This window comes from Lolium perenne, chromosome 1 (assembly GCF_019359855.2).
Source record: "Lolium perenne isolate Kyuss_39 chromosome 1, Kyuss_2.0, whole genome shotgun sequence".
NCBI classification, from domain to species: domain Eukaryota; kingdom Viridiplantae; phylum Streptophyta; class Magnoliopsida; order Poales; family Poaceae; genus Lolium; species Lolium perenne.
Window position 1 is genome coordinate 69,101,402 of NC_067244.2, and position 72,089 is coordinate 69,173,490.

At 45.9% G+C, this 72,089-nt stretch overlaps 2 protein-coding genes across 2 annotated transcripts; one reads left to right on the top strand and one right to left on the bottom strand.

The window, feature by feature from the left end:
- The first annotated feature begins 26,188 nt into the window (after nucleotides 1–26,188).
- On the top strand, nucleotides 26,189–26,599 carry LOC139832430 (uncharacterized). Its single transcript, XM_071822192.1, has one exon. The coding sequence runs from the start codon at nucleotides 26,189–26,191 to the stop codon at nucleotides 26,597–26,599; it is 411 nt and encodes a 136-aa protein (XP_071678293.1).
- Nucleotides 26,600–30,552: 3,953 nt separating this feature from the next.
- Nucleotides 30,553–35,349, bottom strand: LOC127296432 (proline-rich receptor-like protein kinase PERK15). Its single transcript, XM_051326504.2, has 8 exons — nucleotides 34,603–35,349; nucleotides 33,506–34,054; nucleotides 32,915–33,001; nucleotides 32,772–32,842; nucleotides 32,407–32,483; nucleotides 31,969–32,116; nucleotides 31,362–31,523; nucleotides 30,553–31,091 (listed from the first exon to the last, which is right to left on the bottom strand). The coding sequence occupies exons 1-8, from the start codon at nucleotides 35,174–35,176 to the stop codon at nucleotides 30,771–30,773; spliced, it is 1,989 nt and encodes a 662-aa protein (XP_051182464.1). The 5' UTR covers nucleotides 35,177–35,349; the 3' UTR covers nucleotides 30,553–30,770.
- Between the last annotated feature and the right edge of the window lie 36,740 nt (nucleotides 35,350–72,089).

Sequence of the window (72,089 nt, forward strand, 5' to 3'; positions counted from 1 at the left end):
AAACTCGTAATGTAAAAACTTGGGATAGGCTCATGTAAGAAAAGGTAGGAATCATGGTGCCTTGCCCCAAGGGGCTTTGCACTTTGCAAGAATAATAGCTTGCCTTGGTAGTTCTCAAACTGTTCCTCCTCCTCCTCTTGGTAGCAACCTTCTTCTTCGGCGTACTCTCCGGTGCTACCGTCTAAATTCAAATACGAGTATAATTACTCACTAATTCAATGGCTATTCCATACATCACATATAACACACAAACTACTCTATGCACACAAATAAATTAACTAGGGTGCATGGGTTGTGGGGGTTAAATAGAATTCACTTCTTTGCATTTCATATGTAAATGATAGTTTCCATAGGGTTCTTGAGAAATAATTTCCTCTCATTGAAATCTTCTTAAGATTTAATTTCTCAAACAATCATGTATGAACTCATATTGACCTAAGTCAAATGTTCATCATCATCATTTGGGAAAATGATTTAAATGAGGTAGATCACCTCATACTATTTAAATAACACTATATTTGATTTAAATCTCAAGTAATTCATATAAGAGAGTTTGGAACCAGGGGTCCAAACATCCCATGAATTCATGTGAGACAAGTTTAAATGAAGTGTAAGACTCCACATAATTTACTTTAATAGTTTTGGACAATATCAACTAGTTAAACTAGCCATAATATCCATTCATTAAACTATGGCATGATCATACAAAGTGACCACACCATTTTATTGCATAAACAATTAGTGTAAGTCAAATGTGAGCTATTAGAGTTGGAATTAACTTAATATCTATTTTAGTTGAATTTTAAGAATTATTTGAATAGGGAAAAGTCCCTGTCTTGTTATTTTTATCACATTAATTCTACAAAGAATCTGGTCATGGGACCAGTGGCATGTTGTAGAGAATTTCAGTAGCTTTCCAACAACATAAAATTCACTAAATTTGGTTTAGCCAAATTGGAACTATTTAAATTCAAAGTTTGTGCTGTAAGGAAATTGTTTGGGAATTATTTGAATCCATTTTGAATTAAAAGGCCGGCGGGAAAGCTAGATGGGCTCAAAGAGTTAAAAACGGCCCAAGGCCAGCCCAGCCACGGTCCAGTGCTGCGCGGGCTGCCTGACAGGGGGTCCCGCATGTCAGCGGCTTTTAAACGCCGAAGCGGTACCGATCAATGGGAGGCGTTGGATTAGAAGGGGATCGGAGGGCCGTGGTTCATCGTCGTATCCGACGAGAACCCGACGGTGCAGCGGCGGCAGTAGGGGGTGGGAGAGCTTACGGCGGCTCCAGCAAGGGATGGCAATATGCTCGAGGTAGATGTGGATGACGGCGGTTCTCCTGGTACCGGCGGCGGAGCTCGAGGTGGTCTGGTTCGCCGTCAATCTCTGCAGGGCTTCCGCGGCGGCGATCTTGCAATTGGCCCTTCTCCGGCGTGAATCAGATGAACAGTGGGGTGGTGGAGTGGTTGTGAGAGGTGGGGAGTCTGGTGGTGTGCTCAGATCGACGAAGGGAGAGCTCTATTGATAGCAACGCGAGTGTGCTGCGAGGCAGGGAAGAAGTCGACACGCGCGCGGCGTCTCCGGCGAGCTGTCGAGCTAGGCGGCGATGCTGTCGGGTTCTCCTCTTCCAGGCGAAGCTAGAGGTGGTGTTGGCACGGTCGGGCGGCGTGGTATGGCGTAGGATTGTGTCCGTGTCTGCCGCGCCCGCGGCGGACCAGGGTTGGCTTCTCCGGCGACGGCGGGTGCGGGTCGTGGTCGAGGGCGTGTCCAACAGCGTCGCGGTGTCACGGTGAGGCTCAAGGTGTTCGCAGGGGGTCCAGGGGCTGCGTGAGCGCGTGGGATGGCGCTTGTGCTGAGCGTGTCCACGCGCGACACGAGCGGCATACTGGCGGTCCTGGGCGTGTGCTGGGCGCGCGCGTTCCGGGCGTTGTCATCGTCCTCGTCGACCAGGGCGGTGCTAGGCGGCGCTAGGGTGGCACGGTGGTGAGCTTGGGCACCAGGGCCAGTAAGGGAGATGAAGGAGAGAAGAGGGAGAAGAACATGGCCGACATGGGCCGGCATGGCCATGTCTTTGCTTGCTCTCTCTCTCTCTCCCTAGGGTTTCTATGCAGCACTTAGGGTTAGAGGGGGCCAGGGGACAAGGTAGAATAGCTTTGGTTTAGATTAGGGTAGTTTAGGTGGTATAGAACACTATTTGCAATAGTGGCAAATAGTGCCATAATTTGGAAATTACAAATTTGTCTAAATTTGAAATAATTCAAAAGGTGAAACCTTTTGAAATGTGAGTGTTGATATAAGTTGTATTTGACCAGAGGTGAATTGAGGTGGTGGTGGAATTTTTAGAATTCAAACATTTGCAAAATTGGCTAAGTGGGGAATGTTGCATATGTGAGAAAGTTGGAACTTTGGATGAGCCTTGCTCATGATCAAGGATGAATTTGGCATGATGATCTTCACCAAAGTTGTTCACCTTGATGTTGACTTTGAAATGGTGCAAAGAGTTAGCAAGAGTTGGTTTGGGAAAAATGAATGGCAAGGGCTCAAAGTGGTGATCAGACTAGAATTGTCAAAATTGACCATTATCATATGTGAGTGGGATTTGTGTTTGAAATCCATTTGAATTATGAATCTTTGATTCCAAAAGTTGTAGTAAGTGTTTAATAACATTACTCAACTAATGGTGAAGACCAAATAGGTCTAGGGTCAAAATTTATAAAAATGCCATAGGGCATATGTGAGGGTTTTCTAGGGTTTTCCATTTAATGAAATTTCTTCCTCTTTGATTTATTTGGTTGGTGATCTTCATATGATCACACTAGGGTTTTAGAGCATATCAAATACAAGTAATAACAATCATCATGGCATATCACTCAAATGCACAAGTCCTATGCATGGTACTATATGCAAAAAGAAAAGTTTTTGTTGGTTTGAAATTTTGCTTTCTGGAATTCTCTAACTTTCTTTTTATTGAAATTTGGGGTGTTACAAACCCTTCCCCCTTACAAAAGATCTCGTCCCGAGATCGAAAAGAAAGTTAGGTACTAAAGAGATCTGGGTACTCCTTCTTCATGAAGTCTTCGCGTTCCCATGTGGCTTCATCTTCGGTATGATTGCTCCATTGGATCTTCAGAAACTTGATGCTTCGGGTGCGGGTGGTTCGGTAAGCTTCTTCCAGGATGCGAATCGGCACTTCGCGGTAAGTCAGATCCTTGTTGATATCCACCGATCGGTGATCGATGTTCTTGAACACTTCGGTCTTCTCCGGGACTTCAAGGCACTTCCGGAGAAGTGAGATGTGAAACACGTCGTGCACAGCCGATATTTCTTCAGGCAACTCCAGTTGATAAGATACTTCACCTCGGCGGCTGAGGACTTTGAAAGGTCCGACATAGCGGGGTGCAAGCTTTCCTTTCAGTTGGAACCTTTGCATTCCTTTCAAAGGAGATACCTTGAGATAGACGAAGTCTCCGATCTCAAAGGTCATCTCCCGACGTCTCTTGTCGGCGTAGCTCTTCTGTCTGGATTGCGCCGTTTTGAGGTACTCGCGGATCTTGTGGACTTTCTCTTCGGCTTCACGAAGAACGTCTGGGCCGAAAACTTGGCTCTCTCCGACTTCTGACCAGTTCGAAGTACGGCACTTCCTTCCGTACAAGGCTTCAAAGGGGGCCATCTGTAGGCTGGCTTGGTAACTATTGTTGTAAGAGAATTCTGCGTAAGGTAGGCAGTCTTCCCACTTGGATCCGTATTCCAATACGCATGCTCTAAGCATGTCTTCCAGTATCTGGTTTACTCTCTCAGTCTGTCCGTCGGTCTGAGGGTGATAGGCGGTGCTGAAATTTAGGCGGGTGCCTAGTCCTTCATGCATTTTCTGCCAGAACCTTGAGGTGAACTGTGATCCTCTATCTGATACTATCGATTTGGGGGTTCCGTGCAGAGCGACTATTCTGGAGATGTAAAGTTCAGCTAACTTTGGGCCTTGATAGGTGGTTTTGACGGCGATGAAATGGGCGACTTTGGTCAATCTATCGACAACTACCCATATTGAATCATTGCCTTTGCTGGATTTGGGCAGTCCGGTGATAAAGTCCATTCCTACGGAGTCCCATTTCCATTCCGGAATCTGGAGGGGTTGTAACAGTCCGGCGGGTCGTTGGTGTTCTGCCTTGACTCTCTGACAGATGTCACACTTAGCGATATAGCTACCAATCTCTCTCTTCATTCCGTGCCACCAAAATTGTTCCTTCAGGTCCTGGTACATCTTGGTACCTCCGGGGTGGATTGAGTAAAGAGTGTCATGGGCTTCTTGCAGGATGACTTGTTTCAAGTCAGAGTCCGATGGTACGCAGAGACGTTCTTTGTACCAAAGAATTCCGGCTTCGTCTACGGTGAATCCGGGGCTTTTCTGCTGACTATCTGTTTCTTGATTCCGTCAATGCTAGCGTTGTCCTTCTGGGCTTCCTTGATCTGACCAACCAAGGTGGGTTGCAGTTCTATGCTGGCTAGGAATCCTTCACTAACAAGTTCAAGTCTGAACTGTTCAAACTCTTGGTGCAAGCTGGGCTGTTCGGTTGCGAGCATGGAGTTCAAGCGCACGGCAGTCGACTCAAAGCATCCGCTACCACATTGGCCTTGCCGGGGTGGTAGTGAATCTCCATGTCGTAATCCTTGATCAGTTCGATCCATCGGCGTTGTCTCATGTTCAGCTCCTTCTGGGTGAATATGTATTTGAGGCTTTTGTGGTCGGAGTAGATCTCGCATCGATTACCCATGAGGTAATGACGCCAAACTTTCAAGGCTAAGACCACGGCGGCAAGCTCGAGGTCATGGGTTGGGTAGTTCTGTTCATGTTGCTTAAGTTGTCTTGAAAGGTAGGATACAACCTTGCCTTCTTGCATAAGCACGCATCCAAGTCCAGTCTTGGAGGCGTCGCAATATACGTCAAAGGGCTTTGCGATATCCGGCATGATCAGGATTGGGGCTGTTGTCAATCTACTCTTGAGCTGTTGAAAGCTCTCTTCGCATTTGTCGGTCCACTCAAACTTTCTTTCCTTTTTCAGCAGTTGGGTCATTGGTCGAGCGATGCTCGAAAAACCTTCTACAAATCTGCGGTAGTATCCGGCTAATCCAAGAAAAGCGCGGACCTCAGTTTGTGTGGTTGGGGCTTGCCATTCCATAACAGTTTTGATTTTGGCGGGATCTACGGTAATTCCTCCTGCGGACAAGATGTGTCCCAGGAATCCAACTTCTTCCAGCCAAAACTCACACTTGCTAAACTTGGCATATAACTTGTGCTGTCTAAGGGTTTCTAGGACAATCTCCAAATGCTGTTCATGTTCCTCTTCGGACTTGGAGTAGACGAGGATGTCGTCGATGAATACAACGACAAACTTGTCCAAAAAGTTCATGAAGATCTTGTTCATGAGATTCATGAAATAAGCAGGGGCATTGGTCAGTCCAAACGACATGACGTTGTACTCATACAACCCATATCTGGTGGTAAAGGCAATTTTTGGAATGTCGGTGGCTCGGATCTTCAGTTGGTGGTATCCAGTTCTAAGATCTATCTTGGAGAAAACTCTGGATCCGGTGAGTTGGTCAAACAAGTCTTCGATCTTGGGTAGGGGGTATTTGTTTTTGATGTTGACATCGTTAAGCTTACGATAGTCCGTGCATAAACGATTTGCACCATCTTTCTTGTCGACAAACAAGACGGGGGATCTCCAGGGGGATGCACTTGGTCTAATCAAACCTTTGGCTAACATGTCATCGATTTGCTTCTTCAGCTCCACAAGCTCGGTTGCGTTCATGCTGTAAGCTCTCTGGGCTATGGGTCCGATTCAGGATTAACTCGATGATAAACTCGATATCCCGATCCGGGGAGCATCTGGGTAGATCATCCGGAAACACATCAGGGTAGCGACAAACGACCCTGATTTGATCCAGAGTTGGCTTGGATACACTTTGGTTGCAGGTAAATTTTCTGGGTAGTTTTTCAGAGACGTGCTCAACTACGATACCGGTGCTGCTAGTCATGGTTATGGCTTTCTTGGCGCAGTCTATCAATCCATTGTGCTTGGACATCCAGTCCATTCCTAGGACAACTTCCAAACCTTTGGTTCCAAGTATGATGAGATTGGCATAGAAATCTACATCATGGATTTTGATTGGCACATTTTTGCAAAATTTTCTGGCTTTGGTTGTTGATCCGGGGATTTGAACTATCATAACATGCTTCAAGCTGAGGGGTTGAATTTTACTTGTTGATGCAAAGTCTTCCGTGACAAAAGAATGAGATGCTCCGGAATCAAACAACACTCTCGTAGGGATGTGGTTGACAGAAAACATACCCAGTACAACATCTGGTGCTTCCTAGGCTTCTTCGGCGTTCATGTGGTAGAGGCGGCCGTTGCGGTTGTTGGGGTGGTTGGGGGCGAACTTCTTGCCGGTGGAGACACGGCGTTGCTACTGAGCAGGTGCAGCGGTGTTGCCAGCGAGCTTGGCAAGACGCTTGGGACACTCGTTGGAGTAGTGCCCCACTACACCGCACTCATAACAAGTGATAGTGGTCTTGTCCTGCTTGTTCGCAACGGGTACGGCATTGCTTCCGGTTCTGGGGGCGGTGTTGGTGTTGGTGTTGTTGTTGTTAGGGGCTCGGGGTGGAGCGCGGTTGTAGTTGTTGTTGTTGTAGTTGTTGTTGTAGCCTCCTGGCTTGGAGTTTCCTCCACTCCGGTTCTGATAACCGGGGCGAGAGTTCTGCATCTGTGGCTTGTTGTTTCTCGGAGTGAAACCTCCGCTTGAGCTAGGGCGAAACTTCTGGGGGTGGCTTGATCCACTTTGATTTGCCATGCGGCGCTTGCGGTTTTCATTGGCTTGGTTTAACTTGCCCTCCATCTGGATGGCGGAGTCAACAAGGGCTTCGAGGTCGGCGAAGGGGATGTTGACGAGGATAGTCTGCATCTCATCATGCAGTCCGTTCAGGAATCTCTCCTTCCTCTTCTCAATGGTGTCGGTCTCATCAGGGGCATACCTCGACAAAGTGAGAAACTTGTCGCGGTATTCAACCACCGTCATGCGACCTTGTTTCAGCTCACGGAATTCATCCCTCATCTTCTTGATAAGACCCGGGGGTACATGGTACTTGCTGAACTTGAGTTTAAAATCCTCCCAAGTCATGAATTGACCTCCGTTCATGGCACGGGTGCTTGTCCACCAAGCGCGGGCTGGTCCAGCGAGATAGTGTGTGGCAAACAAAACCTTCTCGTTGGCTTCTACTCCGGCTACCTCCAGATTGTTCTCCATAGTCTGGAGCCAATCGTCGGCGTCGAGGGGCTCCTCGGTCTTGCTAAACACCGGAGGGTTGGTGTTTTGGAAGTTCTTGAGCTTGGATCCGGGGCGGTCATGATTTCCATGGCCTTGGTTGGCGATGTTCTGCAAGGCGGTGAGGTTGGCTTGGCGTTTGGCTCTTTCGGTTTCCCGGTCCGCAAGCATGGTTTGCAGCAGTTGCAGCATCGCGTCGTTGGTGCGATTTGGAGGGGCCATCTGAAGATATAGAAGATCATGAGATAAGAGGGAACATTCTATGGTTCATTTTGGTTAAGTTTGAAAACAATTTGAAAACCTGTAATCTTTTCATGACAAACATAACATTCATTCATTCATGCAACACATAGTACAAACTACACACATACTCCAATGGTTTTAAGAACCATTCTCATGCTACGATACAAAGGACGGGATACAACTCACACCTACTATAAGTGGAACTAGTGCAACTACTCCTCATCATCGACATCGATCGGGACGTAGTCGTCGGGTCCTGCCTCCAGGAACTCGTAGTCCTCCTCCTCGGTGTTCTCGTCCTCCTCAAAGTCGTTGTCGTCGCTCAGGAAGGCGTCTCCTCCCTGAATGTCGATGCCTCCATCGTCATCCTCCAGCTGGCGAATCTGATCCTCCTGGGCCTTGACAGTGGCCTCAAGTGACGCGATCCGGGCGCGAAGGCGACGAATCGTAGCGTCCTTCTTGGCACGCTGCTGGCGAAGGCTCTTGCGGTCGTTGTTGAGTAGCTTGATCGCCTCACCCTGCTCGGTGATGTGAGCATGGGTCTGGTTCGCGTAAGCGCGGGAGGCGTCGAGGTCCTTCTGAGTCTGGTAGAGCATGAAGTCCAGGTGCTCAGCATGGTGCCTCAACTCCGGGTGCGGCTGCAGCTCCATGGGCACTCCCGCGGCGTCACGCCTCACAAGGTGGGCGTAGCGAGAGGCGAGGATGCGCACCACGTTCTGTCCACAGAGGCGCGCAAGTGCCTCCTGTAGGCCACGTGCGAGTCCGTCGAGCTAGTTGCTCTCGCGGAAGGAGAAGAGGATCCTCTCCGAAGTGGGAGGCTCCATCTTGCCCCTCAAGTCGGCAGTGATCACCCACTGCAACTCTCCTCCGGGCGTGTCGTCCAGCTGAACCCCCTGAAACTCGGGGTGTGGGCGCCCAAGGAAGTCAGAGACGGCGTTGAGGTCGTGCTCGAAGATCAAGCTTCCTCCGTTCCCAAGCTGGTAAAACTTGGTGTTGATGGGTTCATTCGGCTCCATCTGAAAGAGAATTGGATGAGTAAGTTAGAGAGTGCAAAGTGTGGCAAAATTTTAAGTTGATTCAATTAAGATAGAACAGGATTCATCAAATTTTGGTAAAGTCTCAAAGACAAGAGTGTAGTAAATTTTCACAAATAGTTTCTTTCATTTGATTTCAAAGTTAAGGTTTTCAGAACGCCCATTCTAACTAAGGTCTTCTAAGGTCAAACAATGGCTCTGATACAAACTTGTCAACACCCGGATTTTTAAGTCCGGATGCCTATTATGTCATACATCGCAATCCCAGGAATATTATTGTTGCGAGGCATAATAGTTAAGTATCACAGTCATCATTCATTACAAACCATAAGTCTTACAACTTTGGAATCACATGATCCATATTACACGAATTGTTGATCTATTGATCAACAAACAAACACAAGTTCATAGTTCAACATAGCGGAAGCGTAAGATACAAGGACTCTCTAGTCCACAGGCCAACGCTTGACGTCGGAAGGCGCTTAGTTGTCGTAGGCGTCCTGCTGGTCATCTCCTTGTTCCTCTTCATACTCTGGCCATTTGAATAGCCAGGGACAAAGCCGTGAGTACGATGAGTACTCGCAAACTAATACTAATGTAAGTGCTAGACATTCTAGTATGGTTTGCTAAGCTCTAGTTTATTTGCATAAAGCTAGTTTTAGTTCACAAAGTTTGAGAAAAAGCTTATTCAAGTGCTAACTAACTCAAGTGGGAACATTAGTGTCATTCCCACCATTCAGGTGGTGATTTCAATTCAATTCACCACAAGTCATTTCACCATCATCTTTCAACATCGTTTTCAAAGATATGACATTGGAAACTGTATGGCCTTTCCAACCGTCCGTAACCGTGGACGCGGCTATTCGAATAGGTTTACACTCTGCAGAGGTTGCACACTTGTGCCACAACATTTGATTTCATCCGTCGGGATTACCGAATCATCGTAACACGATGCGCGGATCATCAACCATAACCTTTCACTTACAAATCCTAGTATGAGCACCTCTCCCCATGAGCTTGGCCTCCCGGTGAAGACAGACGGTCGGCACAGGAGCGCACGAGGCTTGGGCCGGACATTCACCTCATTTCGCATCATATCATATCATTTCTTTTGTGGTAGAGGCAGCTTTCGGCATAACCCCGATGACGCTTGTTTAGAGGGAACCCATACTAAGACGCATAAACTTCCAGTTAAGCCCTACCCATAATCAGGTATTGTGGGGGTACTTAATAATTGGAAAGGTATCGCATTCAAACCAACATCATTGTTTATCAAAAATCACCATCTTCTCTCGTTCACATTCACCTTCAAAAATCATTCAATGGAATGCATCTTCATTCCAAGGTTTCAAATCCATTTAAAAATCACCTTGTTCCCATCTAGAGTAGTCAAGTTTTATTTCATTAGCACTAGCTCTAAATCATGAGGGGTGCTATCCTGCGTTGCTTGGAAGAGACTAACCCACTACTCTAGTATCCAACTTGTACTTTGACCAAAGTTAACTATAAAAGTAACTCATTTAGAAAACAAGTAAAAACTCGTAATGTAAAAACTTGGGATAGGCTCATGTAAGAAAAGGTAGGAATCATGGTGCCTTGCCCCAAGGGGCTTTGCACTTTGCAAGAATAATAGCTTGCCTTGGTAGTTCTCAAACTGTTCCTCCTCCTCCTCTTGGTAGCAACCTTCTTCTTCGGCGTACTCTCCGGTGCTACCGTCTAAATTTGAATACGAGTATAATTACTCACTAATTCAATGGCTATTCCATACATCACATATAACACACAAACTACTCTATGCACACAAATAAATTAACTAGGGTGCATGGGTTGTGGGGGTTAAATAGAATTCACTTCTTTGCATTTCATATGTAAATGATAGTTTCCATAGGGTTCTTGAGAAATAATTTCCTCTCATTGAAATCTTCTTAAGATTTAATTTCTCAAACAATCATGTATGAACTCATATTGACCTAAGTCAAATGTTCATCATCATCATTTGGGAAAATGATTTAAATGAGGTAGATCACCTCATACTATTTAAATAACACTATATTTGATTTAAATCTCAAGTAATTCATATAAGAGAGTTTGGAACCAGGGGTCCAAACATCCCATGAATTCATGTGAGACAAGTTTAAATGAAGTGTAAGACTCCACATAATTTACTTTAATAGTTTTGGACAATATCAACTAGTTAAACTAGCCATAATATCCATTCATTAAACTATGGCATGATCATACAAAGTGACCACACCATTTTATTGCATAAACAATTAGTGTAAGTCAAATGTGAGCTATTAGAGTTGGAATTAACTTAATATCTATTTTAGTTGAATTTTAAGAATTATTTGAATAGGGAAAAGTCCCTGTCTTGTTATTTTTATCACATTAATTCTACAAAGAATCTGGTCATGGGACCAGTGGCATGTTGTAGAGAATTTCAGTAGCTTTCCAACAACATAAAATTCACTAAATTTGGTTTAGCCAAATTGGAACTATTTAAATTCAAAGTTTGTCTTTGTAAGGAAATTGTTTGGGAATTATTTGAATCCATTTTGAATTAAAAGGCGGCGGGAAAGCTAGATGGGCTCAAAGAGTTAAAAACGGCCCAAGGCCAGCCCAGCCACGGTCCGGTGCCGCGCGGGCTGCACGACGAGGGGTCCCGCATGTCAGCGGCTTTTAAACGCCGAAGCGGTACCGATCAATGGGAGGCGTTGGATTAGAAGGGGATCGGAGGGCCGTGGTTCATCGTCATCTCCGACGAGAACCCGATGGTGCAGCGGCGGCAGTAGGGGGTGGGAGAGCTTACGGCGGCTCCAGCAAGGGATGGCAATATGCTCGAGGTAGATGTGGACGACGGCGGTTCTCCTGGTACCGGCGGCGGAGCTCGAGGTGGTCTGGTTCGCCGTCAATCTCTGCAGGGCTTCCGCGGCGGCGATCTTGCAATTGGCCCTTCTCCGGCGTGAATCAGATGAACGGTGGGGTGGTGGAGTGGTTGTGAGAGGTGGGGAGTCTGGTGGTGTGCTCAGATCGACGAAGGGAGAGCTCTATTTATAGCAACGCGAGTGTCTTTGCGGGCAGGGAAGAAGTCGACACGCGTGCGGCGTCTCCGGCGAGCTGTCGAGCTAGGCGGCGATGCTGTCGGGTTCTCCTCGTCCAGGCGAAGCTAGAGGTGGTGTTGGCACGGTCGGGCGGCGTGGTATGGCGTAGGATTGTGTCCGTGTCTGCCGCGCCCGTGGCGGACCAGGGTTGGCTTCTCCGGCGACGGCGGGTGCGGGTCGTGGTCGAGGGCGTGTCCAACGGCGTCGCGGTGTCACGGTGAGGCTCAAGGTGTTCGCAGGGGGTCCAGGGGCTGCGTGAGCGCGTGGGATGGCGCGTGTGCTGAGCGTGTCCACGCGCGACACGAGCGGCATACTGGCGGTCCTGGGCGTGTGCTGGGCGCGCGCGTTCGAGGCGTTGTCGTCGTCCTCGTCAACCGGGCGGTGCTAGGCGGCGCTAGGGTGGCACGGTGGTGAGCTTGGGCACCAGGGCCGATGGGGAGATGAAGGAGAGAAGAGGGAGAAGAACATGGCCGGCATGGGCCGGCATGGCCATGTCTTTGCTTGCTCTCTCTCTCTCCCAAGGGTTTCTATGCAGCACTTAGGGTTAGAGGGGGCCAGGGGACAAGGTAGAATAGCTTTGGTTTAGATTAGGGTAGTTTAGGTGGTATAGAACACTATTTGCAATAGTGGCAAATAGTGCCATAATTTGGAAATTACAAATTTGTCTAAATTTGAAATAATTCAAAAGGTGAAACCTTTTGAAATGTGAGTGTTGATATAAGTTGTATTTGACCAGAGGTGAATTGAGGTGGTGGTGGAATTTTTAGAATTCAAACATTTGAAAAATTGGCTAAGTGGGGAATGTTGCATATGTGAGAAAGTTGGAACTTTGGATGAGCCTTGCTCATGATCAAGGATGAATTTGGCATGATGATCTTCACCAAAGTTGTTCACCTTGATGTTGACTTTGAAATTGTGCAAAGAGTTAGCAAGAGTTGGTTTGGGAAAAATGAATGGCAAGGGCTCAAAGTGGTGATCAGACTAGAATTGTCAAAATTGACCATTATCATATGTGAGTGGGATTTGTGTTTGAAATCCATTTGAATTGTGAATCTTTGATTCCAAAAGTTGTAGTAAGTGTTTAATAACATTACTCAACTAATGGTGAAGACCAAATAGGTCTAGGATCAAAATTTATAAAAATGACATAGGGCATATGTGAGGGTTTTCTAGGGTTTTCCATTTAATGAAATTTCTTCCTCTTTGATTTATTTGGTTGGTGATCTTCATATGATCACACTAGGGTTTTAGAGCATATCAAATACAAGTAATAACAATCATCATGGCATATCACTCAAATGCACAAGTCCTATGCATGGTACTATATGCAAAAAGAAAAGTTTTTGTTGGTTTGAAATTTTGCTTTCTGGAATTCTCTAACTTTCTTTTTATTGAAATTTGGGGTGTTACAGAGTGGCACGTTCCCTTGTCGATCTGCGAGGTTCAGTAGCTATCTCGTTTGAAGTTTCATGATCATTATTATTAGCTTCCTCTGTTGCCGGTGTAGGCGGCACAGGAACATCTTCCGGTACTGCGCTACTCTGATCAACGAGCAGAGATTCTTCAATCTCATCGAGTTCTACTTTTCTTCCAGTCACTTCTTTAGTGAGAAATTCTTTCTCAAGAAAGGTTCCGTTCTTAGCAACAAAGATCTTGCCTTCGGATCTGTGATAGAAAGTGTACCCTATAGTTTCCTTAGGGTATCCTATGAAGACGCATTTCTCCGCTTTGGGTTCTAGCTTGTCCGGTTGTAACTTTTTTACATAGGCTTCGCAACCCCAAACTTTTAGGAACGACAGCTTAGGTTTCTTATTAAACCATAATTCATACGGTGTCGTTTCAACGGATTTTGATGGTGCTCTATTTAAAGTGAATGCGGCTGTCTCTAATGCATAACTCCAAAATGATAAAGGTAAATCAGTAAGAGACATCATAGAACGAACCATATCTAAGAGAGTTCGATTACGACGTTCGGACACACCGTTTCGTTGAGGTGTTCCCGGCGGTGTCAATTGTGAAAGTATTCCGCATTTCTTTAAATGCATGCCAAACTCATAACTCAGATATTCACCTCCGCGATCAGATCGTAGAAATTTAATCTTCTTGTTACGTTGATTTTCTACTTCACTTTGGAATTCCTTAAACTTCTCAAAAGTTTCGGATTTATGTTTCATGAAATAGATATACCCATATCTACTCAGATCATCTGTGAAGGTTAGAACATAACGATAACCACCGCGCGATGCTACACTCATTGGTCCGCACACATCGGTATGTATGATTTCCAATAAGTCAGTAGCTCGCTTCATAATACCAGAGAATGGAGTCTTAGTCATTTTTCCCATTAGACATGCTTCGCATCTATCAAGTGACTCAAAGTCAAGTGATTCAAGTAACCCATCGGTATGGAGTTTCTTCATGCGTTTCACTCCAATATGACCAAGGCAGCAGTGCCACATATAAGTAGAATTATCATTCAATTTAATTCGCTTAGCATCAATGTTATGTATATGTGTATCACTACTATCGAGATCTAACAGAAATAAGCCATTCTTTTCAGGTGCTTGACCATAAAAGATATTATTCATAAAAATAGAACAACCATTATTCTCAGACTTGAATGAATAACCGTCTTGCATTAAACAAGATCCAGATATAATGTTCATGCTCAACGCGGGTACAAAATAACAATTATTGAGGCTTAAAACTAATCCCGAAGGTAGATGTAGAGGAAGTGTGCCGACAACGATCACATCGACTTTGGATCCATTTCCAACGCGCATGGTCACTTCATCCTTTAGTAGTCTTCGTTTATTCTTTAGTTCCTGTTTCGAGTTACAAATATGAGCAACCGAACCAGTATCAAATACCCAGGTACTAGTACGAGAACCAGAAAGATAAACATCTATAACATGTATATCAGATATACCTTCTTTTTTTTCTTGACAAGGCCGCTCTTCAGATCCGCCAAATACTTGGAGCAATTACGCTTCCAGTGTCCCTTCTCCTTGCAGTAATAGCACTCAGCATCAGGCTTAGGGCCAGTCTTAGGTTTCACAGGAGGCGTGGCAGCTTTCTTGCCACTCTTCTTGTTCTTGCCTTTAGACTTGCCCTGTTTCTTGAAACTGGTGGTCTTTTTGACCATCAACACTTGGTGCTCTTTCTTAATTTCAATCTCAGCAGATTTCAGCATGGAGAAAAGTTCAGGTAACTCTTTATTCATGTTCTGCATATTGTAGTTCATCACAAAGTTCTTGTAACTAGGTGGCAGTGATTGAAGGACACGATTAATCCTCAGTCTATTAGGAATCACTATTCCCAAGTCACTGAGTTTCTTCGCATGCCCGGTCATGGCGAGCATGTGCTCACTAAGGGAGCTGCCTTCTTCCATCATGCAGCTGAAGAAGTGTTTCGATGCTTCATAGCATTCCACGACCGCATGAGTCTCAAATATAGTCTTCAACTCATTGATTAACTCATGTGGATCGTGGTGCTCAAAACGTTTTTGAAGATCGGCTTCGGTGCATAAGATGGCACAGAACTTGAGAGTACCGAGTTTTCCGAGTTGCGTAAACAGCTTTTACTTCATCGGTTTCAGTTTCTGCAGGAGGGTCACCTAGCGGTGCATCAAGCACATATTGCAGATTTCCGCCATTGAGGAAAATCCTCACATGACGGAACCAGTCGGTGAAGTTGCTACCGTTGCTCTTAATCTTTTCTTTCTCTAGGAACTGGTTAAAATTGATTGAGGACGCCATATCTACAACATATTTGCAATAGTTTAGACTAATGTTTATGACAAATTGAGTTCAAATTTTAATTCAGTATCATTAAAAACTAGGTGAACTCCCACTCAAAACAATATCCCTCGCATTGTCTTAGTGATCACACGAACCAAATCCACCACACCAAGTCCGATCATCATGAGACAACATGTAACTTCAATGGCGAACACTCAAAGTGTTCATCATATCAATCATATGATTCATGCTCTACCTTTCGGTATCACGTGTTCCGAGACCATGTCTGTACATGCTAGGCTAGTCAAGGCCACCTTAGTATCCGCATGTGCAAAACTGGCTTGCACCCGTTGTATGCACTTGTTGATTCTATCACACCCGATCATCACGAGATGCTTCGAAACGACAAATCTTGGCAACGGTGCTACTAAGGATGAACACTTTATTATCTTGAGATTTTAGTGAGAGGGATCATCTTATAATGCTACCGTCGCGATCTAAGCAAAATAAGATGCATAAAAGGATTAACATCACATGCAGTTCATATGTGATATGATATGGCCCTTTTGTCTTTGCGCCTTTGATCTTCATCTCCAAAGCACGAACATGATCTCCATCATCAACGGGCATGATCTCCATCATCGTCGGCGAAGCACCAAGGTCAATGGCGCCGTCTTCATGATTGTCCTCCATGTAGCAACTATTACAACTACTTTGAAATACTACTCAACATGAAATTTAAAGACAACCATAAGGCTCCTGCCGGTTGCCACAATACAATAATGATCATCTCATACATAGTCATCATCACATTATGGCCATATCACATCACCAAACCCTGCAAAAACAAGTTAGACGTTCTCTAATTTGGTTTGCATATTTTACGTGGTTTAGGGTTTTCGAGTGAGATCCAATCTACCTACGAACATGAACCACAACGGTGATACTAGTGTTGTCAATAGAAGAGTAAATTGAATCTTTACTATAGTAGGAGAGACAGACACCCGCAAAGCCTCTTATGCAATACTAGTTGCATGTCGAACGAGGAACAAGTCTCATGAACGCGGTCATGTAAAGTTAGTCCGAGCCGCTTCATCCCACTATGCCATAAAGATGCAAAGTACTCAACTAAAGATAACAAGAGCATCAACGCCCACAAAACCATTGTGTTCTACTCGTGCAACCATCTATGCATAGACACGGCTCTGATACCACTGTAGGACAACGTTGCATAGAAAACAAAAAATTTCCTACCGCGAACACGAAATCCAAGCCAAGATGCAATCTAGAAGACGGTAGCAACGAGGGGATTATCGAGTCTCACCCTTGAAGAGATTTCAAAGCCTACAAGATGAGGCTCTTGTTGCTGCGGTAGACGTTCACTTGCCGCTTGCAAAAGCGCGTAGAAGATCTTGATCACGGCGCCACGAGCAGGGCAGCACCTCCGTGCTCGGTCACACGTTCGGTTGTTGATGAAGGCGACGTCCACCTCCCGTTCCGGCGGGCAGCGGAAGTAGTAGCTCCTCTTGAATCCGACTGACACGACGGCGTGGTGTCGGTGGCGGTGGAGAACTCCGGCGGAGCTTCGCTAAAGCACGCGGGAGCTATGGAGGAGAGGGCGGCTAGGGTTTGGGAGGGTGGCCGGCCACTCAAGGGGGCGGCCGGGTTGTGGTCTTGGGGTGGCCGGCCCCCTCCCCTTGGCCCCTCATTATATAGGTGGAAGCCCCAAGTGTTGGACTACAAGTCTCCGAATAAGACCCGAACCCAAAACCTTCCATGTGATAGGGAAACCTACCCAAGGTGGGAATCCCACTTGGGTGGGATTCCCCCCTTCCATGTGGGGGGGTGGCCGGCCCCCATAGGGGGAGTCCACTTGGGACTCCTCCCCCACTAGGGTTGGCCGGCCATGGAGGTGGAATCCCTCCGGGACTCCACCTTCCTTGGTGGTTTCTTCCGGACTTTTTTAGAACCTTCTAGAACCTTCCATAGAACCTTCCGCATCATTTTAATTCACATAAAATGACATCCTATATATGAATCTTATTCTAGGACCATTAGGAACTCCTCGTGATGTCGGGGATCTCATCCGGGACTCCGAACAAATATTCGAACTCCATTCCATATTCAAGTTCTACCATTTCAACATCCAACTTTAAGTGTGTCACCCTACGGTTCGCGAACTATGCGGACATGGTTGAGTACTCACTCCGACCAATAACCAATAGCGGGATCTGGAGATCCATAATGGCTCCCACATATTCAACGATGACTTTAGTGATCGAATGAACCATTCACATACAATACCAATTCCCTTTGTCACGTGATATTTTACTTGTCCGAGGTTTGATCTTCGGTATCACTCTATACCTTGTTCAACCTCGTCTCCTGACAAGTACTCTTTACTCGTACCATGGTATGTGGTCTCTTATGAACTTATTCATATGCTTGCAAGACATTAGACGACATTCCACCGAGAGGGCCCAGAGTATATCTATCCGTCATCGGGATGGACAAATCCCACTGTTGATCCATATGCCTCAACTCATACTTTCCGGATACTTAATCCCACCTTTATAACCACCCATTTACGCAGTGGCGTTTGGTGTAATCAAAGTACCTTTCCGATATAAGTGATACATGATCTCATGGTCATAAGGACTAGGTAACTATGTATCGAAAGCTTATAGCAAATAACTTAATGACGAGATCTTATGCTACGCTTAATTGGGTGTGTCCATTACATCATTCATATAATGATATAACCTTGTTATTAATAACATCCAATGTTCATGATTATGAAACTAATCATCCATTAATCAACAAGCTAGTTTAAGAGGCATACTAGGGACTTTCTTGTTGTCTACATATCACACATGTACTAATGTTTCGGTTAATACAATTATAGCATGGTATATAAACATTTATCATAAACATAAAGATATATATAATAACCACTTTTATTATTGCCTCTTGGGTATATCTCCAACAGGTCGGAGACGGCGAGGAGTGGAGTCCTCTGTTCATCCCTTTCAATAAAGCTCGGGAGCCAGATGCCAAATCGCAATGATCTGAGGATCCCTTCAATCCCCTTTTGTGGTCGTGGTGATAGATAAGGGGGAGAAGAGGGATCCAAAGATCATCGAGTTGGAGTTCGGCAGGGAGAAGACGAGTGTGCGCTTCGCACGTTGGGAGCTGCTGTTCTCGGAGTTCACCAGCGTCGGCCATGGCTCGCCGGCGCTATCTTCGGCGTTTTGAGCCACTCCAAGCCGACCTCTTCGTCGGCTATCTATCCTCTGAGTGAGGATCTTCCCCGACCCCGCCTCAGGAACCAACGCTATCGACGCCCCAAGTGGCAACGTCCCCGGCGGCGACGATGGTGCCTGAAGGTGGAGGTCCCAGACCGGTGGCGGCGACTGAGGACTCGATTGCGTTTTTCCAAATTTCTTCAGGGTCCTGGTTGTAATATTCGAGGCCTGCTTTTCATCTTCTTTTTCTTAGGGGGCCTGCCTATAAAATGTACTGTCGGTGTTGACTAATGAAAGCTTCCTGACCCTTTGGGGTCTCTCCTGGTTCAAAAAAAAAATGCACTATGTCTATAAGACAAATGCTTTTTTGGGGGTCTTGGGTTACTTGTAAAAAACTACCAACCATAAGGGCAGTTGGTTCAGGTGGCTTTTCAAACCTAGCCTAAGTAATTGTAGAAAATAAAAATGACAAAAGATGGTGAAGCTGATCGAATAAAAATGACAAAAAAAATATCGCTAGATTTATCTTCACATGTAGTTTAATAATATACTCCACATGTAGTTTATTTTGGAGTAGTAATTTGATATCACATATATCGGCGTAAAAGTTTAATCAAATATAAAAATATTTAACTTTAAAAAAATAAAAACATAGATCGCTTATAAGTAGGGAAGCGCTGGGCGTCCCCCGGGGGATAAACCTCCCGATCCCCCGGGTCTAGAGCCGTTTGATCCAACCTAACGGACCACGCTTATCCATTGGATTAGATCAGGTCCAGGTACAACCGAACAAGTCTTCACAATCCCATGTGGGTGGACCCCACCAACCACGTCACCACACGAAAAATCTCATTTCGCCTTCCAGCTCACTCCTCGCCAACATCAACTCCCCTGCTCCTCGTTGCAGTACTGCTGTAAGAACCCCGCCGCCGCCACTCCAAAAAATTCCTCCGGCGAAGTCATCTGAGGGGCTCCCTCAGAAGCACCTCACACAAAGAGAACTCGCAGCACCTCCACCTTCCACGGCAGCATCATTCCCACCCCCTTTAGAAGCAGCCAGTTCGGAGCACCGTCGCCTCCCATGGGAGCAACGCCACCGTCGCCGGAGATTACGTCAACTTAGCAGTTCGCAGCAACGCCAGTGGCCAGAGGTAGCAGACTCGGTTGCCGATTGTAGCAGCGCCCATGGCCACTTGTAGCAACGGCGGTCAGCGGCGTAGCAACGCCAGTGGCCGCATGTAGCAGAGTCGGTTGCCGCTTGTAGCGGCGCCCATGGCCGCTTGTAGCAACGGCGGTCAGGGGAGGGAGCCTCGCATCAACGACGATGGCCGCATGTAGCAGAGTCGGTCGCTGCTTGTAGCGGCGCCCATGGCCACATGTAGCAATGGCGGTCAGCGGCGGCAGCCTTGCGGCAACGCCGGTGTCCACATGTAGCAACGGTGGCGCCGGGTTTGCAGCACCGCCGGCCTCCATTGGTAGCACCCGCGGACTCCCTTGTTAGCACCACTGGCTCCCCTTTGCAGCACTACCTTCCCTTGAAGTACAGCCGTCCTACGTTCGCAGCTCCGTCTTCGACAGGTCGGAGCACCTTGTTCCAACTTCTGTGGCCTGGAGGTGATGCATGGTGGAGGAGCAGCGGCAGGCAGAGGCGCATAACCAGAGGCAGCAGGAGGTGAGCGCGTGCGGGCGTCCGCGAGCAGACGAATCTCGGCCGTCAGCGTCGGTTGTCGGAGCAGAGGCGGCGGACCATGGTGTCGGCGGTGAACGAGGAGAGGACATCTGGGCGAGGCGGCGGCCAGTAGGGCGTTGTGCTTTGGGGGAAGAGTGGAGATGCTGTGGGGAGGAAAGAGGTGCGGTGAGGATAAGGCTCTCCTTGTTTTCCACGGAGAGAGTACAGGGATGGGAAGGAAGAAGATGCATCGTGCGTGGGGTCCACGGAAGATAAGGTAGCGATATTTTCTCCCGCTCGGTTCAGTGGGGCCTACCCATGTGCGTGCGAGCCACTAGTCCATTAGGCAGCGCGTACGTGGCAGGAGGCGGACGATAGAAGCTTTGATCCCCCGGCTGATCAACAGCGTTTCCCTTATAAGTATTGGCCAGCAAAATCTGGTCAATGCTTAAAAGTCCAAGACACCTCATGCATCGGTACAGATCAAGCGAAGCTAGCGTCGAGTGAGCGCTTGCAGTGAGCAATAGCGTTCTCGATCCCGTCCTGCAGCTGGAGCACCGAGTCGTCGCTTCGTCGCGGTGGTGCCGCGCCGACGGAGGAGCGGCTGCTTCTGGTGCGCTTGACGATCGAGGTTTTAGACCTTCCAGCGGCCGAGAGGTCCGGTCCATCGCCACGGCGGCGGCGCGCGAGGGCCGTGATCTTGCTCAGGTACTTTACCACCGCTTTCAGTCGGACGCGCCGGTCGACGCCGGACATCACGCGCAGTCCCAGCTCCGGCGCGGGCGCAGCGTCGACTTTGCCCTTGACCAGTGACCGGCTCTGTTCCTGCGGTGGCGACGCACCACGGCTCTCGACGGGCTTCTCCGGCGGCTTCCGCAGCTTGTGCAAAATTCGACGGAGCCTGCCCGCCAGGCCGAGCGCCAGCGTCTTCCGTCCCGTCTCCACGGCGCCGTGGGCAGCTTCGTCATCGTGCACCGCCTGCAATTCCTGGGCCACCACTTCGTCATCATCACTGTAAAAATCAAGCAACACCTCAACCATCTGCAGATCCTCAGCACCTTCCAAAGATGAGTCATCGTCGCCGCTCAGCGGGAGCTCTAGGTCAAAGAACGCCGCGACCGCCTCCTGTTCGACGCCGACGTCTCCCTCGCCTTGCCCGCCGTCATGGCACGGTGGCGCTCCCGGCTCCTTTGCATAGGCTGCACTCTGGTTCTGGCCGTGCAAATCCTTGATGAGGCTGCCTAATTCCATTGTGTCAATCCAGAGTCCAGCCTCTAGAGGGCTAAGGAGAAAGATAAGCACAAGATAGACTGCTAGTCGTACCTCGGTGGAAAGAATGGAGACACTTGACCATTGACGGGTCAAAGATGATACGCGATGGTGGAGGGAGATATATGCTGGCATCGGCATTAATTCCGTTCTTCGTACAAATATCAATTTTGATACACATCAATGGTGTAGATAGACAAAATATATATCCAATATCTGAAATGGAAGAGATAAAGATCTTTATTTTTAATACGTATGAGTCAAAACTTTAACAGCCGGAAATCTCAATACTCCTTTTAAAGAAAAGATCACTGCCATGTTTGATATTTGTAATGACCAGGTAATCTCAGTGGCTGCCATGGCTAGCAGGAGATGTAAGAGCATGTCTAACAGGCCCCGTATTTTTTCACCCCGTAAAACCCGAGTAGAGGGCCCTGTATCCGGATTTCACCGGCCGAAAACTCGGACGAGCTAGCAGAACCCGTATCCCCACCCCGTAAAACAGATATTCTGTTTTACGGGGTGGGGATACGGGTTCTGCTAGCTCGTCCGAGTTTTCGGCCCCTCAAAACAGGGTTTTAGACAGCAATTTGCACAACAATTTCACATCAAACATAGCACATCCAAAATATATGATGCATAATTCATAGTTTTAACATCACAACGCGATCATAGGCAATGTTCAAGCCACGGAAGTTCCCAAATGTGATCAACCATCAAGGGATCCATCGCCACCGGAGCCACCGCTCGCCGGAGACTCACCTTGATCACGAGCTTGACGCGCAGCCATCTTCCTCGCAATGATGTCCGCCTTGGTCTCCTTCCACCACACCAGCTGATCCTCGTCCATGCCGTCCGTGCGCATCATCATGATTTCCCTCTCCTCGGCCAAGAGCTCCTTCATGGCCTTGGCTTCTTTGGCTTTGATCATCTTCATGTCAAGCTCCTTCCTTGCTTGCACCTTGGCAAGCTTCACCTCACTCTTCTTGTCGGTGATGAGGAGCTTGGTCTCCAACGTCTTCATCGTCAATGCCTCCTTGGACTTCATGAGTTGATCCAACTTCTCCCGGAAGCTAGCTGCTTCAAGTTCTACCTTGACCCTCTCCTTGGCCTTCTTGTTGCCCTCGGGTTTGCCGGTGTTTCTCCCCCTCATGTCCTCCGCTTCATCATCCATGGTGATAAGTGCCTCCTTCTTGCACTTTGGCTCGTTGTCCCGCAACTTCCATTTAGGAAGATGTTGTAGGATGGAAAAGCAATGTTCAAATTGAAATTCCTTGTTCTTTGAGCCGGCCATGTCCTTGTACCTACCTTGAGCATACTTGGGCTGCACAACAATAGTATGAGGAGATGTTTCCACATCATGAACACATAATATGGATAGCTCGTGATATTTCACATCATCAACACAAGGAAAACTTACGTAGTCCTCCGGCACGCATCCACTAGGAGGGTTGTCGGCCACTTGATCCATGGCAGCACTCCAACGAGAACAAGCCGGCTTGATGATGTTCCATCGGCCTTCAAGGGAGCGGTAGGATCTGTCCGCCATGCTCTTCGTGCGAGGCTTCAGCTGGTGGTACTGATCCTCAATGCGCTGCCAATAGCGCTTGCCGCCTTGGTCCACTCCGGTGCACGCATCCATCCCCACCTTGCTCCAAGCACGGACCAAGATGACGTCCTCGATCTCGCTGTAGTTCGCCGTGCGTGGCTTCGGCGTCGACGAAGAACCGGCGGCAGCCGGATCAACCTCAACCACCTCCTCGTCACCCTCATCCTCCTCCTCATCATCAAAGTCTACAACATTGCACTCCCCATCGAATGCACCGATACCGGCGTCCAAATTCACCGCGGAATCGTTGAGCATGTCCAAGTACGATGTTGTGGACTCAACATCGAACACCTTGTCTACGTCGATGGTGGTTGGCGGCGGCGCGGGCGGCGCGGGCAGCGCAACGGCCGGAACGGACGGAGGAGGGGTCGTGACCTTGGAGGCCGGCGGAGGCGCGAGGCCGATGCGGCTGATTGCCTTGGTCCGCACCTTGGCCGGCGCCACGCCCCTCGGCCCGGCGGCCTTGGTCTTCACCCGGCCCGTCTTCTTGGCAGCCGGCGGCGCTTCGCCCGGTGAATCGGCGGCCGCCGCCGGTGCTTCGAAGAATTGCTTCGGGATCCTCTTCCTCTTCGACGGGATGGTGGAGGCGATCATGGCCGACACGACGCCGGCGGCCGGCGGACCTCCGACGGGGACATCAACCACCGCGCCCGAAGGAGGTGTACCGCCGGCGGTAGGCGGCTCTTGCGGACGGTCCATGGCGGCCGGATCCGGGCGGGAATGGCGCGGGGGAGGAGATCGGGCGGCGGCGGCGGCAGTTGGCTTCAGCGAAATGCTTCCCGCGCAGTGGAGTGGGCGATAGTGGTTTCGCCCACTATCCCCGCTCCCACCCCGCACAAGTAGGGGGCGAGGACCCGCCCCGTACTCGAAAACAGCAAAAAACGATTCGGGAGCCGTTTTTACGGGGCGTGCTAGACGGCCGGGTAGAGCCGAAACCCTCAAATCGGCGGTTATTATACGGGTTTGCCCCTTTTACGGGGTCTGTTAGACCTGCTCTAATGTGGCCTCCAGGAGATGGCTAGATGTTGATCTGTAGGAACAATACAGGGAGTTGCAAGACATGTTGGCCAGAACAGATGTTACTAATCGAACTGACAGGCCAAGATGCAAATGGAACAATTCTGAAAAAATTCTGTGAAGTCAATGTATCAGAAGTTGTGAGAGAGTGGGGTGGACAGAACGTTTAAACACATGTGGAAAACAAAAATATCTCTGAAAATTAAAATATGGTTCTCGCTCATATGGCATGATGCAATAGCTACAAAAGACAATATGAACATATGACAAAGAGAAAATGGGTTGTAAATACCAAGTGTCAGTTTTTTCATGAACAGCAAAGTATGTATAAATGGTTGACGCGCAGATAACCATAGGAGCACACACTCCCAGTTTTCTGGTGGATTCTCCAATATATTCCAGCGGTATAAATGTGCAGATCACTGCACTTTGCATCTGTCCGCTGGACAATTTGGAAGCTCAAAAATCGAGCTTGCTTTGAAAAGAAATCTTATTGACTCTCTTGTTGATCTGATTTGCTATACTTGTGCTTTTATTAAACAAAAATATTGGACAGGCTCGTATGGTGCAACCGTGCAAGTGAGCAGGAGCTGCCGACAAATGGAGCCGATATTATGCAAAGGAATGCAATAGAAGATGTGGTCGAGAGATTGGATCGCTATGATGCTTGCCACCTCCTCCTCCCGCGTTATCCTCAACGGGGAGGTAGGACCCCGCTTCCTGCACCGCCGTGGCCTCCGGCAGGGGGACCCCCTCTCCCCGCTCCTCTTCATCTTGGCCATCGAGCCGCTGCACCGTCTTTTCGACATCGCCACTGTCGCCGGGCTCCTCTTGCCATTGCGAGGCCGCAAGGCGCGTCTTCGCTGCTCCCTCTACGCGGACGATGCCGCCGTCTTCCTCAACCCGGTCCGGGCCGAGATGGAGCATGTGCATGCCATCTTACAGCGTTTCGGAAACGCTTCCGGGTTACACGTCAACCTGGCAAAAAGCACCGTCTTCGGGATCCGCTGCCAGGACTTGGACCTCGCCTCGATCTCTTCGCCGCTTGGCGCGCCCGTGGGCTCCTTCCCCTGCCGTTACCTGGGCCTGCCCCTGAGTTTCCGCCGGCCGCGACGCGTGGACTTCCAGCCGCTGCTTGACAAGCTCGGCAGCCGTCTCGCCCGGTGGAAGCTTCGCCTCTTTTCGCACGCTGGACGGCTGGCCCTTCTCAAGGCCGTCCTGTCCGCCCTCCCGACCTACCTCTTCTCCGCTTTCGCGCCTCCCGCTTGGCTTGTGAAAGCGGTTGATAGGATTCGTCGTGCTTGGCTCTGGGCGGCCGATGTTACTTGCACGGGTGGACGCTGCAAGGTCGCCTGGGGTCGTGTTTGCCGCCCACGGGATCTTGGAGGCCTCGGCGTCCTGGACCTTGTTCGCTTCAGCCGTGCGCTTCGGTTACGCTGGCTCTGGCTTCAGCGTACGCAGCCGGAGCGACCCTGGGTTGGCCTCCCGGTCCCATGCGACGACTCGGATCGAGATCTATTTGCTGCTGCCACCTCGGCCGACATCGGAGACGGTGCCTCAGCTAGTTTCTGGCACGACTCCTGGCTCTTCGGTGCTTCGCCTAGAGCCCTAGCCCCCGCCCTCTACTGCCTCTCCAGACGCAAGCACCGCTGCGTTCGGGATGCCTTGCGGGGAGGTGCCTGGGTTCAAGACCTGCGCTCGCGTGTCTCTGCCCATCTGCTGGAGTCCTTCGTGGCCCTTCGCGCCCTCATTGAGCTGGTCGTACTGTCCCCGGACATGCGCGACAAGTTCACCTGGCGCTTCACTCCGGATGGTCGCTACTCGGCCTCCTCCGCGTAGCGCCTCCAGTTTGCGGGCTCCGTGCAGACAGCCTTCATCCAGCTCATCTGGAAGCCCTGGGCTACTCCGCGCTGTCGTCTCTTTGCTTGGCTCTTTGTCCAGAACAGGCTTATGACGGCCGACAGGCTGCTTGCTCGAGGATGGCCAAATGGGTACTTCTGTCCGCTTTGCATACGGAACCTCGAGACCGCGACACACCTCTTCATCGAGTGCCCGCTCTCGCGGCAGGTTTGGGCCGGGGTGGCAATCATGGCCACGGCCCCATCCCTCGCTCCCTCCTCCTGGGGGAACCACCACAGGTCCATCGATTGGATGGCCGGCTTGTCTGAGGGGCTGCCTTCCCTGGAGGCATCCCGTGTCCGTTCCTGGACGCTCCTGGTCCTCTGGCACTTATGGCTTGAGAGAAACGCCCGCGTCTTCACAGCCTCCCCCTCTCCGGTCCGCTCCCTGCTGGCTCGGATCACCGACGAGGCGGCTGCTTGGGACTTGGCGGGTGCGAAGATCTCCGTAGCTCGCGAGTAGTCCGCTTTCTCTTTTAGCTGTGGTGGACCCCCTTTCCACCACCTTGTTTGCTCGGCGCGGCGTCTGTGCCGTGGCCGCAGCCGCTGTAGTTCGGTTGTAATCTCTTCTTCTATTAATATATCGAGCAGCTCACCTGCCGAATTCTCAAAAAAAATCTGATCTTCATCCTAACCAAGCTCTGCTTGACGCGCCAACTGCTGCACCACCTCCCGATGAAGATGAAGGAGATGGTCCGCATGGGGTTCTCCCTTGAAGACAAGTCTGATGTCGTGTGTTGCAAGCCTTCCTTTCGGTTTGGGTATCCAGGAATGCTTTTGGACTGCTGATCTGATGGCCATTATCGGTGGTGTGGTTGTGGTTCAGTTTTTGTGTGATTTAAAAGAAAAAAGCTTATGTCTGTAAGTTTTGGCGCTCCTGAAAAAATCTAGCAGTAGTGGTGCGCGGAGCCTTCCTTTTCGTTCAGTAGCTTTGTGTAAGTACTTCGAAGATGCCTGGACTTGGACAGCTGCTGTTCACCTGACAGTGGAACCCTGCCCTGTTATGGGGATTGTATAAAAAAAAGGGTTTTGCTAGTTCTCAGATAATTTAGTTTTCAGTTGAGTCATACAACATAATATGTGCATCGTGATTCGTGCTTGAAAAACAACTGAAATTTCTTAGTTGCAAGTGAAGTTGTAATTAAAAAAAGCTTTCGAATTGTTACATTTGCTTCATGATTTGTGTTAATCATGAGAAACTTGATGGTATCATATTAAATTAATTCTGAATGAAAAGAACTGACACCAAAAAAAGTGGATCTCACGTAGGGATGGCCCCCATCCCCATTTAACAATCATTTAACAATCGGGGAACCTTTTTTCCACCCCATCCCCATCGGGTTCGGGCGGGGATCGGGTTCCACATCAATGCAAAATTCAAATGATCTTCACGATCTTACATTTTTTACACAAAAAATGAGAAACTTTTTAACATATAGTTGGTAAAATGACAATATATTAGTATCATATGTTAAATACTATTGAAATGTACTACACCAAACACAAATATTACAACATATTTCATATAAATAATATACAAACTTATATGTATATATAATTATAGCAGGGGGTAGCGGGGAACGGGGATGAAACTGTTGATCATCTGTTTCTTCATTGTCCTTTGCAAAAATTGTTTGGCGGATGATATTCTTTACATATATTTTTCGAACCATGCAAGAGCCTTGCATGTATTAATATAGAAGGGAGAAACCCACCGAAGTGGTTAAAGTCTTACAGAACAAACAGACAGAGCCAGCAAAGAGGCCACGACCACAAACTGGAGCTACAAACAGGTGAGAAGAGGAAAAACACACGCAGTCTAACACTGGGTAGAAACAAACGACCCACACTAGCTAGTAAGCTAAGCCACGTTCCAGCCTTTATCTTTTAAAAAACTAGATTGATGATCGGCTTCTAAGCAAAGCAGGACACAGGTACGCCAAAACATCCATGATGCCAGCACCACATGGAACTGAATCTAGCACCATTAGCTCTGTCCATGTTGGCTCAACCGGGATGCCACCATTTCCGCATCATCAGATTCGAAAGAGGACGACCTTTCCTACTGACTTGAAACGACATAGACTAGCCTTCCTCAAGAAGGAAACGACCTGCACTAGCAATCGCCCATTGTTTTGCCTCCGCTTTTATCTGCTCAAGAAGGATGTTTGTTGGCCTGTAAACTTTCTCAAAAACCCTGTTATTCCTTTCTCTCCATACTGACCATGTAATCAACATAGCAAGTGTGTCTAATCTTTTTCTATTCTTCCCTGTGAGTGAATTTCTTGCCAGTTGCCACCATTCCTGCAGTGAGTCATCAGTAGCGGGAGCAGTATTTTGCAGATTCGCCCATTGAAGCATCTTATTCCAAATGATATTTACGACCACACATCCCATGAAGAGATGTTGCATATTTTCCTCCGCAGAATTACAAAACACACATTTCTCATTATATGGGAGACTGCGTTTCGCCAAACGATCAGCAGTCAAGACCCTTTTACGTATGAAGAGCCATGCTGCAATCTTGCATCGAAGCGGAGCCCAAGATTTCCAAATTGCAGAGGCAGACTCCCATCCAATCTTAGTTTTGAAATGAGCCATGTAGACTGACTTACTTGAGAATGAACCACTTGCCTCCCACGACCAGGTCCACTTGTCCTCTTCTTGTGGATTAAGATGAATGGAGTTACACTCTTCCCAAATAGCAAGCACCTGTATGAAGGTGTCAATTGTGATTGGTTTTTTTAATATCTTCAATCCATCTTCCGTGATCAAGCGCTTGTGCAACTGTTCTTTTAGCTTTGACCTCTGGATTAATAACAAGGAAGACCTCCGGCGCAATATCTTCAATTGTCCTTCCATTAATCCATTTATCTGTCCAAAAATAAATTCTTTCTCCGTTGCCCAAGATTACACTTGCAGCAGCATTAAAAATATGCCTGATCTTCTCATCCATCGGGCCAGCAAGATCATTCCACGACTTTCTCGCATCTGCTCTAAGATTCCATGCCCAGCGAGTTTGAAAGGCAGTACTCATTTTCTCCAAATCCATGATCCCAAGCCCCCCTAATGGTTTAGGGTGACACACAGTCTGCCAGTTCACTAAGCACTTTCCCCCTGCAACGACTTCTGTTCCTTTCCATAAAAACGCTCTCCGGATCTTGTCTATGGCTTTAAAAACCCACGGAGGTGGGTCCAAGGAGAGCAAATGAAAAATTGTGATGGCACTTAAAACTGATTGCACTAAGATGAGTCTTCCTCCTTTTGTCAGCATATGCGTCTTCAAAGACGCAAGCCTATTTCTGATTTTATCTATTAAAGCTTGAAAGTCTTCCTTTCTTGCTTTTTTGAGGTGAAGAGGAAGTCCCAGATATATTATTGGGAAATTCACAATCTGGCAGTTGAGAATGTCCCAGATATATTATTCTTTACATATAATATTCCACCTCCTTCCAATGTGGAACCCGTTCTCCTTATCTCTCTTAAGGAGGCATCATAACCGTTCGATGCGAATGTCGATCAGCGGTTGACACGTGTCGGACTTCTTGAACTGATATTGGGTTGCCAACACACTCATTATTGGATTTGTAGGTCATGTGATGGTTTCAGATTTTTTTGATATATGGTTTTATCAGATCTTTAATAAAATTTATATAAAAGCTACTATGCATATGCAAATGCCGGGTTCTCAACCTCGTTTTCGAAAAAGAAAAAAAGTTTTTCCCACCACAAAAGAGATCTTCCCATTTTCTCTAAAATAAAAGAAATCTTCCCGTTTACTAACAGTCCAACCATCCTTGGCAGGTCGGACAAGCTATCCAACAAGGACAACGACAATCAGGCTAGTTCACTCACTGCCTTCGTCAGTCATGAACTAACCGTCAGACGGGATGATTCAAGTACAAGATGCCACACCGGGAGAGGCCTCAGCTGAAAGAGAGGGGGGCGAGGGAGCTACCGGCCAGACCCAGGAACGGTTAGCTTTACAGCCTGGATCAACAAATCCAATCTTGACATCTTGTACAACTCGAGACTTGACACCTTGTGCTACTCAACACCCCACCGCAAAACCTCACACCTGCTTTGCGTTGCGTTGGCTTCCTTCCAATCCTGGGACCTGGAGCTGGACGAGGGTCACGCGTCGCCAACCCTCCCTGGAAACGCCCCGCCGTGAGCTGTCCAGGCGTCCATGTTCCGTGCTTCCAAAGAACAGCGCACGAGATTTGGCTTGCAAGACAACTCACCAGTTGTGATCCTACTCCTGCCCAGCACATATTCCATTCACATGCGAGGAGAACAAGATAAGATACCCACCCCATAATGGCATCAGTTGGTAATTGGTGTTCATGGTTTCTGGACAGTTCAAATTGCTCGGTGAAAAAACATCGAGGCACGTGACAACAACTCAACCATGGGTTATGACAGTCAATTATCTCTTTGAATTACATAGCAAACCGTGGTGGGCTTCAACAACATACCAAAGAATCAAGGAATGCAACTACTAGAAAGCTATACTTGGTCAAACATGAGTTCCTCGCACACAAGTCAGCAACTTTGATCATATAAATTCAGCCGGACTTTACAAATTGCATCAACAAAATGTCAAAAAGTAGAAAGAAGGAAGATGAGTTCCCTCACGACGGTCCGCTGTATCCTGAACTGTAGCCACTGTGGCCAGTTCTCTTCACCATCCCCGTCTCGATTTCCTGGGTTTGTTGGCCCTCGCTGCTTGATGCAGATGCTACCTGACCGTACTCGCTGGTCGGTGCGCTGTATTGGCTGCTCGTGTAGTCGTTAGTTGTAAAGGCCATCTTCTTGAACTTCTTCATGTCTTCGTTGTACTGACCAGAGTCATAGTCAGAACTGCTGTAGGATCCGAAGAAGCGGCTATGGCCAGGCCGAACACCTTCATTAAGATCTTCCAAAGACACGTCACCTTCCAAGGCCCGGACAACCTGAGCACCATAACCAATATGAGACAACTAAACAACCAAGTGAATATACTCCAATAATAAGTGCAGGTGTTTTAGTTCAAAGTCGAGCTAATTAACTAAAACACCGACACTTATTATCGATCGGAAGGAGTAGCACATGATTCTCACTTGTCACCACGGTACTAACGGGTTAAAAGGATCTACAATGCCGAGATTTTAAATTGATTTTGACAGGTGAAAACACATTTATGTAACTTGCAGAGGTTTAAGGCCTACTGAACGTAAGGTTACCTGACTCATTCGTGGGCGACGGCGTGCAGAATGGCGTACACATGCAGCCGCACATGCTATCATTCTGGCAATCTCATTAGGATTGAAATCCTTCCCCAGCCGAGCATCCACTAACTCTTCGTAGTTACCATCCTCAAGTGCTCGCATCAGCAGGGGTCTTGCCTGGAAATGGTCAGATATGTTACTCACTGACAACATATGTTCAACAGAAGGCAAGATCGCCTCAAAGGACAAAAGGGAATGAAGTATATAAACTGGCTACAGTTAAAAAGACGCGCATAGACCATTGCTTTGTCAAAAATGGCTCAATGATCAATATAGTTTCATGAATTTATTAACATATAATGCTCAAAACTAACAATAAAAGTTACTTCTTGAAGACCATGACAAATCAGAGTTAAAATAATGTAAGATTCATTTGAACATAAGTACGCACATAAGAACAAGTGCTCAGGTAGAGCTTTATATAAAAACAAAGGTGTAAAAATGATCATATAACCCGAAAAAGGTACCTTATTGACATGGATACAAAAAAAACTAAAATACTTTTCTGATTTATCTAATCAAAGTATCATGAGTAACACAAATAAGCTATTACGAAACTTACCCAGTCAACCAAGCTGTCATCCATATACGTCTGGTTTGAATCAACAGGCCGACGCCCAGTTATCAGCTCAAGAAGCATCACTCCAAAAGAGAAGACGTCTGACTTCTCAGTGAGCTTGCCAGAAGACGCATATTCTGGTGCTAGATACCTAATGCCATGAAAATAGGTCTCAGCAGTCAGCATACAATAATTACTACTGTAACAAAGGAAAAAAATGTTGATCTAACAATGTTCCTAGCTAAAATGCTGAAACAATGTAAATGATGCAAAATTATTGCATAAAAAAATTTAGGCGTATCAAGCTAGTCGGAATAGAGTCAATGGTGTCCACATGCTCTTGAAAATTTCAATCATGGCGTTGGGCATATATGCAGCATGTGTACTTGACATATAACACGAAAATAAAGTGGCACAGTAAAAATTTAGGCTAATGCATACCCAAAAGTGCCCATTACTCTTGTCGAAACATGAGTGTTGTTCTCAGAAGTGAATTTCGCTAGACCAAAATCCGCAACCTGCACAGAGGATTACAATTAGTTCCAACTATGGAAAATTTTGATTAAGAGTTTTCAAGTTAGGTAAACTTTAAGTCGGTATCTACAAATCCACATCAATAAACAACTTAAGATGGCATTTCAAGTTTCAAATGGTAAGTACACAAATATAATTGCACCACATGTTTACTGCAAAAGGTGGTAAATGCTAAATTAAGTAAATGGTTACAGAAATGATATTTAACTTGTACATAGGAATGCCACAATAGGAAGGAAGCAGAAATGGATAGTAGGTTTTTTTAAACCTACCTTAGCTTCAAATTTGAAGTCAAGAAGAATGTTTGATGACTTTATATCACGATGTATGATCTTAGGATGGCCTGTAAATTATGGAAACAAACATTATTATATGTAAACTCATAAAGGGAAGGTACTCATGGATGTAAACTCACAGTCTTCATGAATATATGCTAAACCCTTGGCAGCACCAAGAGCAATCCTTAGTCTTATGGGCCACTCCAACACTGGACGGCCTTTTCCTGTGGAAGGTGAAAATCAGTCTTAACGATCGGCCACGGAACATAGGATGCATATGGCATATCAATTAGCATGTATCATAAAAGCATCAACGGTCAACAAAATTGTCGGAGATACAAAACTTAGTCCATGAACTTAACAACATAAGAAGGCATTTTACTGTGTGTTGTCATTTCAATCAAATACGAAGCAAAGTAACTTCAGCAAAATTGACTAGTGGAACTGAAACTTTTGAAGGGCTTTGATTCTACTTCGTTCTTTCCCCATACGATATATTAAGTTTCCATCATGATTTTACAAGCTACTAGTTACCATGGTAAGAAGAACAAGCCAGGAACAAATCAAACAGTTTCAGCTGTTCTCTAGTTTTAGCTTTAAAGTCAAAGGAGCTTTGTGAACATGATATATCCTAAAGTTTTCCATGATATCAGAGACAAAAAAGCAGACAATCAAACATGGAAAACAATGAATGAAGAAGATAGAATAAATGAGACAACAAGGCATACCATGTAAGTGGAATTCCAACGTGTTATTGGTGACAAACTCGTAGACAAGCAATCTCTTTCCTCCCGAGATGCAGTAACCAACCAGAGACACAAGGTGCTTGTGATGAACTCTGCTGATAATCTCGACCTCCGCCTGGAACTCGCGCTCTCCCTGGCCACTTCCAAGTTTCAATTGCTTCACAGCAATCTCTTTGCCGCTAGGCAGCACCCCTTTGTGAACATACCCGAAACCGCCTTGCCCGAGGAGATTAGCATCGGAGAACCCATCCGTCGCCCTCACCAGCTCTTCGTAAGTGAACGTGCTCTTCGAGCTGGAGAAGTTGAGGCCAGTGCCTGGGGACGGCGGAGGCAGGATCTCGCCACCCGAGTAGTTTGAACCTGATCCGCCGCTGCTGTTCATCATCGGGGGTGGAGGCGGCGTCGGCGTCTGCGGAGGACGGTTGGCGTATGCTGGAGGAGGTGACGGCTGCATCTTGATCACGTGATCAGGCGGAGGAGGAGGGGGGGCGTTTTGCTGCCAGCTCTGGTATTGTCCTCCATAATGATCCTCTGCAGTAAGACGAGAAGATTGCTAAGAAATGTGTTCCCCATTTTGCTTATAGGATTTCCGGATGCAACATATAAAATGACTTCTTGTCCTATCATCAGATGAATGAAAGGTTGGAGAAAATAAATGGCGACAGCACGACGCAGACAAGTGTGATGATGCCAGCATGCAATCATGTAGTTAACGCTACCAAGTAGCAGTAGATAGCCTATTTATTTTGAATGTGAGAAAAACACATGCTCCCAAGATAAGTGGTGACAATTGACAGGCATTAGTCGTAGTAAGTAAAACTTGAGCTGCAGCACTAGGTAACTTGAAATTATCGAGTGTTTTGTGAGCCCGTGAGGCACACGTCATCAAGAAACACGGCACATGCAGGTAGCATGCCTAACCCGTGCCTAAGCGCAGAAGAATCGGGGCCGAATTGCCGAGAATTCCAGCGGACGGGACCGCGACTAGCTTGCATCACACGACGCCCGCACGCCACAGATCTAGATCTAGACAGCGACAGCTAGTACTAGCAGCACTGGGAGGTGCAACGGGACACTACCTTTGTACTGCGGCGGAGGCGGCGGCGGGTATCCGTAGTGCGGCGGCGGTGGCTGGCGGCGTCGCTTCTTCCGGAGGCAGCAGAGGCAGATGAAGGTGGCGAGGAGGAGGAGCACGAAGCCGCCGACGGCGACGCCGACGACGAGTGACGTGGAGACGCTCGACCCGCCGCTGTTGCTGGACGGGGAGGGCGACTTCGGGGGCGCGGTGGAGTGGGTCGGCGCAGGCGGCGACCTTCCCCCGCCGTAGGACGGCGGGGACCTCCCGGCTGATGAGGGTGGGGAGGGCGTGTCGGAGGGAGGGGCGGGTGTGGCGGGCGCGTCCCCGCTGGGCGGCGAGGGGGAGGGCGCGGACGGGGTGGCCGGTGCCGGGGGCGTGGAGGACGGCGCGGGAGGGGAGGCGGAGGGGACTGCGGGCGGCGGGGCGGAGGCGGGCGCCGGCGGGGACGGGGCGGGGATCGCGGGAGGAGGAGCGGACGGAGTGGCGGGTGTGGCTGGGGGTGGCGCGGTGGCGTTGGCGGGGGGTGATGGTGGGGAAGTCGGGGCCGGCGCGGCTGTCGGCGACGGCGTCGACATCGGCCGCGCGGGTGGCGGCCGGCGCTGCGGAGCTAGGGTTGGTTGGTCCGGCCGGCCTCTTGCTTAGCGGTGAAGAATTGGGACGCTCGCTCCCGGTTTGAGATGGCGAGATCGGAGAAGGAAGAAAAGGTGAAGTCAGTAGTAGCAGGCAGCCGCAGTAGCCAGCGAGCAGTAGGGATGATAAAGAAGGCGATTGGAAATTGGGAGAGAGATGGCGAGCTCGCTCGGAAAGGGCGCGTTTGACAGCGGGGACGTGGTGGGGCCAGCCACCAGACCAGATGCGCGGCTCGACAGCGTCCGGCGGGACGCGGGAGCGGGGAGAACGTCCGACGTAATTTCACTGACATGTGAGCCGGCCTGTTATCCTAGGCCAGGTTGTCAGTGGCTCGTGTGAGGTGCACCGTTCGTCGCATGGGGAGTTTTTTAAAATTTTCTTATCTCCACCGCGTCGCTTTTTAGATAAACGCTTTTCACGCGAGCCCCTGGAGAGAGAATGCGTGATTAGCTACTACTACAGAGTTTTACCGCGGTTTGTACCATGTTTTGCCGGTGGTTTACGCGTGGGCCCCGATTGCCAGCGTCGGGATCTTTTCGACGCTCATCCCGTTTCCAACCAACTTTCAGTATAGATAGAGTCAAATACGGTGACGCCATTTTCGAATGTGACGCGGTCAGGTCAGGTGCAGTCGGGTTGCGACCTGGATCAGGGGACCCGGCGGTCAGTGAGAGTGCACGCGCAGGTTGCTCCATTTGTTGGCCGTCCCCGTCGTACAGTACATGGCTACATGTGTCCCATTCGCTTGCCGCGGTGCTGCGCTGGGTTGGCCGTCCCCTTCACTTGCCGCGGTGCTCTGTTTCAAAAGGAGAGAACGTGGCGGGGCCGGCACTACGTAGCGGGCCCGCGGCCCAGAGGCGTGATTGGCGGCCGCCACAACATAGGTAAAATTATTGTAGGTTTCGAAAAAGAGTAGGGCTACGAGTGATGATTCATCGCCGCAACCTTTGATCGGTGCTGCCGTCCTGCTTCTTCGCTTTCCACGGTGCTGCCCAAGTGCCGATGGTTTTGGAGCGCAACGGAGCCGAGTGCCCCAGTTTCCTACGCAGACGTGAGTGCACGTGGGATGACTCGTGGTTGACATTCGTAATTCGTTGGATTGTTGTAGGTGGAGTGTTCGCTTCATACTCTCAGTTTATAGCTGCCTACCATTTTTTTTAAACACAGTACAAAGGTAGATGATCATATACATATGTATACACTTACCGCTATGAACGCACACACGCACACTTTACCCCTATGAGTACCTCCGAAAGACTGAGCCGACGGGTTGGATCTTGAAATTGACGAAGTCACCATAGGCGTCTCGCTAAATAAATATTTCGCCTTTTATGAGACACACAGATGTCAAACGTGGGGTTTGAACTCTGGTAGGCTGGGATACAACCATCCTCCTAACCACCCAACCTCAGGTTGATTCTCTGCAGCTGCTTGTGTCACGATCAAAATATTGTGTTGTTAAACTCGCGATCAAAGGGTTGTGACTGCTCCAGAACCATAAGCATTACTTGTCGCGGCGTACAACTTAGCAAAGGCTCAAACAACTTAAAAGCCCTGCTCGAGAAACTTGCAAAGGGGTCGGCCTCCCACTGGCATGCCGAGATGATAGATCAAACAGCTAGGCCTTGAACACAATTACTTGCCACCATCGATGCGTGAATCATTCTTACCTCGCTTGACATCTAGCTCAGCCCTTCCTTGTCACGGATCTTGGAGTTTTGGCTCCATAGCAATAACAAGTAGCCCTTCCTTGTCGTTCGACTTAGAGTTTTGCGAGTTTTCCTGCTCATGCGTTGGTTCTTAATTTGGGGTCTTAGCACGGCGACTCTTCATTGGTCTACTACAACAACCTCTAGTACGATAAGCTTTGCTCGGCTCCGGTGATGGAGGTGCGAGGACAGCGGCGCGCCTTTGGCTCGTGCTGGTGTCTATAGCCATTGTCGGGTGGTCTATAGACCTATTTGTAATCTTTACTACTTTTTTGGCTTTTTTGTACTGCTATGGATGATTATCAATAGATGGTTGAATTTTTCGCAAAGAAAATAGATTGGGCCAGGAAAAGAGTCCAAAGCAATCTACGTGGTTGCCCTAGGAATAACTGCGTGGAACTGAGTAGAGTTCATTGGGTACCAGTTACACCTGAACAATTGGCACAACACACTCCACGAGAACTTTGCCGTAGAACATGCTAAAAAGATATGTAATGCGTCCTCTCGTGCACAACAAAGCGAGCACAAGCGTTAGATGGGTCATTGCGAATGGAGACCTATGGCTCGAGGGAAGTCTGTTGAAAAGCAATTGGCAAGAAAAGATTTTGATTTTGAGCAGAACTTTGGTAGCCTAGATATCCTTGAAGGAAGCAACTCTCATCCATTGCGGCAATTTTGATACATGGAGTGTACCGAGTATGAGCCTAAAGTTTCAAGGTGCCAAGATATTATGTCTCTGCCATCACGAAGGGAAACGCTACCCACCAACGCTTCCAACTCTTGCCATTGAGCCATGCCAGTAGTGTTAAGGGACATACGAAGGTGAATCTCTAGACCCTCTTTCATAACCTCTTGGGCCACCAGACATGCTGATCATCGTAAACCTAGGAGAAAAGAGGGGATTTGTCCTTCAAAAGGCTGTCTACTTGCCACCAATCAAGCCAAATCGAAGTGTGTCTGCCATCATGGACAAGATGCTTAGCCCCCGCTTTGAAGTGGTGCTTTATCTTCTGACACTCCACCAGACCTAGGGGGGACCTTGGCCCGAGCCTAAGAAGAGGTCGTCTACGTCTGTTTATTTTGCCCTAATTAGGTTAGCCCAGGTGGAATCGTCATGTTGGTACGATTTCCAGACCCATTTAAGCAGAAGAGAAATGTTCATCTTCTTCATACTCAGACGTAGATAGGAGGTTTCATGGATGATTTAAATTAGGGCCAGAGATCCATCTAGGATGTTTCTGCCTTTGATGAAAGCCGCCTCATTGGGGTTGACGATCTGGTGGGCTACAGGATCCAGACGTGTAGCGTACGACTTGGAGATGATGATCATGAAAATCACATTTATTAGGGTGATGTGCATGTATTGAGAAATGTAGTTGGCTCCTGGCACCTTTGGGATGAGGGTGAGGACAACGTAATTTAGCCTGGAGATATCAATTCTACCCTACACAAAGTAGTTTAGGATGTAGCACCCCGTGCTTGACAATTGGCTAGAACTTCTTAAAAAAAGGATCCGGGAGCCCGTCTGGTGAGGGGCAATGTCAGATTTCATGTCCTTCATATTGGATTATAACTCAAGTTCTCTGAAAGTCAGGCCAGTTGGAAGTTTTCTCCTCGGAGACACACATCTTCCTACCCCAAGTGGTATGTGCTAGGGCAGAGGTCCTCTCTATACAAATGATTTTTCTCATTTATATAGATGACTTGCCAAAATCTTGAGTAGTCAACTAGATACATGGAAACCCCTTGGCACCGCCACCAGTACCATTCCACCCGACTCATGTTGGCCATCAATGGCGACGACAATGTCTATAGTGTTGTTGTGTGCATGGTGCCGGTGAGTCTATATAGGACTTTGGTTGTTTGTCTTGTTTTGTTGCGGATCGGACTAAGAAGGAATTGTCTTTGTGTTTTGTTGTCTACATCGCTTGAGACTCAAACTTGGCCTCCCAAATTTAGTTGCTTGCATTGTATTTGTTAGAGTAAGTTGATGCAAGATCATACCATTTGGCTGTCTAGATAACTACATGTGGCATGATTTGATCATCTTGCATCGGTAAAATTACCGAGTTGATTTTCTTGCAAGCAAAATGTTTCTTCTCTTCATTGATAGCAACGAAATTATCACAAACATAATTATAATGTAGCACTTTAGTTAAGCACACTACTTGTTTAGCCATTCTCTCCCACATGCTATAGCCTTAGTTCTATCTACAAGCTTAAATTAATCATTTTTATCCTTGTATGCCATTTCAAAACCTTTATGGCGATCGCCTTTTGAAACCATTGACTTTCTTATGGTACAATTGTCATGAACCATACAATCGTGCTTTTCCCACTTGTACAACACATACCAGGTCATCTAAGAAAACACAACAAAATTGATCAGAAACAACATGGCAAGACAACTAGAACATAAGTATTGAATGCATCAACTTGAGTTAGTACATGAATAACAACAGTGCATGAGATCTACCTACTATGGTGCCACTATACCACCGCAACAAGAAAAAAGATGGCATCCTATCACAAGGAGCACATCACATGTTTTCCATCACAAAGATTATTATACATCTGAAAGTGCATGGAGCCCCCATGTGTGGTTTTGGTAATTGACGACAATCCCTATGGACTAATGTTTGAATTGAGTCATATTTTGTAGGAGTTGTTCATAGGCAATACTTGAAGCATATGTTGGCTTCAAGATTGCAATAATAAGAAATTGATGAAGGACATGAAGTGTTAAGTATGTCTTGAAGATAAAGATGAAGTGATCCCTCAAGTTTAACTTCAATACATCAAGATGATGAAGAACGAAGAAATGAAGTGCAAGTTCAAGATGAGCCAACTCGAAGAGATCATATGCTTGAAACTTGCCATCCATATGGTGATCATGGATATGTGAAGACATGCCCAAAGAAGAGGCTCTCCCATAGGAGTATGGAGGAGCAATTTGCAAGTCTTCAACAAGCTAGTGTAATCAAGAAAAGTGTTCCATCTTGAGGTGGACAAGATTGTCATCATCAACCTCAAGTGGAATATGCACAAGGCAAAGGTAGGATCTTGATAGGGTTTGTTTCTTACCGGTCTCGTGGTGTTAGTTGTGAGACCCGGTTATAGGATAGATAGTCGTACTATCAAGAGGGGCTCTCAAGTGAGTAAATTCATCATATCGTTCGGAGAGAGCTCAAACCTTTGCATCATTGGCATAATATTTATTGGTTCTTATTTGGTACTTATACATGAGAGGATTTAGAGCTTGTATTAATCTCCATGACAAGCTCCAGTTCATCGAAAACGGATTTCATATGCATTCTCTATTGTGTTTTCGGTATTGGTGGTTTTACCGGTTTGTTTTTTATAGATAGGTAAAACATTTATTCATTTATTTCTATCTTACCTTTCTGTACTATGATGTTTCTATGCATATTATTGTAGAGCTCATTTTTGTGATTTCAACGAGCCCAAGATCATCGAAATCGGAGTTCGGATGCAAAAGGTCTTGAAGTTTTCTTATCGGGATATTTGGACATTTCACGGGGTGGAAGTTCCGGTCTTCGGGGCCGGTACTACAGGTGGGGTGGTAGTACCGGTCAAGTTCCGACCAAGTTACGAAAATGTTGTTTTTGCACGCAGAAAGTATACTGTAAGCTTTTCGGGGGCGCCCTACTTCACCCGGAAGTTGGCCGGTACTACCAGGGGGGCGGCGGTATTACCGCCCCGAATGACCGGAAGTTCTGGTTTTGACGAGTTTTATGCATAACAGGCAGATTTATCTTGCCATATTTAAGGGGGTTTTCTTCCCCAAAGTTTCCTAACCGTTTGGGCTCGTTTTCGCCTCCATTGTTTGTTGGAGATATGCCCAAGAGGCAATAATTAAAGTGGTTATTATATATCTTTATGTTTATGATAAATGTTTATATACCATGCTATAATTGTATTAACCGAAACATTGATACATGTGTGATATGTAAACAACAAAGAGTCCCTAGTATGCCTCTTAACTAGCTTGTTGATTAATGGATGATTAGTTTCATAATCATGAACATTGGATGTTATTAATAACAAGGTTATATCATTGTATGAATGATGTAATGGACACACCCAATTAAGCGTAGCATAAGATCACGTCATTAAGTTATTTGCTATAAGCTTTCGATACATAGTTATCTAGTCCTTATGACCATGAGATCATGTAAATCACTTATACCGGAAAGGTACTTTGATTACATCAAACGCCACTGCGTAAATGGGTGGTTATAAAGGTGGGATTAAGTATCCGGAAAGTATGAGTTGAGGCATATGGATTAACAGTGGGATTTGTCCATCCCGATGACGGATAGATATACTCTGGGCCCTCTCGGTGGAATGTCGTCTAATGTCTTGCAAGCATATGAATAAGTTCATAAGAGACCACATACCACGGTACAAGTAAAGAGTACTTGTCAGGAGACGAGGTTGAACAAGGTATAGAGTGATACCGATGATCAAACCTCGGACAAGTAAAATATCGCGTGACAAAGGGAATTGGTATCATATGTGAATGGTTCATTCGATCACTAAAGTCATCGTTGAATATGTGGGAGCCATTATGGATCTCCAGATCCCGCTATTGTTTATTGGTCGGAGAAAGTTCTCACCCATGTCCACATAGTTCGCGAACCGTAGGGTGACACACTTAAGGTTTGATGTTGTAATGGTAGAACTTGAATATGGAATGGAGTTCGAAGTATTGTTCGAAGTCTCGGATGGGATCCCGGACATCACGAGGAGTTCCGGAATGGTCCGGAGAATAAGATTCATATATAGGAAGTCATTTTATAAGTTTGAAAATGATCCGGTGATTTTACGGAAGGTTCTAGAAGGTTCTAGAAAAGTCCGGAAGGAATCACTAAGGAAGGAGGGGTCCCGGAGGGACTCCACCTCCCTATGGCCGGCCAACCCTAGTGGGGGAGTCCAAGGTGGACTCCACCTAAGGGGGCCGGCCACCCCCCCACATGGAAGGGGGGAATCCCACTTGAGGTGGGAGTCCCACCTTGGGTAGGTTTCCCTACTACATGGAAGGTTTTGGGTTGGGGTCTTATTCGAAGACTTGTAGTCCAACACTTGGGGGTTCCACCTATATAATGAGGGGCATAGGGGAGGGGGCCGACCACCACAAGCCATAGTTTGGCCGCACCCCCTTAGTGGTCGGCCACCCCTCCCCCAAACCCTAGCCGCCCCCCTCTCCTCCACCTCTCCCGCACGCTTAGCGAAGCTCCGCCGTAGTTCTCCATCGCCACCGCCACCACGCCGTCGTGCTTCCGGATTCAAGGAGGAGCTACTACTTCCGCTGCCCGCTGGAACGGGGAGAAGGACGTCGTCTTCATCAACACCGAACGTGTGACCGAGTACGGAGGTGCTGCCCGATCGTGGCACCGTGATCAAGATCTTCTACGCGCTTTTGCAAGCGGCAAGTGATCGTCTACCGCAGCAATAAGAGCCTACTCTTATAGGCTTTGGAAATCTTCAAGGGTGAGTCTCGATCATCCCCTCGTTGCTCCCGTCTTCTAGATTGCATCTTGGCTTGGATTGCGTTCTCGCGGTAGGAAATTTTTTGTTTTCTATGCAACGAATCCCTACATTGTTGACCTTCTTTAAGCTTGCTATGTCCCTCTTCCTCCAATGATTCTTGCATCCATTTGAGAGAAAAGATAGAGGAGATATAGATCTACATCTTCACCAATCAAATCTCTCTCTTTGTAAGGGGATCCACCGAGATCTAGATCTTGGAGAAACTTGGAGTTCTTTGTGGTTTTCCTTTGTTATTCCTCTCTTATTCTCCCACAAGTTTTTGTAGCTTTGGTGGAATTCGGAAGTGAAGTATTTGCAATTGCATTTGGTGCATTGGTTTGAGCTTTCCACGGTGATTCGTGAAAGTGAAAGTGAGGAGCTTGTTACTCTTGGGTTCTTGGAACCCTAGACGGTTTTGAGGCCTTTGTGGTGATTTGTTGGGAGCCTCCAATTAAGTTGTGGATGTGTGCCCCAATCTTTATGTAAGGCCCGATTTCCGTCTCGAAGGAAATCTCTTAGTGGAACCGTGACTTAGGCCTTTGTGGCAAGGGTCACCAGAGAATAAGGTGAGGTGCCTTGTTGGCGCTCGGTGTGTGGTGTAACTACCACATCTTGGGGCCTCACCACACCTTAGGTGAGGCCATTTGTGGCGTTCGGGGGCACTAAGCCAGCGCACCTCTCCAACGGAGATTAACACTCGCAAGAGTGTGAACTTCAGGATAAATCATCGTCTCCTGCGTGCCTCGGTTATCTCTATACCCGAGCTCTTTACTTATGCAATTTACTTTGTGAGAGCCATCGTGCTTGAAGTTATATATCTTGCTATCACGTAGTTGCTTGTATTGCTTAGCATAAGTTATTGGTGCACATAGGTGAACCATAGTATATAGGCTTTGGGTTTGACAAAGTAAACGCTAGTTTTATTCCGCATTTATTAAACCCATCTCGTAAAAGTTTTAAACCACCTATTCACCCCCCTTTAGGCGACATCCGTGTCCTTTCAACATCATCCTCCATGACAGAAGCACAATGTATTGAAGTGCACTTCCACATGCATCCTCTCCTCCTCCTCTTCCTCCTTTTTAATGAAGGACCCCTCTCCTCTTCATGGAGTTTGAGGAGTGAGGAGTTAACTTATCAGGGGTTTTCTAGGATAATGGGTCTCAATCTTGTGACTATGAGTATAATCCTCTACGCGAGGGCCAAGTTGGTCACTAGACCCGGGTGATAACGCGTGAAGCACACGTCCGTTGGGAACCCCAAGAGGAAGGTGTGATGCGTACAGCAACAAGTTTTCTCTCAGTAAGAAACCAAGGTTTATCGAACCAGTAGGAGTCAAGGATCACGTGAAGGTCGTTGGTGACGGAGTGTAGTGCGGCGCAACACCAGGGATTCCGGCGCCAACGTGGAACCTGCACAACACAATCAAAATACTTTGCCCCAACTTAATAGTGAGGTTGTCAATCTCACCGGCTTGCTGTAAACAAAGGATTAAATGTATGGTGTGGAAAATGATGTTTGTTTGCGAAGAACAGCAGAGAGCAATGATTGCGGTAGATTGTATTCAGATGTAAAAGAATGGACCGGGGTCCACAGTTCACTAGTGGTGTCTCTCCAATAAGATAAATAGCATGTTGGGTGAACAAATTACAGTTGGGCAATTGACAAATAAAGAGAGCATAACAATGCACATACATATCACGATGACTACTATGAGATTTAATCAGGGCATTACGACAAAGTACATAGACCGCTATCCAGCATGCATCTATGCCTAAAAAGTCCACCTTCGGGTTAGCATCCGCACCCCTTCCAGTATTAAGTTGCAAACAACAGACAATTGCATTAAGTATGGTGCGTAATGTAATCAACACAAATATCCTTAGACAAAGCATTGATGTTTTATCCCTAGTGGCAACAGCACATCCACAACCTTAGAACTTTCTGTCACTGTCCCAGATTCAATGGAGGCATGAACCCACTATCGAGCATAAATACTCCCTCTTGGAGTCACAAGTATCAACTTGGCTAGAGCCTCTACTAGCAACGGAGAGCATGCAAGAACATAAACAACACATATATGATAGATTGATAATCAACTTGACATAGTATTCCATATTAATCGGATCCCAACAAACACAACATATAGCATTACAAATAGATGATCTTGATCATGATAGGCAGCTCACAAGATCTAACATGATAGCACAATTAGGAGAAGACAACCATCTTGCTACTGCTACGGACCCATAGTCCAAGGATGAACTACTCACATATCAATCCGGAGGCGATCATGGTGATGAAAAGTCCTCCGGGAGATGATTCCCCTCTCCGGCAGGGTGCCGGAGGCGATCTCCTGAATCCCCCGAGATGGGATTGGCGGCGGCTGCGTCTCTAGAAGGTTTTCCGTATGGTGGCTCTCGGTAATAGGGTTTTCGCGACGGAGGGAATAAATAGGCGGAAGGGCAGCGTCGGGGGGCTGACGAGGGGCCCACACCATAGGGCGGCGCGGGCACCTCCCTGGCCGCGCGGCCCTATGGTGGTGGCGCCTCGTGGCCCCACTTCGTATCCCCTTCGGTCTTCTGGAAGCTCCGTGGAAAAATAAGACCCTGGGCGTTCATTTCGTTCAATTCCGAGAATATTTCCTTTGTAGGATTTCTGAAACCAAAAACAGCAGAAAACAATAACTGGCTCTTCGGCATCTCGTCAATAGATTAGTGCCGGAAAATGCATAATAATGACATAAAGTTTGTATAAAACATGTGAGTATTGTCATAAAAGTAGCATGGAACATAAGAAATTATAGATACTTTTGAGACGTATCAAGCATCCCCAAGCTTAGTTCCTACTCGCCCTCGAGTAGGTAAACGATAACAAAGATAATTTCTGAAGTGACATGCTATCATAATCTTGATCAATACTATTGTAAAGCATATGAGATGAATGCAGTGATTCGAAGCAATGGTAAAGACAATGATTAAACAACTGAATCATATAGCAAAGACTTTTCATGAATAGTACTTTCAAGACAAGCATCAATAAGACTTGCATAAGAGTTAACTCATAAAGCAATAGATTCTTAGTAGAAAGCTTTGAAGCAACACAAAGGAAGATATAAGTTTCAGCAGTTGCTTTCAACTTCAACATGTATATCTCATGGATAATTGTCAACACAGAGTAATATGATGAATGCAAATAAGCAAGTATGTAAGAATCAATGCACACAGTTGACACAAGTGTTTGCTTCTAAGATAGAAAGAAGTAGGTAAACTGACTCAACATAAAAGTAGAAGAAAGGCCCTTCGCAGAGGGAAGCATGGATTACTATATTTGTGCTAGAGCTTTTCATTTTGAAAACATAGAAACAATTTTGTCAACGGTAGTAATAATTCATATGTGTTATGCATAAGACATCTTATAAGTTTCAAGCCTCATGCATAGATTACCAATAGTGCCCGCACCTTGTCCTAATTAGCTTGGATTTACATGGATTATCATTGCATAACATATGTTTCAACCAAGTGTCACAAAGGGGTACCTCTATGCCGCCTGTACAAAGGTCTAAGGAGAAAGTTCGCATTGGATTTCTCGCTTTTGATTATTCTCAACTTAGACATCCATACCGGGACAACATAGAAAACAGATAATGGACTCCTCTTTAATGCATAAGCATTCAACAACAGATAATATTCTCATAAGAGATTGAGGATTGATTGTCCAAACTGAAACTTCCACCATGGATCCTGGTTTTAGTTAGCGGCCCAATGTTCTTCTCTAACAATATGCATACTCAAACCATTTGATCATGATAAATCACCCTTACTTCAGACAAGACGAACATGCATAGCAACTCACATGATATTCAACAAAGGTGTAATAGTTGATGGCGTCCGCAGAAACATGGTTACCGCTCAACAAGCAACTTATAAGAAATAAGATACATAAGTACATATTCAATATCACAATAGTTTTTAAGCTATTTTCTCATGAGCTATATATTGCAAAGACAAAGAATGTAATTTTAAAGGTAGCACTCAAGTAATTTACTTTGGAATGGCAGAGAAATACCATGTAGTAGGTAGGTATGGTGGACACAAATGGCATAGTTTTTGGCTCAAGGATATGGATGCACGAGAAGTATTCCCTCTCAATACAAGGCTTTGGCTAGCAAGGTTGTTTGAAGCAAACACAAGTATGAACCGGTACAGCAAAACTTACATAAGAACATATTGCAAGTATTATAAGACTCTACATTGTCTTCCTTGTTGTTCAAACACCTCACCAGAAAATATCTAGACTCTAGAGAGACCAATCATGCAAACCAAATTTTAACAAGCTCTATGTAGTTCTTCATTAATAGGTGCAAAGTACATGATGCAAGAGCTTAAACATGATCTATTTGAGCACAAAAATTGCCAAGTATCAAATTATTCAAGACATTATACCAATTACCACATGAAGCATTTTTTGTTTCCAACCATATAATGATGAACGAAGCAGTTTCAACCTTCGCCATGAACATTAAAAGTAAAGCTAAGAACACATGTGTTCATATGCAACAGCCGAGCGTGTCTCTCTCCCAAACAAAGAATGCTAGGATCCGATTTTATTCAAACAAAAACAAAAACATACAGACGCTCCAAGTAAAGCACATAAGATGTGACAGAATAAAAATATAGTTTCACTAGAGGTGACCTGATAAGTTGTCGATGAAGAAGGGATGCCTTGGGCATCCCCAAGCTTAGATGCTTGAGTCTTCTTGAAATATGCAGGGATGAACCACGGGGGCATCCCCAAGCTTAGACTTTTCACTCTTCTTGATCATATTGTATCATCCTCCTCTCTTGACCCTTGAAAACTTCCTCCACACCAAACTCAAAACAAACTCATTAGAGGGTTAGTGCATAATCAAAAATTCACATATTCAGAGGTGACTGAATCATTCTTAACACTTCTGGACATTGCACAAAGCTACTGAAAGTTAATGGAACAAAGAAATCCATCAAACATAGCAAAACAGGCAATGCGAAGCAAAAGGCAGAATCTGTCAAAACAGAACAGTCGGTAAAGACGAATTTTTCTGGGGCACTTAACTTGCTCAGATGAAAAATCTCAAATTTAATGAAAGTTGCGTACATATCTGAGGATCACGCACGTAAATTGGCAGATTTTTCTAAATTATCTACAGACGGTGCTGCTCAATTTCGTGACAGTAAGAAATCTATTTCTGCGCAGTAATCCAAATCTAGTATCAACCCTACTATCAAAGACTTTACTTGGCACAACAATGCAATAAAATAAAGATAATGAGAGGTTGCTACAGTAGTAACAACTTTCAAGACTCAAATATAAAATAAAAGTGCAGAATTAAAATAATGGGTTGTCTCTCATAAGCGCTTTTCTTTAACGCCTTTCAGCTAGGCGCAGATAGTGTGAATCAAGTATTATCAAGAGATGAAGCATTAACATCATAATTTTCACAATTTGTCACAATAGGTATATTAGATGCTCCATTATCCATAGTTGTACTAAGGGCTTTGTCAATTTTAGGCCTATAATAGTTTTTTTTGGCTTAGGCACCTTAGAGACATACATGAACTTTTGCTCCTTACCCACATAAGCTTTCTCCTTAAACTTAAGAGAAGAAAAAGTTGAACCCAAGGTTCCCATAGCTTCTTCAAGTTCACTAATCCTATGGGTTTGATTATCATGAGTAGCACAAGTTTCTAAGATGGCAATTCTCTCATTAATTCCACCTAGAGATTTATCAAGTTTATCAGTGCTATTAAGTAATATTCCCAATTTAGTCTTAATACCTGGAAGATTTTGCTCTATGGTCTCCAATTTTTTCATGACATCTTCAAGAGAGATTTCAATTTTAACTTCATTAACAGGTGGTATTCCAACTAGACTCTCAATAATGCAGCTAGCTTCTAAAGCAGGAGTGCCTAGGAAATTACCTCCCGCAAGAGTATCAAGAACATACCTATTCCAACTAGAGATGCCAGCATAAAAATTCCAAAGTAGGATAATAGTGGAGTGTTTCTTAGTGCACCTATTATGAGCATCACTAATTCTATACCAAGCATCTTTTAGACATTCTCCCCCTTGTTGCTTAAACGAACGAACTTCAACTTCAGGATTACTCATTTTAGCAGTAGTAAATAAAGCAAACTAAATAAAGTAAATGCAAGTAACTAATTTTTTTGTGTTTTTAATATGGAGAACGCAAACAAGACAGTAAATAAAGTAAAGCAAGTAACTAATTTTTTTTGTATTTTTGATATAGAGAACAAACAAAGCAGTAAACAAAATAAATTAAAGCAAGACAAAAAACAAAGTGAAGAGATTGGATGTGGGAGACTCCCCTTGCAGCGTGTCTTGATCTCCCCGGCAATGGCGCCAGAAAAAGAGCTTGATAACGCATGAAGCACACGTCCGTTGGGAACCCCAAGAGGAAGGTGTGATGCGTACAACAACACGTTTTCCCTCAGTAAGAAACCAATGTTTATCGAACCAGTATGAATCAAGGATCACATGAAGGTCGTTGGTGACGGAGTGTAGTGCGGCGCAACACCAGGGATTCTGGCGCCAACGTGGAACCTGCACAACACAATCAAAATACTTTGCCCCAACTTAACAGTGAGGTTGTCAATCTCACCGGCTTGCTGTAAACAAAGGATTAAATGTATGGTGTGGAAAATGATGTTTGTTTGCAAAGAACAGCAGAGAACAATGATTGCAGTAGATTGTATTCAGATGTAAAAGAATGGACCGGGGTCCACAGTTCACTAGTGGTGTCTCTCCAATAAGATAAATAGCATGTTGGGTGAACAAATTACAGTTGGGCAATTGACAAATAAAGAGGGCATAACAATGCACATACATATCACGATGACTACTATGAGATTTAATCAGGGCATTACGACAAAGTACATAGACCGCTATCCAGCATGTATCTATGCCTAAAAAGTCCACCTTCGGGTTAGCATCCGCACCCCTTCCAGTATTAAGTTGCAAACAACAGACAATTGCATTAAGTATGGTGCGTAATGTAATCAACACAAATATCCTTAGACAAAGCATTGATGTTTTATCCCTAGTGGCAACAGCACATCCACAACCTTAGAACTTTCTGTCACTGTCCCAGATTCAATGGAGGCATGAACCCACTATCGAGCATAAATACTCGCTCTTGGTGTCACAAGTATCAACTTGGCCAGAGACTCTACTAGCAACGAAGAGCATGCAAGAACATAAACAACACATATATGATAGATTGATAATCAACTTGACATAATATTCCATATTTATCGGATCCCAACAAACACAACATGTAGCATTACAAATAGATGATCTTGATCATGATAGGTGATACGTCTCCGACGTATCGATAATTTCTTATGTTCCATGCCACATTATTGATGATATCTACATGTTTTATGCACACTTTATGTCATATTCGTGCATTTTCTGGAACTAACCTATTAACAAGATGCCGAAGTGCCGATTCTGTTTTCTGCTGTTTTTGGTTTCAGAAATCCTAGTAAAGAAATATTCTCGGAATTGGACGAAATCAACGCCCAGGTTCCTATTTTGCCCGGAAGCATCCAGAACACACGAGAACCGCCAGAGAGGGGGCACAGGCCCACCAAACCATAGGCCGGCGCGGCCTAGGGGTGGCCCGTGCCCCCCTATAGTGTCGTCGCCTCGTTGACCTCCTGACGCCGCCTCTTCGCCTATATAAAGCCCCTCGACCTAAAACCTCGGGACGAAAAAGCCACGGTACGAGAAACCTTCCAGAGCCGCCGCCATCGCGAAGCCAAGATCTGGGGGACAGGAGTCTCTGTTCCGGCACGCCGCCGGGACGGGGAAGTGCCCCCGGAAGGCTCCTCCATCGACACCACCGCCATCTTCATCAACGTTGTTGTCTCCCATGAGGAGGGAGTAGTTCTCCATCGAGGCTCGGGGCTGTACCGGTAGCTATGTGGTTCATCTCTCTCCTATGTACTTCAATACAATAATCTCATGAGCTGCCTTACATGATTGAGATTCATATGATGATGCTTGTAATCTAGATGTCATTATGCTAGTCAAGTGGGTTTTACTTATGTGATCTCCGGAGACTCCTTGTCCCACGTGTGTAAAGGTGACAGTGTGTGCACCGTGTGGGTCTCTTAGGCTATATTTCACAGAATACTTATTCACTGTTATGAATGGCATAGTGAAGTGCTTATTTATATCCCTTTATGATTGCAATGTGTTTTGTATCACAATTTATCTATGTGCTACTCTAGTGATGTTATTAAAGTAGTTTTATTCCTCCTGCACGGTGTAATGGTGACAGTGTGTGCATCCGTGTTAGTACTTGGCGTAGGCTATGATTATGATCTCTTGTAGATTATGAAGTTAACTATTGCTGTGATGGTATTGATGTGATCTATTCCTCCTACATAGTGTGAAGGTGACAGTGTGCATGCTATGTTAGTATTTGGTTTAGTCGTGTTGATCTTTCATGCACTCTAAGGTTATTTAAATATGAACATTGAATTGTGGAGCTTGTTAACTCCGGCATTGAGGGTTCGTGTAATCCTACGCAATGGTGTTCATCATCCAACAAGAGTGTAGAGTATGCATTTATCTATTACATTTATGTGATCAAAGTTGAGAGTGTCCACTAGTGAAAGTCTAATCCCTAGGCCTTGTTCCTAAATATTGCTATCGCTGCTTGTTTCTTGTTTCTTTGCGTTACTACTGCTGCGTTACTACTGCTTGTTTACTGTCCTGGGCAAAGCACTTTTCTGGTGCCGTTGCTACTGCTCATACTTACTTATACCACCTGTATTTCACTATCTCTTCGCCGAACTAGTGCACCTATTAAGTGTGTTGGGGACACAAGAGACTTCTTGCTTTGTGGTTGCAGGGTTGCATGAGAGGGATATCTTTGACCTCTTCCTCCCTGAGTTCGATAAACCTTGGGTGATCCACTTAAGGGAAACTTGCTGCTGTTCTACAAACCTCTGCTCTTGGAGGCCCAACACTGTCTACAGGAAAAGGAGGGGGCGTAGACATCAAGCTATTTTCTGGCGCCGTTGCCGGGGAGGAAAGGTAAAAGGCACTCATACTTCGGTTCCAGGTAACAGTATTCTTCTGGCGCCATTGTGTTTGTGCTCGAAGCTATTTCCTTTAGATCCTGCAATTGCAACTTTTTGTTTCTTGTTTACACTAGTTAGGCATAATGGAAAACAACAAAAATATGAGAGATCTTTATGAACTTTATCTTGAATTAGGACATGATGTGTTTGAAGAGAGAATTAAAAAACCCATGGAACTTTATATGCATGCTAATGGGAATGTTATTAATATGAATGCTTTGAACACTATTGTTGCTAATGCTATGGAAAATTCTAAGCTTGGGGAAGCTGGTTTTGATGAGCATGATCTTTTTAGTCCCCCAAGCATTGAGGAGAAAATTTACTTTGATGATACTTTGCCTCCTATTTATGATGATTATAATGATAGTAGTCTTATGGTACCGCCTGCTATGGAGGATAAATTTGATTATGATTACAATATGCCTCCTATATTTGATAATGAAAATAATAATGATAGCTACTTTGTTGAATTTGCTCCCACTATTACTAATAAAATTGATTATGCTTATGTGGAGAGTAATAATTTTATGCATGAGACTCATGATAAGAATGCTTTATGTGATAGTTATATTGTTGAGTTTGCTCATGTTGCTACTGAAAGTTATTATGAGAGAGGAAAATATGGTTGTAGAAATTTTCATGTTACTAAAACACCTCTCTATGTGCTGAAATTATTGAAGCTACACCTGTTCTATCTTCCTATGCTTGTTACTTTGCTCTTCATGAACTTGTTTATTTACAAGATTACTATGCATAGGAAGCATGTTAGACTTAAATGTGTTTTGTATTTGCCTCTTGATGCTCTCTTTTGCTTCAAATACTATTTCTTGCGAGTGCATCATTAAAACTGCTGAGCCCATCTTAATGGCTATAAAGAAAGCACTTCTTGGGAGATAACCCATGTGTTTATTTTGCTACAGTACTTTTGTTTTATATTTGTGTCTTGGAAGTTGTTTACTACTGTAGCAACCTCTCCTTATCTTAGTTTAGTGTTTTGTTGTGCCAAGTAAAGTCGTTGATAGTAAGGTTCATACTAGATTTGGATTACTGCGCAGAAACAGATTTCTTGCTGTCACGAATCTGGGCCTAATTCTCTGTAGGTAACTCAGAAAATTATGCCAATTTACATGACTGATCCTCAGATATGTACGCAACTTTCATTCAATTTGGGAATTTTCATCTGAGCAAGTGTGGTGCCATTTTAAAATTCGTCTTTATGGACTATTCTGTTTTGACAGATTCTGCCTTTTATTTCGCATTGCTTCTTTCGCTGTGTTGGGTGGATTTCCTTGTTCCATTACCTTCCAGCAGCTTTGGACAATGTCCAGAAGTGTTAAGAATGATTGTGTCACCTCTGAACATGTGAATTTTTGATTATGCACTAACCCTCTAATGAGTTTGTTCCGAGTTTGGTGTGGAGGAAGTTTTCAAGGGTCAAGAGAGGAGGATGATATACTATGATCAAGAAGAGTGAAGAGTCTAAGCTTGGGGATGCCCCCGTGGTTCATCCCAGCATATTTTAAGAAGACTCAAGCATCTAAGCTTGGGGATGCCCAAGGCATCCCCTTCTTCATCGACAACATTATCAGGTTCCTCCCCTGAAACTATATTTTTATTCGGTCACATCTTATGTACTTTACTTGGAGCGTCGGTTTGTTTTAGTTTTTGTTTTGTTTGAATAAAATGGATCGTAGCATTCTTTGTGGGGCAGAGAGACACGCTCCGCTGTTGCATATGGACAAGTATGTCCTTAGTTTCTACTCATAGTATTCATGGCGAAGTTTCTTCTTCGTTAAATTGTTATATGGTTGGAATTGGAAAATGATTGTTATCACCAGATTTTGGTCAAATCCGGAGGTGGGCCGTAAAGGAGATGGGCTTGAAGGATTACACGTGGAAGATCTTTGAAGCGGCCTTGCACGGAGAATTTGGGCTAGTTTGCCCGTGTATCTTTAATTATAGTAGATTGTATCGTAGATTAAAAGTTAGAGTTTGTCTCGTACACGGTGGGGATATTCCCACGTTAGAAAGTCCCTTGGACTATAAATATGTATCTAGGGTTTATGGAATAAACAACAACTCACGTTCAACCCAAACAAACCAATCTCGGCGCATCGCCAACTCCTTCGTCTCGAGGGTTTCTACCAGGTAAGCGACATGCTGCCTAGATCGCATCTTGCGATCTAGGCAGCACAAGCTCCACGTTGTTCATGCGTTGCTCGTACTGAAGCGTCTTTGATGGCGAGCAACGTAGTTATCATAGATGTGTTAGGGTTAGCATAGTTCTTCGTATAACATGCTTACGTAGTGCAACCCTTGCATATCTAGCCGCCCTCACATCTATCTCAGGTGTGGGGGCGGCACCCCGCTTGATTTTTATTTAGTAGATCTGATCCGTTACGATTGCTCCTTGTTCTGCAAGGATTAGTTTAATATCTGCAATAGTTAGGACTTACAAAGGGGGGGAGGATCCAGCGGCACGTAGGGTGGCGTTCGCAAGTCCTAAACAGGATGTTCCGAGGATCAACTCCATGTTGGTTTTTAGGCCTTGTTTAGGATCGGCTTACGATCACCGTGCGTGGCCGCGAGGCCCAACCTGGAGTAGGATGATCCGATTATGCGGTGAAAACCCTAAATCGTCGTAGATCTCATTAGCTTTATCTTGATCAAGCAGGATCACCATATATTCGTGCACCCCGTACGAATCATGGGTGGATCGGCTCTTTGAGCCGATTCACAGGATAACCTGAGAGCCGATCGAGGCTCGTATTTAATGTTTACGTGTATGCCATGCAGGAAACTAAGCGAGGCATCCCCATCACCTTCCTGACCAGGTATAGGTCAGGTGGCACGCCCTTGCACTTCGCATCGGACGTGTGACCAGAAGAGCATTGCGGGCCGTCGCTCGGAGGGGTCTCAGCCAGCCGCAGCTCTAGGCTCTTCCCGGCTCTACCGTGTTGACCGTCGCTGCCCGCCGGTGGGTTTTGGCAGTCAACACATTCTGGCATGCCCGGTGGGACAATCGTCTACATCAACCACATCGCCATCTACATCTGAGATGGCGGACGGCACGCCAGTCACCTACGAGGAGCTGCCTGACGAGCTCAAGAAGAGATATGACGAGATCAAGGCCACCCTCAAAGCCGACCTCATCGGCTCTTTTCAGAGAACCCGTTCCCATGGCATCAGATGGAAGGGATTCTCACCGCAAGGTGCACTCGATGGGATAGATCTCTCTGCCCCGTCGGAGGAACGCACCAGGGCCCTGCGGCAGGAGATCAACTACTTGGTGGCTCACTCGCTACACCGCCACTCTGAAAACTTGGTCAACGTGTTGGAGCGTGTCGCTCTGCGCGTGATCCAGGAGATCATGAGCCACCAGTACTCGCCGTCAGGACCAGCTCTCGGGACGCATCAAGGAGAGTTGCCACTCCAATCCCGTCCACCGCTGCCATATGCGTTGGCAGCACCAGCTGAAGTGCCGGCTACACCGGCATTCGTCGTCTACAAGATCGGTGGTGACCCTAGTGACTACCAGTTCTTGGCTGAGGCGCCTAAGGAGATCCCTCAAGGATACGCGTGCACGTATGTGCCAGATTGTGGCAACTGGGCACTCTCAAACCAGGCCACAACATCAGGGACTCCGGCGAAAACAGGAGGAACGTCAGCGACAGAGCTTGAGAAGCAGACGTGGCTAACTAAGTACGCCACCCCGACGAAACTCCCGAGCCCAGCTCCTGCAGTTGGCTCAGAGCTGGAAAAGCAAGCATGGCTGGCTAAGTACGCCACCCCGGCGAATCTTCAGAGTGCATCTCCTGCAGCCCGGCCACGACGGATCAGATCGGTACCATACTGAGAGACCAGTTCGGCATGGTGCCGAAAAGAAGGGCAATCGGCTATTCCAAGCCGTACCCCGACGAGTACGAGATGATCCCGCTGCCACCTAGATATCGGCTCCCTGACTTCTCCAAATTCAGTGGATCAGATGGCTCCAGCTCCATCGAGCACGTCGGCCGATATTTGGCGCAACTAGGACCGGCTTCAGTGTCGGATCAGCTACGCGTGAGGCTCTTTTCGCAGTCCCTCACGGGATCGGCTTTTGGATGGTACACTTCTTTGCCAGCAAACTCCATCCGGTCTTGGAAGCAATTGGAAGAACAATTCCATATGCAATACCATTCAGAAGCTTCCGAGTCCAGCATTGCCGATCTAGCACAACTACGTCAGAAGCGCGGAGAAACGGTGACAGAGTACATCCAGCGCTTCAGGAATCTTAGGAACCGATGTTATTCGGTTCGTATAAGCGAAAAGGAAGCGATCGAGTTGGCGGTAGCAGGCCTTGCAACACAGCTCAAGGACATGGCCTCCCAAGCAGATTATCCCTCGCTGGCGCACATGGTTCAGAAACTATCAGCATATGAACAGCGCCACCCGGACCTGTACCAAGACAAGTTCAAGCGTGCAGTAGTCCTGGTCGATGCAGAGGAAGACGAAGTGCCTGCGGGAGACCAAGAAATAGCAGTGGCTGAGTGGACTCGGGGAGGAACCCCCGTGTCCTGCAAATGGGTAAAGCCACCAGGGCTGCCGAGGGGATTTGATTTTGACGTGACCAAGACTGAACAAATCTTCGACCTCCTGCTCAAGGAGAAACAGTTGACGATTCCTGAAGGTCTCAAGTTCCCCACGGCGCAAGAGCTGAACGGAAAGCCGTACTGCAAATTCCACAACTCGCTCTCCCATGCCACCAACGACTGCAGGGTGTGGCGTCAGCACATCCAAGCGGCGATAGAGAAGGGGCATCTAATTTTCAACCAGTACGCCATGAAGGTCGACACCCAACCCTTCCCCGCCGTTAACATGGTAGAAGTCACCTGCCCTGAGGGTTGCCAGCCAGGTCCCTCGTTCAGCATCAACATGGTAGGACCTGGGAACCACTCTGGCAAAGATGGAGATGAGGGCAGCTGCTCTCATAGCAAGGACACAGAGGAGGCCGCTCCACGCGATCGGCTCCATCATGATGGCAAGCGCTATGTCACAGAGGGAGAAGTGAAGAACATAAGATATCAACGACCCCTCTCTGATCACCTCCTCAACAAATATGTGAGACAGTATGACCAACGCCGACGGTCCAACTATGATGATGAAGGAGATCGTCTGGCTAGAGAAGCCAGAAGACATCGTCGGCAGGATCGCGATGAGGAGGAACACGAGCGCTGTGCCACGGACACATCAAGGGAGCAAGATGACAACGCCAGACACTGGGACTGCCCTTTCTTCAGACACTGCTGGGATTCAGGAATGAGCCGATTGCCCACAATCGGCAATTGCCCAGAATGCAACAAGAAGAAGAAGGAGGCAGCCAACGTGTCTGTGTTCGAGCGATTAGGGCCTCTCCCGCCACAGAGCAAACGTGCTGAGTCCCCTCGGTGGGCAGATCTTGAGGATTCCGAAGACGAGGGACAAGAAGAAGAAGAAGACAGGTACCACCGTCCAAGGTGGTGCCCTGACGGACTCAGCCGTTCACAAAAACGCAGGGTTCAGCGATTGCGCGGCCTGGAGGAAGCCGAAAGGTTATACCTGCATACGCTAAGGAAGGCACGGCCTGATCTGGCTGCAAAGGTTCAGCGAGCCCTGGATGAAGAGGGTCGTCCACGGAGAATGGAGTGGCGTCCCAAGCAAAAGAAAGCCGATGATGAAACATCGGCTGGCACAAACATGGTGCTCGTCTTGCCGACAGAGCTTAGTGCTCCACGATTATACGATGCACTCAAGGTGGACGACAGCAGGCGCATCAAGTCAGAGGTTGGGTTGGTTTTATCCAGCCTGGCCGAGGAGCAAGATTAAACCAATGAGCAAACTGGGCGAGGCTGGTCCTTGCGATCGGCCCCAAAAATTTATGGAGGGACATCACAAAACCTTCATCGAACAAGCAATGTGGAGGCCGATTCCAGCAATCGGCCAAACTTATCCTCTGCACATTTTCTGCTTGTGTTCAGCAATGATCCATTGGGCAGCGGCCACGTCGGTAGATGAAAGTCAGCATGAATCTTTACGAAGCCGACGTGCAAGTGCAGTGCTCTGACTAACCATAAAAGCCGATATCTGCAGTCATTTGGCAGATTCGGCTCGGGGGGCATATAGTCAGATGAACATGTGCAGATAAACACGTGCAAACAGGCGTGCAGTGAGACATGCAGTGAGACACTGGGGGGCCGGTTAACCCAAATCGGCCAAATAAATTTTTTTTTATAGCCGATGCAAGGGCATCGACTTCAGAACTAAGGAACGAAGCCGATACGTGGCCATCGACCCAAGAGCAGGAGGTAGATCCTCTCTTCAAAGACCTCCGGATTCTCTCTTCAGCTGGGCAGTTCGTGAGATCATGACCAGGTTGTATCAAGTCCACCAAAGGAAAGGAGCCGATCTGACCTCAGGGCGTAAGAAGTAGACTGAAGAAGCTCGGGGGGCAGCTCACCCTGAAGGTTCTCTGCTTTGGGGAGCCGATTTTGTTGAAATTGGCTAACTCTGCATAGGCGGCACATTCGGCTGATCCATTACCGATTCTCGACTCGACTGGGACTCGGGGGGCAGCTGGCTTGGTGGCTGCTCGAAAGCCGATTGGAGTCGCATCGACTGGTCCTGCATTGTGATCTCCTCTGAATCGGGATAGGAGGCCGTCGGTTTTTGTTTTTTACAAGTTTGGACCGGCCTGTCGCTGTAAGAGGAGGAAAGGGACTAGATTCTCAAAATAGCCGATGAGTAGTCATCGGCTAAGGGATTGCGAAAAATTATGGTCAGATGCCAAATCGCAGCCTGAAATTGAGAAGTTCTTGGCCTACGAGCTAATCGACATGGGAGTCCGGCTTCATGGGCGTCCAAAAGAAAAGAAATCCGATATGTTGTTATCGGTCTTGGCATAACAGGCGGAAGGAATGAAATTGGAGTAATTGAAGGATGAATCAAAAGAACAATTTCATTAATTCAGAGGAGCGGCTTTACAAGAAAGAGCCGATGGCTCTCAAAAGAGGGATCTAGCGCCTAGTGCACTGCTACTACTAGCCCTATTCTACTAGTCGTCGCTGTCCTCGTCGTCACCGCCGTCGATGTCGTCGGCGCTGCTCCCGGGGAGCTCCTCGTCGCTGCTACCCCAGCCCGTGGCCGGGGCTTCTTCCTCCTCGTCATCATCATCGTCCTCGCTGTCCGCCCAGGAGCGGAAGCGCTTGGTTGGCGGGTACCCGGCAGAAGAGGAAGATTCATCTTCCTCCTCTTCTTCTCCTGCTTCATCGTCGTCTTCATCCTCGCTATCCGCCCACATGCGGGAGCGCTTCTTCGGCGGGAGCTTGGCGGAAGGGAAGGCCTTGGCCTTCGCTACTTCTCCTTCTTTCTTCTCATTGTCGGGGGAGAGGGGGTTCACCTTGGAGTGAAGGTTATCCTCGTTCTTCTTCTTCGGCGAGGATTGGGGGAAGAGGTTCGAGAAGGAGGAGGAAGAGGAAGACATGGCTGAGGGAGAAGAGGGTTTTTTGGGGTGCCGATGGCTGGAACAGAGGAAGGGGATGAAGGAAGCTAATCGATCGGCACAGTTAAATAATGAGGAGCCTGGTGGAAATTTAATGTCATTACAGTTTCCAAGGAGATGACGCCAGAGCTATCGAATTTTGCAGAGAAGCTGAGAAGACAGGGCATAATGATAACGGATACTGCAACAGCTCTGCTCTGCCACGACATGACCCGACAAAGGAAAGCATAATGATTTTGGAAATGTTATTTCCAAAACCAGGGGGGCATGTGTTATCACCAGATTTTGGTCAAATCCGGAGGTGGGCCGTAAAGGAGATGGGCTTGAAGGATTACACGTGGAAGATCTTTGAAGCGGCCTTGCACGGAGAATTTGGGCTAGTTTGCCCGTGTATCTTTAATTATAGTAGATTGTATCGTAGATTAAAAGTTAGAGTTTGTCTCGTACACGGTGGGGATATTCCCACGTTAGAAAGTCCCTTGGACTATAAATATGTATCTAGGGTTTATGGAATAAACAACAACTCACGTTCAACCCAAACAAACCAATCTCGGCGCATCGCCAACTCCTTCGTCTCGAGGGTTTCTACCAGGTAAGCGACATGCTGCCTAGATCGCATCTTGCGATCTAGGCAGCACAAGCTCCACGTTGTTCATGCGTTGCTCGTACTGAAGCGTCTTTGATGGCGAGCAACGTAGTTATCATAGATGTGTTAGGGTTAGCATAGTTCTTCGTATAACATGCTTACGTAGTGCAACCCTTGCATATCTAGCCGCCCTCACATCTATCTCAGGTGTGGGGGCGGCACCCCGCTTGATCTTTATTTAGTAGATCTGATCCGTTACGATTGCTCCTTGTTCTGCAAGGATTAGTTTAATATCTGCAATAGTTAGGCCTTACAAAGGGGGGGAGGATCCAGCGGCACGTAGGGTGGCGTTCGCAAGTCCTAAACAGGATGTTCCGAGGATCAACTTCATGTTGGTTTTTAGGCCTTGTTTAGGATCGGCTTACGATCACCGTGCGTGGCCGCGAGGCCCAACCTGGAGTAGGATGATCCGATTATGCGGTGAAAACCCTAAATCATCGTAGATCTCATTAGCTTTATCTTGATCAAGCAGGATCACCATATATTCGTGCACCCCGTACGAATCATGGGTGGATCGGCTCTTTGAGCCGATTCACAGGATAACCTGAGAGCCGATCGAGGCTCGTATTTAATGTTTACGTGTATGCCATGCAGGAAACTAAGCGAGGCATCCCCATCACCTTCCTGACCAGGTATAGGTCAGGTGGCACGCCCTTGCACTTCGCATCGGACGTGTGACCAGAAGAGCATTGCGGGCCGTCGCTCGGAGGGGTCTCAGCCAGCCGCAGCTCTAGGCTCTTCCCGGCTCTACCGTGTTGACCGTCGCTGCCCGCCGGTGGGTTTTGGCAGTCAACAATGATACATGTAGTAATTGCTATAAATGTCTTGGGTAATGAGATACTTGGCAATTGTTGTGCTCATGTTTGATACGTCTCCAACGTATCGATAATTTCTTATGTTCCATGCCACATTATTGATGATATCTACATGTTTTATGCACACTTTATGTCATATTCGTGCATTTTCTGGAACTAACCTATTAACAAGATGCCGAAGTGCCAGTTCCTGTTTTCTGCTGTTTTTGGTTTCAGAAATCCTAGTAACGAAATATTCTCGGAATCGGACGAAATCAACGCCCAGGTTCCTATTTTCACCGGAAGCATCCAGAACACACGAGAAGGACCAGAGGGGGGGGCACTGGGCCCCCAGACCATAGGCCGGCGCGGCCAGAGGGGGGCCGCGCCGCCCTATAGTGTGGCCCCCCTGTCAGCCCTCTTGCGCCGCCTCTTCGCCTATTTAAAGCCTCCGTCGCGAAAACCCTATTACGATTGACGAAAACCACAGAAACCTTCCAGAGCCGCCACCATCGCGAGGCCAAGATGCGGGGACAGGAGTCTCTCGTTCGGCACCCTGCGGAGCGGGGAAGTGCCCCCGGAAGGCTCCTCCATCGACACCACCGCCATCTTCATCACCGCTGCTGCTCCCATGAGGAGGGAGTAGTTCTCCATCGAGGCTCGGGGCTGTACCGGTAGCTATGTGGTTCATCTCTCTCCTATGTACTTCAATACAATGATCTCATGAGCTGCTTTACATGATTGAGATTCATATGAGTTTGTATCACAATTTATCTATGTGCTACTCTAGCAAAGTTATTAAAGTAGTTCTATTCCTCCTGCACATGTGTAAAGGTGACAGTGTGTGCACCGTGTTAGTACTTGGTTTATGCTATGATCATGATCTCTTGTAGATTGCGAAGTTAACTATTGCTATGATAATATTGATGTGATCTATTCCTCCTACATATGCATGAAGGTGACAGTGTGCATGCTATGTTAGTACTTGGTTTAGTTGTATTGATCTATCTTACACTATAAGGTTACTAAAACATGAACAGTATTGTGGAGCTTGTTAACTCCGGCATTGAGGGTTCGTGTAATCCTACGCAATGTGTTCATCATCCAACAAAAGTGTAGAGTATGCATTTATCTATTCTGTTATGTGATCAATGTTGAGAGTGTCCACTAGTGAAAGTGTAATCCCTAGGCCTTGTTCCTAAATACTGCTATCGCTGCTTGTTTCTTGTTTCTTTGTGTTACTACTGCTGCAATACTACCACCATCAACTACACGCCAGCAAGCTATTTTACGGCACCGTTACTCTTGCTCATATATATTCATACCACCTGTATTTCACTATCTCTTCGCCGAACTAGTGCACCTATTAGGTGTGTTGGGGACACAAGAGACTTCTTGCTTTGTGGTTGCAGGGTTGCATGAGAGGGATATCTTTGACCTCTTCCTCCCTGAGTTCGATAAACCTTGGGTGATTGACTTAAGGGAAAACTTGCTGCTGTTCTACAAACCTCTGCTCTTGGAGGCCCAACACTGTCTACAGGAAAAGGAGGGGGAAGTAGACATCAAGCTATTTTCTGGCGCCGTTGCCGGGGAGGAAAGGTAAAAGGTACTCACACTCCGGACCTCGGCTACCAAGCTATTTTCCGGCGCATTGTAAGTACTCGAAGCTATTTCCTTTAGATCCTGCAATTGCAACTTTTTGTTTCTTGTTTACACTAGTTTGGCATAATGGACAAGAATGATCTTCTTACTCTATTTCCTGATTTAAAACATGGATTGTTTGATGCGAAAATTAAAAAACCTATGGAATCTTATTTGCATGTTGGTAGTAATATTAGTATGAACGCTTTGAACACCATTGTTGATAATAATATAGAAAGTTCTAAGCTTGGGGAAGCTGGTTTTGATGAGCATGATCTTTTTAGTCCCGCAAGCATTGAGGAGGAAATTTTCTTTGATGATACTTTGCCTCCCATATATGATGATTATAATGATAGTGGTCTTTTGTTGCCACCTATTATGGAGAGTAAATTTTATTATGATTATACTATGCCTCCTACACTTGATAAGAATAATAATGATAGCTACTTTGTTGAATTTGCTCCCGCTATTACTAATAAAATTGATTATGCTTATGTGGAGAGTAATTACTTTATGCATGAGACTCATGATAAGAATGCTTTATGTGATAGTTATATTGTTGAGTTTGCTCATGACACTACTGAAAGTTATTATGAGAGAGGAAAATATGGTTGTAGAAATTTTCATGTTACTAAAATACCTCTCTATGTGCTGAAATTTTTGAAGCTATGCTTGTTTTATCTTCCTATGCTTGTTACTTTGCTCTTCATGAACTTGTTTACTTACAAGATTCCTATGCATAGGAAGCATGTTAGACTTAAATGTGTTTTGAATTTGCCTCTTGAAGCTCTCTTTTGCTTCGAATACTATTTCCTGCGAGTGGATCATTAAAACTGCTGAGCCCATCTTAATGGCTATAAAGAAAGAACTTCTTGGGAGATAACCCATGTATTATTTTGCTACAGTACTTTGTTTTATATTTGTGTCTTGGAAGTTGTTTACTACTGTAGCAACCTCTCCTTATCTTAGTTTTGTGTTTTGTTGTGCCAAGTGAAGCCTCTAATCGAAGGTTGATACTAGATTTGGATTTCTGCGCAGAAACAGATTTCTATCTGTCACGAATCTGGGCTGTTTTCTCTGTAGAAAAATCATAAAAATATGCCAATTTACGTGCGTGTTCCTCAGATATGTACGCAACTTTCATTAGTTTTGAGTTTTCTGATCTGAGCAACGGAAGTATTTATTAGAAATTCGTCTTTACGGACTGTTCTGTTTTGACAGATTCTGCCTTTTATTTCGCATTGCCTCTTTTGCTATGTGGGATGGATTTCTTTGTTCCATTAAACTCCAGTAGCTTTGAGCAATGTCCAGAAGTGTTAAGAATGATTGTGTCACCTCTGAACATGTGAGTTTTTGATTATGTACTAACCCCTCTAATGAAGTTTATGAGAAGTTTGGTGTGAAGGAAGTTTTCAAGGGTCAAGAGAGGAGGATGATATACTATGATCAAGAAGAGTGAAGAGTCTAAGCTTGGGGATGCCCCCGTGGTTCATCCCTGCATATTTCAAGAAGACTCAAGCATCTAAGCTTGGGGATGCCCAAGGCATCCCCTTCTTCATCGACAAATTATCAGGTTCCTTCTCTTGAAACTATATTTTTATTCGGTCACATCTTATGTGCTTTTCTTGGAGCGTCTGTTTGTTTTTGTTTTTGTTTGTGTTTGAATAAATTGGATTACATCATGCTTGTGTAGGAGAGAGACACGCTCCGCTGGTTCGTATGAACACATGTGTTCTTAGCTCATAATATTCACGGCGAAGTTTCCTCTTCGTTAAATTGTTATATGGTTGGAATTGGAAAATGATACATGTAGTAATTTGCTATAATGTCTTGGGTAATGTGATACTTGGCAATTGTTGTGCTCATGTTTAAGCTCTTGCATCATATGTTTTGCACCCATTAATGAAGAAATACATAGAGCATGCTAAAATTTGGTTTGCATATTTGGTTTCTCTAAGGTCTAGATAATTTCTAGTATTGAGTTTGAACAACAAGGAAGACGGTGTAGAGTCTTATAATGTTTTCAATATGTCTTTTATGTGAGTTTTGCTGCACCGGTTCATCCTTGTGTTTGTTTCAAATAAGCCTTGCTAGCCTAAACCTTGTATCGAGAGGGAATACTTCCCATGCATCCAAAATACTTGAGCCAACCACTATGCCATTTGTGTCCACCATACCTACCTACTACATGGTATTTTCCGCCATTCCAAAGTAAATTGCTTGAGTGCTACCTTTAAAATTCCATCATTCACCTTTGCAATATATAGCTCATGGGACAAATAGCTTAAAAACTATTGTGGTATTGAATATGTACTTATGCACTTTATCTCTTATTAAGTTGCTTGTTGTGCGATAACCATGTTTACTGGGGACGCCATCAACTACTCTTTGTTGAATTTCATGTGAGTTGCTATGCATGTCCGTCTTGTCTGAAGTAAGAGCGATCTACCACCTTATGGTTAAGCATGCATATTGTTAGAGAAGAACATTGGGCCGCTAACTAAAGCCATGATCCATGGTGGAAGTTTCAGTTTTGGACATATATCCTCAATCTCAAATGAGAAAATTATTAATTGTTGTTACATGCTTATGCATAAAAGAGGAGTCCATTATCTGTTGTCTATGTTGTCCCGGTATGGATGTCTAAGTTGAAGAATAATCAATAGCGAGAAATCCAATGCGAGCTTTCTCCTTAGACCTTTGTACAGGCGGCATAGAGGTACCCCTTTGTGACACTTGGTTAAAACATGTGCATTGTGATGATCCGGTAGTCCAAGCTAATTAGGACAAGGTGCGGGCACTATTAGTATACTATGCATGAGGCCTGCAACTTGTAAGATATAATTTACATGATACATATGCTTTATTACTACCGTTGACAAAATTGTTTCATGTTTTCAAAATCAAAGCTCTAGCACAAATATAGCAATCGATGCTTTTCCTCTATAGAGGACCATTCTTTTACTTTTATTGTTGAGTCAGTTCACCTATTTCTCTCCATCTCAAGAAGCAAACACTTGCGTGAACTGTGCATTGATTCCTACATATTTGCATATTGCACTTGTTATATTACTCTATGTTGACAATTATCCATGAGATATACATGTTACAAGTTGAAAGCAACCGCTGAAACTTAATCTTCCTTTGTGTTGCTTCAATGCCTTTACTTTGAATTATTGCTTTATGAGTTAACTCTTATGCAAGACTCATTGATGCTTGTCTTGAAGTACTATTCATGAAAAGTCTTTGCTATATGATTCACTTGTTTACTCATGTCATTTACATTGTTTTGATCGCTGCATTCACTACATATGCTTTACAAATAGTATGATCAAGTTTATGATGGCATGTCACTCCAGAAATTATCTTTGCTATCGTTTTACCTGCTCGGGACGAGCATAACTAAGCTTGGGGATGCTGATACGTCTCCAACGTATCGATAATTTCTTATGTTCCATGCCACATTATTGATGATATCTACATGTTTTATGCACACTTTATGTCATATTCGTGCATTTTCTGGAACTAACCTATTAACAAGATGCCGAAGTGCCAGTTCCTATTTTCTGCTGTTTTTGGTTTCAGAAATCCTAGTAACGAAATATTCTCGGAATCGGACGAAATCAACGCCCAGGTTCCTATTTTCACCGGAAGCATCCAGAACACACGAGAAGGACCAGAGGGGGGCACTGGGCCCCCAGACCATAGGCCGGCGCGGCCAGAGGGGGGGCCGCGCCGCCCTATAGTGTGGCCCCCCTGTCAGCCCTCTTGCGCCGCCTCTTCGCCTATTTAAAGCCTCCGTCGCGAAAACCCTATTACGATTGACGAAAACCACAGAAACCTTCCAGAGCCGCCGCCATCGCGAGGCCAAGATCTGGGGGACAGGAGTCTCTGTTCCGGCACCCTGCCGGAGCGGGGAAGTGCCCCCGGAAGGCTCCTCCATCGACACCACCGCCATCTTCATCACCGCTGCTGCTCCCATGAGGAGGGAGTAGTTCTCCATCGAGGCTCGGGGCTGTACCGGTAGCTATGTGGTTCATCTCTCTCCTATGTACTTCAATACAATGATCTCATGAGCTGCTTTACATGATTGAGATTCATATGAGTTTGTATCACAATTTATCTATGTGCTACTCTAGCAAAGTTATTAAAGTAGTTCTATTCCTCCTGCACGTGTGTAAAGGTGACAGTGTGTGCACCGTGTTAGTACTTGGTTTATGCTATGATCATGATCTCTTGTAGATTGCGAAGTTAACTATTGCTATGATAATATTGATGTGATCTATTCCTCCTACATATGCATGAAGGTGACAGTGTGCATGCTATGTTAGTACTTGGTTTAGTTGTATTGATCTATCTTACACTATAAGGTTACTAAAACATGAACAGTATTGTGGAGCTTGTTAACTCCGGCATTGAGGGTTCGTGTAATCCTACGCAATGTGTTCATCATCCAACAAAAGTGTAGAGTATGCATTTATCTATTCTGTTATGTGGTCAATGTTGAGAGTGTCCACTAGTGAAAGTGTAATCCCTAGGCCTTGTTCCTAAATACTGCTATCGCTGCTTGTTTCTTGTTTCTTGTGTTACTACTGCTGCAATACTACCACCATCAACTACACGCCAGCAAGCTATTTTCTGGCACCGTTGCTACTGCTCATATATATTCATACCACCTGTATTTCACTATCTCTTCGCCGAACTAGTGCACCTATTAGGTGTGTTGGGGACACAAGAGACTTCTTGCTTTGTGGTTGCAGGGTTGCATGAGAGGGATATCTTTGACCTCTTCCTCCCTGAGTTCGATAAACCTTGGGTGATCCACTTAAGGGAAAACTTGCTGCTGTTCTACAAACCTCTGCTCTTGGAGGCCCAACACTGTCTACAGGAAAAGGAGGGGGAAGTAGACATCAATGTTAAGCTCTTGCATCATATGCTTTGCACCCATTAATGAAGAAATACATAGAGCATGCTAAAATTTGGTTTGCATATTTGGTCTCTCTAGAGTCTAGATAATTTCTAGTATTGAGTTTGAACAACAAGGAAGACGTTGTAGAGTCTTATAATGTTTTCAATATGTCTTTTATGTGAGTTTTGCTGCACCGCTTCATCCTTGTGTTTGTTTCAAATAGCCTTGCTAGCCTAAACCTTGTATCGAGAGGGAATACTTCTCATGCATCCAAATACTTGAGCCAACCACTATGCCATTTGTGTCCACCATACCTACCTACTACATGGTATTTCTCCGCCATTCCAAAGTAAATTGCTTGAGTGCTACCTTTAAATTTCCATTCTTCACCTTTACAATATATAGCTCATGGGACAAATAGCTTAAAAACTATTGTGGTATTGAATATGTACTTATGCACTTTATCTCTTATTAAGTTGCTCGTTGTGCGATAACCATGTTCACTGGGGACGCCATCAACTACTCTTTGTTGAATTTTATGTGAGTTGCTATGCATGTTCGTCTTGTCTGAAGTAAGAGCGATCTACCACCTTATGGTTGGAGCATGCATATTGTTAGAGAAGAACATTGGGCCTCTAACTAAAGCCATGATCCATGGTGGAAGTTTCAGTTTTGGACATATATCCTCAATCTCATATGAGAAAATTAATTGTTGCTACATGCTTATGCATAAAAGAGGAGTCCATTATCTGTTGTCTATGTTGTCCCGGTATGGATGTCTAAGTTGAGAATAATCAATAGCGAGAAATCCGATGCGAGCTTTCTCCTTAGACCTTTGTACAGGCGGCATAGAGGTACCCCATTGTGACACTTGGTTAAAACATGTGCATTGCGATGATCCGGTAGTCCAAGCTAATTAGGACAAGGTGCGGGCACTATTAGTATACTATGCATGAGGCTTGCAACTTGTAAGATATAATTTACATGATACATATGCTTTATTACTACCGTTGACAAAATTGTTTCATGTTTTCAAAATAAAAGCTGTAGCACAAATATAGCAATCGATGCTTTCCTCTTTGAAGGACCTTTCTTTTACTTTTATGTTGAGTCAGTTCACCTATTTCTCTCCACCTCAAGAAGCAAACACTTGTGTGAACTGTGCATTGATTCCTACATACTTGCATATTGCATTTGTTATATTACTCTATGTTGACAACTATCCATGAGATATACTTGTTACAAGTTGAAAGCAACCGCTGAAACTTAATCTTCCATTGTGTTGCTTCAATGCTTTACTATGAATTATTGCTTTATGAGTTAACTCTTATGCAAGACTTATTGATGCTTGTCTTTAAGTACTATTCATGAAAAGTCTTTGCTGTATGATTCACTTGTTTACTCATGTCATATACATTGTTTTGATCGCTGCATTCACTACATATGCTTTACAAATAGTATGATCAAGTTTATGATGGCATGTCACTCCAGAAATTATCTTTGTTATCGTTTACCTGCTCGGGACGAGCAAAAACTAAGCTTGGGGATGCTGATACGTCTCCGACGTATCGATAATTTCTTATGTTCCATGCCACATTATTGATGATATCTACATGTTTTATGCACACTTTATGTCATATTCGTGCATTTTCTGGAACTAACCTATTAACAAGATGCCGAAGTGCCAGTTGCTGTTTTCTGCTGTTTTTGGTTTCAGAAATCCTAGTAAAGAAATATTCTCGGAATTGGACGAAATCAACGCCCAGGTTCCTATTTTGCCCGGAAGCATCCAGAACACACGAGAACCGCCAGAGAGGGGGCACAGGCCCACCAAACCATAGGCCGGTGCGGCCTAGGGGTGGCCCGCGCCCCCCTATAGTGTCGTCGCCTCGTTGACCTCCTGACGCCGCCTCTTCGCCTATATAAAGCCCCTCGACCTAAAACCTCGGGACGAAAAAGCCACGGTACGAGAAACCTTCCAGAGCCGCCGCCATCGCGAAGCCAAGATCTGGGGGACAGGAGTCTCTGTTCCGGCACGCCGCCGGGACGGGGAAGTGCCCCCGGAAGGCTCCTCCATCGACACCACCGCCATCTTCATCAACGCTGCTGTCTCCCATGAGGAGGGAGTAGTTCTCCATCGAGGCTCGGGGCTGTACCGGTAGCTATGTGGTTCATCTCTCTCCTATGTACTTCAATACAATAATCTCATGAGCTGCCTTACATGATTGAGATTCATATGATGATGCTTGTAATCTAGATGTCATTATGCTAGTCAAGTGGGTTTTACTTATGTGATCTCCGGAGACTCCTTGTCCCACGTGTGTAAAGGTGACAGTGTGTGCACCGTGTGGGTCTCTTAGCCTATATTTCACAGAATACTTATTCACTGTTATGAATGGCATAGTGAAGTGCTTATTTATATCCCTTTATGATTGCAATGTGTTTTGTATCACAATTTATCTATGTGCTACTCTAGTGATGTTATTAAAGTAGTTTTATTCCTCCTGCACGGTGTAATGGTGACAGTGTGTGCATCCGTGTTAGTACTTGGCGTAGGCTATGATTATGATCTCTTGTAGATTATGAAGTTAACTATTGCTATGATGGTATTGATGTGATCTATTCCTTCTACATAGTGTGAAGGTGACAGTGTGCATGCTATGTTAGTACTTGGTTTAGTCGTATTGATCTTTCATGCACTCTAAGGTTATTTAAATATGAACATTGAATTGTGGAGCTTGTTAACTCCGGCATTGAGGGTTCGTGTAATCCTACGCAATGGTGTTCATCATCCAACAAGAGTGTAGAGTATGCATTTATCTATTCTGTTATGTGATCAAAGTTGAGAGTGTCCACTAGTGAAAGTCTAATCCCTAGGCCTTGTTCCTAAATACTGCTATCGCTGCTTGTTTCTTGTTTTCTTTGCGTTACTACTGCTGCGTTACTACTGCTTGTTTACTGTCCTGGGCAAAGCACTTTTCTGGTGCCGTTGCCACTGCTCATACTTATTTATACCACCTGTATTTCACTATCTCTTCGCCGAACTAGTGCACCTATTAGGTGTGTTGGGGACACAAGAGACTTCTTGCTTTGTGGTTGCAGGGTTGCATGAGAGGGATATCTTTGACCTCTTCCTCCCTGAGTTCGATAAACCTTGGGTGATCCACTTAAGGGAAATTTGCTGCTGTTCTACAAACCTCTGCTCTTGGAGGCCCAACACTGTCTACAGGAAAAGGAGGGGGCGTAGACATCAATAGGCAGCTCACAAGATCTAACATGATAGCACAATTAGGAGAAGACAACCATCTAGCTACTGCTATGGACCCATAGTCCAAGGATGAACTACTCACACATCAATCCGGAGGCGATCATGGTGATGAAGAGTCCTCCGGGAGATGATTCCTCTCTCCGGCAGGGTGCCGGAGGCGATCCCCCGAGATGGGATTGGCGGCGGCTGCGTCTCTGGAAGGTTTTCCGTATCGTGGCTCTCGGTAATAGGGTTTTCGCGACGGAGGGAATAAATAGGCGGAAGGGCAGCGTCGGGGGGCTGACGAGGGGCCCACACCATAGGGCGGCGCGGGCCCCTCCCTGGCCGCGCGGCCCTATGGTGGCGGCGCCTCGTGGCCCCACTTCGTATCCCCTTCGGTCTTCTGGAAGCTCCGTGGAAAAATAAGACCCTGGGCGTTGATTTCGTCCAATTCCGAGAATATTTCCTTTGTAGGATTTCTGAAACCAAAAACAACAGAAAACAATAACTGGCTCTTCGGCATCTCGTCAATAGGTTAGTGCCGGAAAATGCATAATAATGACATAAAGTTTGTATAAAATATGTGAGTATTGTCATAAAAGTAGCATGGAACATAAGAAATTATAGATACGTTTGAGACGTATCACCGGGGCAAAATTTCTAGTAGCCAAGCCAACATAAACGGTCATCATGTAAACATAATTCTCAATTATCCTTTTTAGGAACTAAACATCCTTGGTGACAAGGTATTAACTTGTCAATGCCTATGGATTGTAGACTAGGGTTTAGTTGGAAGTAGAGGACAAGTAGATCTCGAGGGTTTCAGCCGGAAAAGTGCTCGACTATTAGAAAACTAGGGTTGTGTTGACAATGAAATCGATCCTCTCTTCGTCTCTCGACTCCCCCTTATATAGGAGGCGGAGCCGATGGTTTCGTGATACACAAGTTACAGAGTTCGGGAGACAATCTGAGTCCGTCCTGTAGTAGTTACAAGTCAATATTCCTAATACAATTCTATCTTTCCAAACTCTCTCCTAACTGGGCTTCCGGACTTTATAATCTTTGAATCGTGGGCCTTCAGTAAAACCCCGGGTACCATCTTCGGCAGGCCCGTTGGGGATGCCTATGTCACTTGGGGTTATGCTAGGCTCAGAAAACGGTTTCTTAGTTGGGATATAACAAATATTCTTATGTTATTTTTTTGCGCCTTGTAAAATGATCAACCACATCAACCATACCCTTGAACTTGGCATTTTCTCGTCAAATGGTCGAGACTCATTGATTGATTATCTCGTTCCACTATTGCCTGATTGACTGAACTGCTCAACAATCATTTCTCCTAGAACATTGTGAAATAACTCATAGACACTCTAAAGCATTGTAAATTATTATTGCATTTGTACAACTAATAATCATAATTTCATGCTATTACCACAACTAATCAATGTAAAGTAATCATCATGTATAAGGTAGAACCAGTAGAAGTATAAGAACTAGCATATGTCTAGACAGATCATGAATGTCACACTTATACATGGACAGTCTGTTTGCATCTTATTTTTGATAATGTGACAATAGACGAGAGTAGACAAATGTAGACCAAGCTACATGTAATTCTTCATTTTTTAAAATTTCAAAATTTCAAAATTTCAAAAAAACTAAAAAAAATCATAGAGGTAGCGAATGAT

Excerpts from the sequence above, each read along its gene's own strand:
- LOC139832430 (XM_071822192.1), top strand. The coding sequence starts at position 26,189 with ATGACGGCCGACAGGCTGCTTGCTCGAGGATGGCCAAATGGGTACTTC.
- LOC127296432 (XM_051326504.2), bottom strand. The coding sequence starts at position 35,176 with ATGTCGACGCCGTCGCCGACAGCCGCGCCGGCCCCGACTTCCCCACCA. Across the intron at positions 34,055-34,602 it reads GCCTCCGCCGCAGTACAAAG|AGGATCATTATGGAGGACAA; the intron begins GTAGTGTCCCGT and ends GTCTTACTGCAG. Across the intron at positions 33,002-33,505 it reads GTTGGAATTCCACTTACATG|GAAAAGGCCGTCCAGTGTTG; the intron begins GTATGCCTTGTT and ends CACCTTCCACAG.